Source organism: Argiope bruennichi, chromosome 2 (genome assembly GCF_947563725.1).
Source record: "Argiope bruennichi chromosome 2, qqArgBrue1.1, whole genome shotgun sequence".
Lineage (NCBI taxonomy): Eukaryota > Metazoa > Arthropoda > Arachnida > Araneae > Araneidae > Argiope > Argiope bruennichi.
In genome coordinates this window covers 30945164-31017252 of record NC_079152.1, presented here as the reverse complement: position 1 = coordinate 31017252, position 72089 = coordinate 30945164, and the positions used below count along the sequence as shown (strand labels likewise).

The following is a 72089-nucleotide window of genomic DNA, read 5'->3' as shown; positions in this document are numbered from 1 at the left end:
TTACAGGGGGGGGGGGGGCTCATTCACGCACCTCACAGAGAGAACACAAGGAAAAGAACAACCATGGCCTGACCGGGACTCGAACCCAGAAAGCCCAAGTCACGAGGAAGACGCGCTATCCCTATGCAAGGATGCCGGCGCCATCACAGTGTATTAAGCAAGTAAGGGGCATAACTACAAATATTACAGTTAAGTTAGTATGTCGACACTTTGAGTGACATGTGACTCCACCAAAGTGGCTGTATAACCCCAGGCAGACAAGAGATTTTAGGTATGCTCACAACCAAAAGTCCGCTTGAGTAAGTTCGGGTGATCATGAGGGTCTTCACAAAAACGAACGCGAGACGAGGCGCGCAACGTGAGACGAGGTACTATCCTGTATAAAAGGTGACCCGAGGTAATGCACGTGTTTGCTGCAAAGCAGGCACAAAGTGGTATCCCAAAGGCGTAAGATACCTTTATGCAGTGACGAAACAGACTTTCTAATCGGAAATTTCCTTTGAAAAAGGAAGGGCCCCCAAAAGAAGGACGTGGTGAAATCATATTAAATAGTTACAAGAGGAGAATGTAGCGATTTGGTCGTACACTCACGAGGGATGATATCGTCCAGATAAGACTGTTTTGCGTATTGACGTAACCGTACAATGAAAAGTGAGCTTCATCTATCTCCATGAGCTTCAGCAGTAAATGGGGGTCACATTCAGTTAGTGCAAGCGCTCATGTTGCAAAGGCTTGTCTTTCATCGGAATCTGCTGGTGGAGTGTCTATTGTACGGATGCAGTTTCAAGATTCCATGCAGAATGCGTCAGATCAATGCTTATGGAATCTCCGTTACTCTTTCAACTTTACGTGTACTGCTATCCCCGATTAAGCCTCATCTGCCAAATTTCTCATAACAGTTTGTACTGGCGGATGGTCTGCTACTTCCTGGAAGATCCACCCAACTTTAGTTTACTCAAATGGCTGACTACATCCAGCATCCATTCAATGAAATAGAGCTTTTATTCTTCTTATTTCCTTTCACTGTGAGGAACTTTCTCAATGCTTCAGTCATGTATTCATCATTGTTAAAGAAACCACTAACGCATAGTCAGTAGCTGGCATCGAAAGACAGATCCATTTCTACCTTTTACTTTTATAGCTATTCTGGTTTGCATAAATCATCTGCCTCGGTTTGACGCATGAACGCCATCTTTAATCATTTTTAATGGGAAAGAAATCCAAAGACTTTTTGAATATATTTCCGCTAACCGTTATTTTTTTTCGGGTTTTACTTGTTTTTTATTGTGATTTTTTTAAAACTTTGTACTAATTTATGGCCCATCTTCGGCTAAATTAGAATAAATAAATTAATTAGAAGGGAAGAAAAAAAAGTAAGGATTCTTATCTACTTTTTAAAGCAAAAAAATAAATAAATAAATAAATAAATAAAATAAAATAAATAAATAAATAAATAAAAATAAAGCATTGAACTATTTAACAGAAACATCTTCACTTCTTTTTTCTCAAGTATGAGAATTGTTTCGTATAAGCTCGCAAGTTATTTATTTACTGAATGATCCAAAAGTATCTGAAAAGGCATAGTTATAAAAATCTCATTTAAAGTCGTTTTTTTGTATTCAATTATCATGTAAACGTATTAATGTCTTTCATCTTCAACATCATCTTTTCGCGCACGTTAAGAAAATTATCCTACCTTTTTACTTTAATTTTTTGAAAAATTGACGAAAGGAACCATTTTGAATGCAATTAGTAATTATCTTTTGAAATGATTTTCTTTAAATAATTATTCGCAGTGTTAGTTCTCTTAAATACTTCCAAAATGCTTCGTAAAACAAGAATCAACTAGAAGAGTTTAATAACTTAGTCTTCGTCGATTGATAAGACTTAAATAGCCCACAATTTCTCGATGATGTTCAAGTTCTCTGTTATGTTATTCCAAAAATTTCAAAGTAATACAGTTCTTAGAAGAAATATCTCATTTGTTACTTGTTTTAATTTTTATATTATATGTCCGTGCTTTATCGAATTATCGAGTTTTAAATCTATGAATTGAAATTAAGCCATTCAAAGAAGCTGTAATTCGGTGCAAAAATTGCTCAAACTCTTCAAGTAAATTAAGGAGCCTTAATTGAGTCAATAGTATAGCGCATTTTAGAAACAAAAGATAGACAGCTGTTAAATTGACAAATCTAAAACTCTATATAGGCAATTTGCTTAAAAGTAACAACGATAGAAAATAAGGCAGTAACGTGTTTAAAATGTGGCAGGGACAAATAAACAAGAACTATTTCTTTTTAATTTATTCATTTAAAAAAACAAATAATAATGAAAGAACAATGTATTAATGAGTCTGAAATGGGTTGTTTATCTTATTCGAATAAAATAAATAACAATTTCTTAGAAGATTCGAACCTTACATACGAAATATTGCAAAATGATAAGGTTTTTAACTTAATCTATATGCCCTTATAATAATTTTAAATATTTATTCGGAATTGGAACAAATGAAACCCTGCACACACAAAAAAAATGTTATTTACATTAAATATAGAAACATCTGAGACGACAGTATTTAAAATTATAACCACACTACGATGAAAATAATTAGACTGATGTTTACTTAGTATTCACGTGTTGCTAGGTGAATAACCACCACGTTTTCGACATGTCATATACCTGTCCAACATATATTGTCAGATAGTCCGAATTTCAATGTACAGCTTAGCAGGGGTTTTTCAAAAGTCTAGCACTTATTATCTTTTTTGCTTGATAAGATACTTAATGTCCAATTCTTTGCATTTTTAAAGTCCATAAAGTTTTATCCACTTATTTAAATCTTGATTGCCTTTTAGAGTTTCTCCTTATATTCCCTTCGATAAATGTTTGAAAATAATATAATTTTACTTATTTTTTTTGGTCTAACATGTTTAACATCATGGCCAAAAAATCCCAAACAACGCAAATCAAATGTACTGTATTTCATATTTTTTGGATAAACTGGTTCATTTTTCAAATTGAACCAGTTCAAACTTATAAAATGTATTTCATTCAAGATTTCATTTTACTATTGCTTAATATCTGGCAATAAATATTTCCTAAACATTTTTCCTTTGTTGTTACTTATGGCGCTTGCCACGGCTAAGCCCGCTGTTCGAATACAGCCGATTTAAGCCTAAGGGGGAGCGCCTCTTGTTTTTATCGACTAGGCCACCAACTAGAGCCAAGAATACAACTTGACTACACACACGTCATAACCCTTTTTACGGGGCGGACTTCATTATCGCATTTCATTCACTCATCCACAGATCGTAATTTAGACCTGAATCAGAGAACTATCACCCCTGATGCAGTACCCCCAGTGGTATTACTCTCGACATGGAGGACTTTGTGACCACGACAGATTTATACTCTCGTCAGCCACCAAGCACGCGGGGAATCTTCGACCACCGGAGTTCGAACTCTACACGTAAGGGACGTGAATTCAAAGCGCTACCAACCAGGATATCCCGGCCCCATTTTTCCGTAAACCATGTGATCTCATCTACCAATAACATTGTCATCATGAACACCAACGAGGCTTTAATGAATAGTTCTAATGACATCTAAAACCAATAGGGGAAAAAATCTAAGATGAACACAGACAAGAACCAAGGGGCGGACTTTTAGAGTCAAATATCGACCAATAACATTTGCAAGAAAGCTATTGAATTGGAGCAAGTAAGAAGAATAGAAATTGTCCTCAAACAATACATTAATTTCAAATAAGACGTTAGCATTATTAGAATCAAATTTAGAATAATCAGAGAAAAATCAAGCGCCATTCAAACACAATAATTTGAACAATAAATAATTACTTTATAAGCCCTTGCTTAAGCCAATAAATTAACAAGACTTCTTCGTTGGGGATAGTAGCAACTGCCAGTGTTTAAAGCCTTCAAAGATCAACACACAAATTAATAAATATATCTCTTTAGTGGATAAGAAAGAATACTCTATAAAAGATATAACTTTAATACTCTAACCTAAATACTCTATAAAAGATATAACCGTAACAATAAACCAATTCCGACAATTTGCAATCCTTTCTTTAGGAATACTGAAACCGTAATAATCTAACAATGGCAGAAACCTGACAACACAGCCCCAAAATACGAAGAAAATCAGAGACTCCAAAACTTTTTTAATTCTAGGAACTAAGAGCGATCAATAGAGAAACCGAAACCCATCAGCTCGATAGAGCAGGTGGAAGAGGAGAAGGAGAAAAAAAAAGAATAAAAGAAAAGAAACGGAGAGCATGCAGAATAATTAAACTGGGCTCAACAAGTTCCTCTCACCTCGTTCCGAAGCGTTGCAGGAAAATAGGAGAGGGGTGGGGGCGCGTTACTTAGCAACCAAAGCCGGCCCGGGAAACAACAAAATAATGTCCCCGTAATACGTAATTCAAGAAGTAAACATGTTTTCCGGTTTCTCGTTATAACATTAGAATGAAAGGAAATGTGATAGCTTCACGAAAAGAGGAATCATTGAAGCAATTAAAACAAAATGATATTAAAATATTTATAATGAGTTTCAGATTATCCTTATTTAGATATGAAATCAATTAAATTTAATGATTAAAAATTAATTTAAAAAATGAAATTTGTGTGCAGGAAAATTGTGAAACTTCAGATTTGTGAGTATTAACTTATTTAGTTCTAAAAATAAAAAAATAAAAAAAATTTGGAAAGTTCTCGAATGCTGAAAAAGAAAAGCACATTTATCTTTATACCTGCTTATGAAATATAAAAGTGAGGACTCGTTTATTTGTTAAAAGTGGTAACTAACTTTCTGCTTATTAGAAATCAGACTTTCCCTTAAGGATTCACCTCGGGAAGAGTCTAAAAAAGAACATTTAATAAAAAAAAAGAAAAAGAAGAAGAAACCCTTTCTAAATGGCCCATCAAAAAAAAACTATGCAAAAAAGAACACGACGACATAATTAATTAGAAATGAAAACAAAAAGAAAAGAGAAGAGGAAATAAAAAGTTTAAGGAAAGTTTGGTTTAGTTCAGTTATATTAACGTATCGTTTTAAAGCAATACTAGGGCTATTTTGGGACGAACCTCATAATTTTGAACCGTGGTCAGATGACGTGGACGACACCTGAACTGGCATCCCCTCTTCAAACTTGAACACGAGTAAGAGGATGTTTGGCCGCGACCTATTTAACGTGCTCCAGACACACTTACACGACGGTTCTTTGGTAGAATCGGGTCGTGAAACTGAAATCCTCCGGTGCCAAAGCGGAGACCTTACTACCAGGCCACTACAACCCTAACGTTTAAGAAAAAAATTCATAAGGAAAATCAAAGGGAAAAAAAAGGATTAAGTAAAAGGTTCTGAACTCACCTTAGATTCTGAAAAAGAGAAATGATTTGACATTTGCTTGTGGAAATGCTTGTAGAAACACTGACGATATATTATATTGCAGTATTTTACACTAATATCACGTTCTGAAGCAAAGGTAGAGTTGTTCTGGGACCATCTACGTAATTGTGGAAGACAATCAGATAACGAGGATGGCTCCTGATATCTCCTATTCAATTTTTGCGCCACCTCGGATGGAATTAGTTAGCTCCAACAGATTTAGCGTACGCCAGATTCGCTTATAGATTGGTTCTTCAGTATAGTCGCGTCTCAAACCAGAAACATCCTGGCCTGGAAACCAAAACTATAAAAAAAATTCACGGGCCGCAATGATCATGAAAGAAAATGGACTCAATAATTAATTATGGTAGTAGTTAAAATTTGGGGGCAAAATGTCTAAAATTGTAAACAGCCTATCATTTTTGTGTCAATTACAAATTCGACGCAATTGACTTATTGTTTAAATTTTACTCGTATTTTTATTTTATTGTAAATTTTTTGATATAATTTATTACGACTATGTCAAGTGATAATAATTGCCGAATGTCTTGTGTACGTATGTTAATTAACATACACAGGGCATTTGGCAAACATACCAAAACAGTGGTAAAGAAAAAATCGCTTTAAATTTTGTTGCTTTTGTTGTTACAACTTCCACTACATACTGAACAAGTTGTAACCATCGGAAAGTTCTGAAATGATATTTCCGGTGCTAGAAATTAGCCATATCTTTGAATGTTTTTTATGTATATCCTGATTGAATACTGAATCTGTAAAAAGTATTTTTAATCTAGAAAAAATAAATACATTAAAAAAAACGTAATGAGCATATCTATTTAAATCTCTTCGTTATGTAGATATCTTGTTAAATTATATTCTCTTAAAGTACCCACGACGAATACTCTCTTTTCATTTAGATGTAATAATGAGTTATAGTAAATGAGTTATTATCAAAGTTTTATTATTTTCATTATTGACATTAATTATAATTATTAAAAAAAAAAACTAAACGTCCACGGATGTAACCGCCGGCTTGAAGAGGTTAAGGACTTCGAACTCTTCTTAATAGAAGGTAAAAAAGAAGTTTAAAAGAAGGAAGGCAGAAGAGAAAGCACGAGTGAAATTGAGGCATCAAATTTAACTGCAATGTTAAAGTTCGTCTCGTGAGAATGATAACTGACTGAAACAGAAAAGGAATACTAAGAACTGCTTTTCCTCTCTTAATGTGAAATATGCCGTGTCGAAATCGTCTCAGGAGAAGATAAAATGTGAGTTCGGAAAAGTCAAATTATCGTCTGAAGAATTCGAGGCACAAGGCAACGAATGGATTATTGATGAAATTTTATTCCTTGAAATCAACATCCGTGTCTGCCGTCCTCTTGCTGCTTCAACCTGCATTCCACTCCCACCTACTATTGATATAAACACTGTGATCAAAGTCAAGAATTCAGAAGACAAGTGCTTCCATTGGTATTCTATAGCCTTTCATCATCCTACAGAGATAGATATTTGTCGAAGGATTAAATATCGATAGAGGCATCGTTTTTATGTGTTTTCCATGCTAGTAATAGATCTGATATTCTATGTTAATCGACTGATTTTTTCAACAATGTAGAATGCAAAATAAGACCTTTTAAAAACTTTCGGCGTATTAAATGCTTGTTTGTGATTGGAAAATAATGGTGAATTGGTTTTTAATCTCATGTGTTAAATTTTATGATTAGAATCGATTCTGGCAATAATTTGATCATAATAAATTTAATATGGACGACTGGGATATTATGTTATTGTTTTATGAAATATCGGGTGAAAACATCTGGCAAACCAGTTCTAATTAGACTGCCACATTACTTATAAACTATATATATTCCATGTACTTCCTTGTGATTATCAACAATTTTGTTTCTTTTGGAAAATGTTTTATCAATATATGTTAAAATAAACCCTATACAAATGACTTTGGGAATCCATGTCATTTGTCAAGGAAATTCCTCCATTAAGTCCATAAAATCAACGGGTTCGCCAGTAGTGGGTGTATGGTGTAAAACAGTAAGCAGGCCTCACTAAAAATGACAACGTTTATTTGCACAAAGCCATGAATACACAGGCAACAAAACACAGCCGAGACGTACACAAGCAACACACAGATGCACACTTAGAACAAACAGCGGTCAGCAAGTAGTAATTGATAGTAAACAACAAACACAGCACACAAAGCGGTCCAGACCGAACTCAGCAGGAGAAGGGAATCTACATACATATTCCCTATGGTCTCTCCAAACGCCTGCTATTTTCCACTGTTTCCTCTCTTCAGCTGTATCCAACTGTCGACTCACTACTTTATGACTGGCTACTGCACACGCGATGCTGTTACTACAAGATTCGGTACACAGCTCAATTTACCAACCGCTTGATCTCCACTCAGTGCTTGCTGGACTCATCCAATTAATTCGCCATTGAATCTATGTATGACTATAAATCAAAATTGCGACTGTATTTGGTTTGGATTGCCGGCCTTTTATAGTTTATGGAGCAGGGTAGAGATGGTTCTCGAAAAATCAAGCATATCTAAGCTTCTATTGGTTCTATCGCCAAAATTTTTGAAGATTTTAGTAGCATCCATTTTGTCACCAAAACCCGCCAAATGGTCGCCAAGTCCGGGGTCCAGTGATCCGGCATTCAATCAACATCCAATAGAGCTAATTGTAAAATGGTAAGAGTATTACCAAATAGTAAGAATATTAAATAAAAACAATAAATATTCTCCAAAAATCACCTTTCCAATGTAATAACCAATCTTAATTTTTTTCAATTACAAACCAACAAATTTCAGAAACTGTTATTTTTCGGAGAGTAAATGCGAGCTAGGGTGATAACTCATTAATAATTTTCGCAAAACTTGTGAACAATTTTAGCTGTGCACAACACATTACAAATTTTTAAAAAATAATCTGCCAGTAAAATAGTTTAAATGCGTGTCAAGCACCCATGTTTTACTCCAAAGAAAGCGATCAGAAATATACGATAGCATTATTGAAGTAATAGCAATGACTGGTGTAGGCAGTCTTTAATAAATAATAAAGTCAAAAGTACAGTAATTTACCAGATGATAATCACAATAGAAAAATAAAAGATCTCAAAAAAATCATTAGAAAGAGCTAAGGATTGTTTTTTCGATACAAGAATGAGAAGACAATAATTAAAAAATGAGGGGAACTAAGTTTTACAAAATGATTACGCCGAACGCAGTATTTTTGGCAAAAGTACAACCGAAGTCTTACAGTTTCACCGAAAGTACGGCTTCCATGAGACCAATATCTTACGCTGGAAAAGAAATTGCAGAGATCATAACTGAGTTTTGGACAGAAAATGAACTATTTGTGAATTTTACCTCGAATGAATGTGATGAAGTCATCGTAAATACTGGAATCAGTAATGAAGTAATTTCTTTATTGAAAAGCAAAGTAGGAAGATCACTACAATCATTGGTTTTCTTATTCAAAATTGCCTTTGTGTTCGAATTTTTTTATATGGCTGAGGTACTCAATATTTTTAAAGCGCAACTATATTAATCAAATGGAAATGTGTTCAAAGTTTTCCACTGTATTTTTTTTTTGATAGTTGAAAATAATTTTATCCCTTTTGAAAATATTAGTTATTAAAGTACTGAGTATTTAGTATTTAAGACACATGTATACTGATACATCTAATTTAAAATGATAGCTAGGTTTTTCTTTGAAAAACGCTGAGAAACTTGCTAACTCTGTTGTTGTTGTTTCTGATTCCAGGTAGTATAGCTGCACTACACCGCCTCCATGAAACCAAAGATCTCTAAAATGTCTAAAAACAAAATCGGATCCTTAAAATCTCAATTTAAACATTTAAGAATATAATTGGGGGAGGTTTGATCTGCCTTGCACTAAGGACATTCAGCAAAGATCTTCCGGCCATGTTGGAAGGTGAGGGATATGGTGTGTCCCCTCTAAAAAGCGATAGATCCGTTTGCTGTTTTCTAGCGTATTCAGACGGTGACACCAACCAAGACTTTTACCAAAGTACCAAGGGTGAGCAGGTGAGGCCGTCCAAAAGTGCACCCGACTCCACTTTTTTGATAGAGGAGATTTCTAAATAGATTAGTGTTGGGTCACCATGGAATATGTCAGCTGAAGCTGTCTTAGTCAAGTTATCGGCTGTCTCATTACCATTTAAACCAACATGCGAGGGGATCCACTGAAATTGTACAGAATGCTCTGTATAGAGGCTGACAATAAGTTCTAAGAAATTCATGTTAGTCTTGTCCCCCACTTTCGTCCAATGAGAAAGTTGCTGTATAGAGGCACGACTGTCCATTAAAATCCAAATGTCCCTGAGGACAAGTTTAGTCAACGTGTCGATATATTGAAGGCCCTTATAGATTGCAATAAGTTCGGATCTCAGATCAGAGAGAGATTCCTGATCGTAAAGTCGGACCTCGGAAAACAGAACAGTTGTCAGGATTTCTAATCAAAATATCAGTAGCTCCTTCAGGAGTCCCAAAGTGTACACCACTACCAGAAACGCCACCATTTCCTTTACTGCCATCAGTGTACACTTTCAGAATTCAATGCAGCTATAAAAACGCTGATTGAAGTTGTCTTAAATTGGTACGATGGTTTGTTTGCATTTAACTCTTGCCTGTGGATAATCAATAATAAGACCGATTTCTAAGCTAAGCACATTACTATTTTATTTACATAGATATTTATAAAAATAAGCATTAAGAACTGCACTTAAAATGAAATCACGTCACCAAAAATTGGAAACGGCATCCTACATATAATGGTCAAAGGTTAACATTTTTTTACGATAATCTTTTGGAGTACTTTTTGTAATTCATATTCTTAAGCAAAAATGAAGGAAATTTGGGAAAAAATATGTCACAAATTTTCTGTAAATCTTAATTTTTTTTAATCCTTCGAGTACCTTGGTTTATGTGTAAGCATGTGTTGTATATTTTTCAGTGGGGCTTCACATTGACATGTGATTGTTTCTTTTGTCCTCAGGTAATTAAAAGAATTTTCTAGTGTCTCCTTATCGCAGATAATTTATTCAAAATTATCAAAAACTCATAAATTCCTAATATTCATGTGTGATTGATACATTTTATATTAAAGAGGGCGTAATTCCAAAAAGTTGGAACACATTTCAGATTTTGTTTTATTATGTTAACTATTTATATTACAATTCCTATTTAAACTTATTTCTCTTTCTAAATGTTTCGAAGACTAAAATTTTAAAATACTTGCAAACTTGAAAACTAAACTGAGGTGTACAATTTTCAATGAGAAAAAGTGCGTAAGACCTTCGAGGTGGAATCAAAAAACATGAAAGATTGCTAAATAACTGAAACAGGCAACTACCTCAAAGCTTCACAACATCGAGACAATTTTTTTATTCAAATATTTCCAATGTTCAGAGAAAAAAAATACAAATTAATTTCATTTAATGAACATTCTATTAATGTACCTTAATGTAATAAATATTCATTTTTTTCTCATCTCTTAGTAAGATATTGTTTAAGAGAAATAGATTGAAGAAAATACTTTATTTTCAACAAAATACAAAATTTGTTTTGTTTTGTTTAAAGAAATCAAAGTATTATCTAAATAAAAGCTTTTGTATCTTCAGCCTATTTAATAGATATTTAGATTCAAATTCATTCAAATTTTCTACTTCAAAGAGTAAATCAACATCTCTGCTAAATGTCATTTCTATATTGAATTCGTTAAGACAGTTATTTCAACACGATATTCATTCATGCTTCGCCTATTCCGTACATTACATTTAAGAATTCATTAAAGCTATCGCCTTTTTTATTGTGTGTTATGCATCAGTTTTATGTTTGTTCCTGAAAATTAATATCCCCCAATTTCTGTGATGTTTGTTTGATCTTAATGAGTTCATCTCTGAAATTTTTACAGAATTTAGAGAAAATTAGAGATTCTAATTCGATTGCGAGCGTTTTCTGTCTCAGAATCCAATTTCCAAGATGTTTACTTAGTTCTTGGCTCGTATATTTCGGTTTCAAAATGGTATATATCGACGACACTGCATACCTAAAACGATGCTTCTCTTGGAAATTCAATATAGTAAATACAGTTTGATATTATCTTTACTCTTATTCGATTCCGTCTCTCATAATTTTTAGAAGAAAAGCTGTAATTTTCTAGAATATTACATTCATGTTTATTTAAATTAAATTAATTAATTCAAGAGAGAGATGTACAGCTTATATCTATTTTGTTTGAAAAATCTACTAGTAAGAGCCTTTTATAGAATTTAATAAACTTAATAACTTTCCATCACAATTCTCTAAAAATTTCAAATAAATATTTTCGGTAACTTCGTCTTAATAGCATCCTCAGTGAAATATGTTTACGTTTCAAAGTGTGAAAGCGTTTGTGAAAATTTTGATCTTATCTCTTAAATATAAAAAATAGTTTTCAACTTAAATTACATCAGAAATCTTAGTTGAGGAATGTTTTGATTTATATTAGTTCGCGTTTGAATTAATTTCTTAACCCTTTTGGTACACTGGAAAATCCCCATTTAAAGTCGAATGTATAAAACTATCTTAAAAATAATTAAATTATTTTCACTTTGAAGTATATAAGTAGGAATAAAGTTTTAATAATAAAAAAAATAATAATCTTATTATTAATCTTAATCGTAACCACTTTAATCATTTGTTAAATATGAAGTTTTATTCCAATCTAAAATGATACTTTTTTGAGTATGATAAAATAAATACTTTATTCCCTTTTCATCATTTAAAAAAGAAAATATTTTGATTTATTCCGTTTCATTTATTCCACAGAAGGAATTATAATAAACGAAGCGAAAGAGAGGAAATTGTTTTCGATTTTGAATGATTTTCAGTTTCTCCTTAACTTTGAAATAGACCTCCGTTACCATGGAAACTCTAGCGCTTCAGCAATGAATATGTTATTAGCAATGCTTTCTTCTCTCACAAAAAGGAATAAATACTTGGAAATTTTCATCGGATTCACTGCATGCTCCTGCTGTGAGCATAAAGTAAACCACAAAGCTGCAATAAAAATCAATCAGTCATCTTGTTATTACAGCTAGTAATTTTTTGCTCCTTTATTATTTATTTATTTATTACTATTATTATTATTGATTTGCTTTAAATTTTCTTTCCTAATAAAATCCACGTTTTAATATTAATTTTTTTTGTTCATTGTTTAAAAAAAACTTTGCATAATTACCAATTGTAATTTCATTACACATTCCCAAGATTTTGTATCGTTTAACTTAGTCATTCATCATCAGTAGAGTCAGCTCAACCTTAAGACTTTAGCTCATAAATAAGCCCTTCAAAAGGAGGATACTACAGGAAGAAGGAATGCTAAAATTGAAGGCTTGCAAAAACAGTAAAAAAAAATTACAATTTTGCAGGGGTTACAAAAATTCTGAAGGGAAAACGAAAAGAGTAAATTTTCACATCTTTAAAATTTAACAGTAAAAAAAAAATTTCAAAAGCAACAACAACAAAAAAAAAAATAAAAAAATAACGGAAATAACTTGATTTTTCATTAGAATAGCCGGATTTTTCGAGAATTTTGAAAGTTTGGACAGAGTTAAAAACCACTAAAGAAAATAATGTAATAGAAAACAACTCATTCACACGAAACTTATTTATAGTACCAAAAACAAAATTTAAAAATGAGACCATTATGCAAAATCGAAATAAATCAGCATCAAAATACAAAAAAGTCAGAAATTGTATTAGTATATGTGTGTGTGTGTGTGTGTTAGCACTATACAACCAAATCACGTGACTTAGAGCTACCGAATATGCACTTTGGGGGGATCTTTTTTGATGGAAAATGGAATTAAATGGAATTCTTAAATGGAATTCTTAAATGGAATTTTAATTAGTCGAGAATTAATTTGGATTTGATGGTAGTTTTTTTACAGTAACTTCCAAAAATATTTCAGCACAAAAATTATTTTTACACCTTTTTAAAATCCAAAAAAAATTAGTTTCACAATAATTATTATTAAGTTGTTATAAAATTCTTTAATCTTTGTTGCGTTTTAAATTAACTTCATTTTTTTAATTAATTTTAAACGCATTTTTAAATACATTTCAGGATAGTATTTTCTTAGTTGTAAATGAAACAACCAAAATCATTTTCGTTGTTTCCTGAAGTATTTGATACCATGACTTTCTTCCAATGTTGAAAACTAATGAAGAATTCTATTTATTATCATGTTTATTGGACGAATTTTAAAAAAAATGAAGTTACAATATCGTTAAATTTATAAGATAGCTGAATCGGATATTTATGCTTTTAATAAAGCTATGATGTCATGGAACTGGTTTCCATTCGAAAAGATCATGTTCAGAATACCCGGACAGGGACCCTTGCAGGGAAACTTTCTCTCACTTTATCATGACATCTTCTGTCTTTAAAGGCATAAAATAACCACAAAATGCCGTATCTGTGAATGTTCTCCAACATCTTCTATGTCAGACTGGTGTATCCTTCATCCATACTCTTTTTATTCAACAATCGCTTTGCTATTTAATGTGAGGCAATGCCGTTGTCTCCGGCTTTGAAAGAACGCACCGCTCATCCCCAACAAAAACATTCTTAATAAAGGGGCGTGACAATTAAAACAATGAGGGAAAAAACGCCCTCCATGCGGAGGTGGCAGAATTTCTATTCTCTCAGTCAGAGAGGTAAGAGAGGTATAGATACCTTAATCGCGGGTCTTTGGAAATGCCAAAAACAATACTATTTTCTCGTATACTAACAATACAAAGAACACGAAAGTCAAGATCATGTTTGTGTGCATGTGTGTGTGTGTATCTGTGGTTTGTGTGTGTATGTGTGGGTGTAGGTGTGTGGGGAGGTGAGGTTTACCTCGTTTTGCATAGGACAGAAGTAGCCTGGTAGTAAAGTTTCGGGACCAGAGGATTCTAAGTTCAATTCTCGATTTCATCGAAGAACCTTTGTGAACACGGTATGGTGCAAGCTAAATCCATTGGTGCCAAGCATCCTTTCATCGGTGTGGAGCGGAAATTTGCAGAGGGCGATGCAAGCTCTGGTGTCTCGTTATCTGATTGCGGTTCTAAATTACGAGGTCCGTCCTAAAATAGTCCTAGCTACTCTAAAAATGGGACATTGATATTACTAACTTAACCAAACAGTGTTTCAGATCTCCCTGAATTACAATACATTGGCAAATACATTTTTGGATTTATGCACGTCTTTGAAAGCAATAAACTCAATAGCAATTTGATAAAATTTGGTATGTGATCTTTATACCAGATATATAGATTTATTCCAAGTTTTGAATGAAATATATGCTCAGGACCTCTGTCTGTCCAAGTGAGCACTGTAATTTCAAAGCATAAAGAGATAGATATTTAAAATTTGATACACAATTTCAGCATCTAAAGTGTAGATCCTCGTCAAATTCTAAACCAAATCCTTCACTTTACTAGCCATTTGTTGCTTTGCCATCAAATACTGAATCAAAATATATTTTTGGAATTATCTTTGTCTGTGAACACGACAACTCATAGACAAAATTTTACACATAGTTTCTACAAATTTATTGATTTTTTTTTATCACATTGTGAAAGAGATATATTCGGAAGAAGTATGTCAGTTCGGCTATCCTATAATATTTAATAGAATAACTATAAAACGAAGTGAATGCATAAAATTTAATGCCCAGATTTAACATCCAAAGTGTATATATGAATCATGTTTAGAACCAACTCTGCCAAGGGGTTGACCATCTATCCGTCTATATTTTCACAAGCATGTAAACGTGATGACTGAAAAATGCAATGATTTAAATATATGAAATTTGAAACGTTATTTGCCGGCGTCCTGGCATAGGGGTAGCGCGTCTTCCCCGTGATCTGGGCGTCCCGGGTTCGAGTCCCGGTTTGGGCATGGTTGTTCTTCTGTTGTTCTATCTGTGAGATGTGTGAATGTGCCCACCTGTAAAAAGGGGTTGTGCAAGCAGATGAATGATGCGTGAGTGGCAAAGTCGTACTCTTGGCCCTAGTTGGCGTTGCTATAAAAAATAAGAGACGTCCCCCTCAGGCTTAAATCGCTGTCTTCGTAACAGCGGGCTTGTCAGTCGCAAGTGCCATAAGAAACAAACAAACAAACGAAACGTTATTTTGAGATCACAATTGCAGTCCCTTGTCAAATTTTAGTTTGATTCAGAGGAGAAATACGGCATCCAAAATGCATATTCGTTATTCTGATATGTGTATCAATCACATTCGGACAATTAGTCCCAAAAAATCAGGAGTTAATAAACTTCTTTCGTAATAATTGCACGCCAATGATAATCAGTTAATAATGCACAAGTACATTATGTGATAACATTTTGGGAAGACTATTCAGGCTTGTTTAATGAAAAATTAGATAAAATGGCGAAAACAATAATATAATACCCTGGGCGCTGTAAGCCCGTGATGACATTAGGAGGGGAAAAAAAGAAGAAAAAAACCCTATTATGTTTTTGTTGTTATTTACCCCGTTACTCAAGCGGACATTATAATGCTAATGATAAATAATGAAATGCTCTAATATAAATGTGTAAACGCAATATGGGACTTCAATATTCAAAGGATATTACTCATTAGAATTTAGTAATTGAAATTTCATATTACAAAAATTGTGGAAATCTCTAAAGAAATAGAATCAGTTAACTCATTCACCGCGCTAAAACGTTTATGTAAATACTTTCGTAACAGATCAATATTCGAATATAAAAATTACTTTGATCAATCATATGTCAAGAACGGTCAAATAAATCGTGAAATTTTATAGCAATATTCAACAATAAACTTTATATTGGCGCATCAACAACTTATGCATTCATAGTAAACCTGCAGGAAAAAGCTCGCATAATTTCCATTAAAAGTTCAATTTCCTCTTTCATCCAGCCACCATAAAATCGTAGATCTAGGTTAAGAATATCGCATGAGTTCTGATTTTTATTTCTTGAGCACCGCATATGACAATTTTGTACTTTAGATTTTGTACTAAATAAATCCGACTTAGCATTTTGATTTGGGGGAGGCAATTAAATGTAAAATTGAACAAAGTAATGCGATTTTACCGGCAATGTCATATGTCAAATCCTGAGCAATCCAGAACATTTCTTTGAAATACGGGCCGAAGTCTGAGGAGTGAACTAGAAAGTCTAAATTTTGGAGGTTTTGGTAAATCCTTCTTCCAAGAGAAAAAGCGATTAATGCTAGAAAATAGGGAACTAAAATTGCGAACTTTTTAGAAATCTCATCTTAAATGAAAAAATATTGATTTTCTTAATATCACGGATTTTTTGATGCACCGAAAAAAATGGCATCTTATTTCACGAACAACTAACTTGACACCTGCACTTACAGCTGCTGCACGCATCACTTTGGTACAACGGACAAAATCGTCTTTGAAAACCGTATATGCAAGAATTTTAAAATGTTTCACTCTGGAAATACAAAATAACGATAGTTTTAACAGTAAGAATTTCTAACAGAAGAATTCAACCATCGAACTTGTATATTGCTAATATCTTTCTAGTGAAGTAAAACATGATATAAAGTCAAGGAGAGTATTCCGTTTCAAATGATTCCCGCTTCTTTTCCGAAATTCCTCTTAGCGTCGAAATGGATGGCCGTTGCCATGGGAACCTATCAATTGTTTCTCTCTCTTTCTCCTTGACAAAAATTATCTGTTTTGCAAGACGTTGAATATTATTTAATGTTCTATTTTCTTTTTTATACCTAATAGATAAAAGTATTTTATTTCAGATATTTTATAAAGCTAGTTCAGTCCTCGTAATGTATGCAATGTGCACTGCGATACCGGTATTTTGAACCATTTTTACAATTTTGTAATACCGGTATTCACAAGTTTAAATACCGGTTTTTCGGTATTTATTAGAAATTTTTAAAATTGTCTCCACTATATGTTAAAGGATCGCCAACATAGCAAAATAATATACGTTTTTGTTTTTACGTATCCCTAACGGGCGAAATTAATTAGCTAATTAATGGCTTAATTAATTGCTTAAATCTAAATTCCGTTCTTTATTTTTTTTTGGATTACCCCTGAAAAAAGATATTGTAATCATAACAACTGATGGAGCAACAGTTATGAAAAAAGTTGAAAAGTTGATTGGTGCAAATCAGCAACTGTGCTATGCTCATGGAATTCAGTTGGGAGTAATAGATATATTGTACCAAAAAAAATAAAGATCAGAAGAATCCAAATACTGTGCATATAGAAACTTCGGATTCCAACTTTGAAGAAAGTAAGAGTGAGAGTGATATTGAGACAATGAAGATAATAACAATGTAATTGTTAAAGATATTGATAGTGAGGATGAAATATTAACCCATCAAGAATTGCTTCCTATAATTTATAAAGTTCAAAAAATCGTTAAGATATTTAAACGTTTCGCTATAAAACAATGATATATTAATAAAATATATATTAACTGAAAATAAAACAGAATAGATGTTAATATTAGATTCTAAAACACGTTGGAAAAGTTTACTCCTAATGATGGAACAAATTTTGAAACTGAGAAATCCTATTCAAAAAGCAATAATCGACTTAATTCTGTAAATTAATTTTTCAGATAGTGAATTCAACTTAATATCCAGAACTGTATCAGCTCTACTTTTAATAAAACTGACTATTGAGGCATTATGTAGGAGAGATTCTAATTTATTAACAGCTGATGCAACAATAAATTTTAAGTTGCAGTCACTGAAAGAACAGATCAGTACACATCACTATCTCAAGAATTATATATTACATTGAAAAATTGCACAGAAGAAAGGCATACCGAAATAGAAAATGTCTTATGGTATTTACATAATTATAAGATTTTGAAATTGAAAATGAAAAAGAAGAAAATAAAATAACCAATTCAAATCTGATTAAGTTTATAGTAAATTTTCTTACCCACAAACCTATCCATATTCAGAAGAATTCGGTTCAGTTATCGAAGATCTTGATGACACTAATGTCGATAGTGAAAAGGAATTGTCTCTTGAACAAAAATTAGAAGAATTAGCGTAAATAAAAAAAATTCAACGAACCAAAATACAATACAGAAATCAGCTATATCCAAAGCCATCCGACGAGAAATCGATTTATTTGAAGATGAGGGAGTTAGAGGTAAATACTTGGAAAAAGTATATCGCGCATCGCTAACAGTACCACCAACTAGCGTAGATGCCGAAAGAGCGTTTTCAACAGCTGGTCATTTTTACACAAAATTACTTTTCAGGCTTAATGACAGTATAATTGATGCATTATGTTTTTTAAGATCACATTTCAAAAAGTTGTAATAGCACCACAGACTGAATAGTGATATTTACATTATTTTTTGTTTGATTTATATACTGTTTGTTCCTTTACTTTTTTCTGATTATATACTGTTATAATTTAAAAGTTACAAATTATTTTTTGTGATATTTACACTCTCTAATAAAACTGGCAAATAAAACAAAGAAACACCTGTGTTTTCTTTCTTTTTCTGAAATTTCTAATACCGGTATTAAGATCTAAAAAATACCGAATACCGGTATTGAAATTTTGGTCCGGTAATGCAATCCCTAATTGGAATGTACCGCGAGACCAGCGCAATTGTTACTCACAACATCAGGAAATAAGAGACTCTAGCTAAGTTGAAATGGCCGTGAATGGGTCTTTTAACTTCCACATTGAGCAGTGATAATTTCTGCAGAACATAACCCATAAATTGTGGCACTCGTGCATAAGCTATTCATATTTTCTAAATAATAATCTAAATATTAATAGATTATACAAAAATGACGTTAGGGGTGGCAATAATACAATTGTAATATTTAAATGTCAGAATTTTCTAATTTCTACATGTCCTCTGTCATATTTATCGTTGTTACAATAATGTTTTATTAACTTTACTCATAATTGTTTTTACTATTGAAGTTGTAAGTGCAAATTCGATTTTTTTTCTCTCGTCTTAGAGTAACAAAATTCCATTGAAATGTTTGTACGATCCTTTAAAGGAAAAAAAATTTATTTTTATCATCTGCAATTCTGACAGAAAACTTATAAATAAAAGAACAGTCATAGACAGATCTATTCAAGTTAAACGTCACTGTTAAACAAAAGTTTATGCACAGTTGTCTCCAAAAGTGGCAAACTGAAAACTACTGATAAAACAAAAAGTGTGCCATCGAATTGGACAAAACTTGGTTAGTATTTATTATACCACCTGTAACTTAAATACATAAGAAAATGCTATACATAGCACTTGTGATATCAATAGTAATATAAAATATCCTAAATTCATACATATAAACAAAGCACATAGAAATTTCTCAATAGTGAGTATGATCACACCAAATAGCACCATAGGTCTGACAGCGATATTTATGATGTTGTCACAGAATTGCGTGTGTCTACTAATCACATAAAGTAGTTCTAAGCCCATCTAGGGATTGTAAAAGTTGTTGTTCATGTAGGGATTGGGAAGAGGGTTGCAAGCCAGCAACATGCTTCTAGATAGCCCTACACATGCTCAAAGTGATTGAAGTGGACAGAATGTGATTATTCCATTTGGACAGTAGTTAGTTCTTTAAGAAACTGGTGCACATAGCGAGCAATGTGAAAGAGGGCATTATTTGCTTGGAAAATAAAATTATCGCCAATTATAGCAACATACAGACAAATGAATTCAGCATGTTATCACCCATTTAAAGGTAAACTCACCACAAAAAAAAACACTACCCCTAACAAAATTATGCTTTCTCCATATGTTAGACTGAAGATTAATATCTTAAGATTAATATATAATAATAGGCTTTTTGTTTTCTCTACATGTATATTTTTAACTGTTGAAAGAAAACAAGTCACAAAACATAAGACACAAAATGCTATCATTCCTAATGAAGTAATTATAAAAATTCTAGTTATCTCCTAATACATTTCCTACATATTCTTCATTAAAAAAAAGCACTCTTCATTAAAAATTATTTTGCATCTAGGAAATGTCTTTTGGCAGTAAATGTTTAATTTCATTGAAGTAAAAAATTCCAGATGTAACTAAAGTTTATTTACAAGTAAAAACGATATTTTGCATAGAAAGGACTGTAGAAACATAACAACGGGACTTTGAAATTGTTAAAAGGAGAAGCAAAACTATTCAGTGCTTGTCAAGAACATCATATCTTAGCTGGTATGTTGCTCCAAAACTCCTTTACATCTTAAATGTCATGATGTTTAAATTTTCTTGAGATCATCCACTTTTAATGATTGATGGGAATGGGAATATTCAACTGATATATTGTAGTTAGGAATACATTAATTTGAATCGGTATTCCGGAGATGGAAAGATTACAAGGCCATTAATGCTGTCATTGCATTTTACTTCACAATAAACCTTTACTGTGAAAATCTTGCCATGATCTTAGCAAAAGTGTTTTCATGACAGCAAAGATATTTTCTTGGTTTCTGGGTACATTTATCCCACAACTTTTTCTAATACTTAGGTCAGCAAATGATAAATTCTGTGGGAACTCTGATTATTCACAAATCTCTGTCAGTAAGTATAAAAGAATTTCTTTTCTGAACCAATGCTATCATATATTGAACTAAAATATAGTTTAGTTCTGTCGGAGAATCAAATACAGAGCATAAATTTCAACATTCTAATAATTTTTCTTTTGAATCATTATACAAACTTCAACAGATAAACAAATCATTTTGCCAATTTTACTAATCCTTAAAATATAAATAAGAAAAATATTAACTAGTAACTGTCAGAAATTAAATATCTTGTACAAGAATACAAAGCGAAGAAGCAATTGCAAACCAGTGGGAACAAACACAAAACATGTTCCTATTCTGTAATAAATACCAATTTTTATCCATCTCCAATCAAAACAGTTGGTTGAATATGTTTATTTTCTGCACTAAACAATATATTCAATCCGCCATAACCAATTTTCAGCAATATATATATATTGAAAATTTTGGATTTGTTCCCAGTTAACAATTCAGATAAACACATCAAGAATCATTCTGTAAAATAATCAGAGTGATGAAATGGGCTTCTTCTTCAGGAGGAGTAAATAAATAAACCTTCATTTATTTTCAATTCAATTTACATGATTATATGCTTAATTCAAGCATTCCCTCTATAAAGAGAAATAAACAGGATGTAAAACACCTGTCTCCTAGCATACACACCCTTTTTATTCAACCTTCTATGTGCAGATGTGGCTGATGTTGCATCTCCAATGGAAGAAAAAGTATGGATTTAAGATTAAATGGAATTGAAGTCCTACTGCAATATGCACTGAAAAAGGGGGGAAAAAACCTAGCCATCTGAAAATGCAGCGACTCTTGACCTACTTTCAGATCTTCCAACTGAATCAGGAGTAGAAATGATTCCAAAATTTATTAGCCACAAAAAATTTGACATTCAATTGATTTTCTGAAGCCACTTCTAGATGACTTGTGATTTCTGCTGGCAAATATTGCCATTTTAGTTATGAAATTGTTTAATATACCACCATTCATTAAATAGTGATTTCCTCCTAAGTTGCTGGATTTATACTGCATTGTTTTTATGTAAAGTGATAACAACATTGTTCCTATTGCTAGTCAATGTATCTTGTTCTTATCAGTAATATATCCAAATTTTTATAATTTCAAATTACTTTTAGTCACTTTATTGCAATCGTTCTGTTTATTATTTAATTTCTAGAAATCAGTGTACAACAAAAAAATAAATGTAGCAAATCTTATAAAAATAACATTTATTTTAAAACACTGTTATGCTGTTATATAAAAATATTTCTGACATAATACAATGTCAGTAACAAAGTCAAGAAATGAAAGTTTGATCAGATCATAATCTTTAACATGGATATTTAAAATGTATGTGCTGTTATAAAAAAAAAAAAAAAAAAAAAAAAAAAATTACTTGAAGATCACTATGTACTATTAATATAGCTACTAAAATTCATGTGAATATAGCATAAATTTATATTTATATACATTTGAAACATTTCATTAAAATTTAACATTAAGTAAATTTTCACACACAAACTTAAAGAAAGAAGTTGCAGCATAGCATAAAATAATATACATTAAATAATACAACATGAAATATTCCAAAATGCATTTAAGTTGTTTTAAAACAACTGTTAGTGAAAGCAGATAATAATTCGGGTAAACATTTCATCTCAACAGCTATAATTACAAAACTAGTTGTAAGGTAGTTTAGATTAAATTACGAGGGAAAAAATATTTCAGAATTTCACCTCCACATTTACTTTATGAATAAGTTTATTCATAAGAATTATAAGAATTTTTCACTATTGTTGGCAATATTATTACATTGATTTTGTTTCTAACCTATACATTGTTCAGAATTACAGGGGTGTTTGTGGGACCCCAAAAAATCCCCTGAAACTTTTACGGACTTACTACCTACATTTTGGAGTTTCGAGAAGGGGGGGGGGAGAAATGAAAAATTACAATTATGAAGTATTGAATGACCTCATTATAAAAGTTCAATGAATTACTTTTTTTGCAAAATTAAGACCTTTGAACCCAGGTCACGTGATCGCACATCTGGTCGAACGAAGTCCTTCCCTTTTTTTTCTGCCGCGCCTACTTGCCGAAAAGAATCCAGAAGAGAATGTCCGAGACCCTTGGGAATGAGTCATAACTCGCAATAAGGAAAGAACAAAAAAGAAGTTTTTTCCCCCTTTTCACGCATTATCACTGCCTTTGGAGAAAGAAAGGAAAAGTTTTCACCACACACACTGACCTTGCGTTTTCTGCTTTCAAAGCAAACAAAATTACCCAGATCAAAATAAATAATTCATTATTATTCCTACTTCCTTTTGAACGACGATCCCCGGAATTTCCGGGTATCAAAGTTCAAAATCCCCGGAATTCCGGGGTTTCCCCGGAGCACAAACAGCCCTAGAATTATAATATTTACTAACAGAAAAGACATGAAGATGAGCCATCAATAAAAGTTCATACATAACACAGGTTTGAAACATACAAAGCTGAACTTCATTAAATAATGAATTATGCCAAACATAAACATTAAATGTGAAATAAGTATGATTAATTCATCCATAAAATGAATAAACTTATTGAAAAAGTATTTGAGATATTAAAAACACTGTAAAATTATTCCATAACAGAAAATTAATTAATTTCAAGCATTATAAAATTTGAACCCAAAAGTGCTGAAATCTGCCGAAATGTGTCATTTTGGAAACTCTGAATTATCCTCAAAATAGTACTTTGTATTTGTATTTTATGCTATACTTTAGTTTGGAGAGAACAATTTTCAAAATATTACTAGGGAGATTGGAGTTTGAGAAAGGAAAGAAATGTATTAATATTTACAAAAAATTATTATTGTAAATGTACTAATAAAATAAAATCTGCAAGGCACACTTTTTGCATTTTAAAAAAATTTCTTTTTCTTAGATTATCGTGGTGAATACACGTATCATTTTTCAGTCAATTAACCGATATTCCTACTTCACTATTAAGTGGCAATTAATGTAATTCAGAAACAAGAGTCCTCATTGACAGTTGTTTTGAGAGCTATGTTATTGATGTCTATATTATTACAAAATTCTAAAAATAACTAAATACAAAAATAAATGAAAATTATAATGATAGAAAATAAAAAAAAATATTACCAAATATTAAAAACTTAAATGCCAAAAAGCTATATAATAATTATTTCTGTAATATATTAATGAATTTTTATTTATCATTCAAAAATGCTTCAAAGTTACCACAATGTAGGCAAAATATTTTATTGAATAGTCTCTCACTCTAAAATAATTGACAAAGAAACATTTATAATAATAACAATAAATACATACTACAAATGCATTTCAACAAAATAATTTAGTCGAAAACAAAGATAATGAATAATGTCTGCTCTTTTTCATCCATATCATTATTTTTGAAAAGTGTTTCTTTCTAGTTTAAGAAAATCAAAAGTTTAAGATTAGAAATTCATATATATATATATATATAAAAGAATAGCAATTCACATTTTGTAAACTTGAGAAATAGTAAACAAATGGAAATCATTTAGTGGAAAAGAATCTTAATTCAATTTCATATTGTCATTTTTTAAAGGTAATTGGTAAAAATATGATATTTTATTTCATGAAATGGAAACACATTTGTAAGGTCATAAAGCGTTTAAGAATTCAAAAATGAATGAATATTTAATTTCACTCATAAATGATAGACACTGAAGAACTACTCTGCTGATGTCTGGATAATTGGGTGCATTCTGTGCATACATTTTTAAACTTGCCACACAGTATGAATGCAGAAATGTTAAAAAATACAATCATGTTTTAAACATTGAAATAAATATCATCTAAGGAAAGCTAATTTAACAAATGTTAACATAGAAGTGGTCCTAAAATAAGTTTATCTGAATTTTTAAAAAGTACATACTTTTTTTATTTATTTTTAGAGAATTTAAATCTTATAAACTGCATTTCTACTATAAAACTTCTTTACAAATAGCAATTGGTTGAACTTCTAATGTCCTTAAATTCAGCATCAAAGCACTGAATGTTTTCTGGAATTCAGGAATGGCAACCATCAACACAGAGTTATTTCCTGTAATTAAAAGGAATTACAGATTAGATATTAAATCACAAATTATATAATTAATTCCTATAATTAATCTTAGAGGAGAAAAATTAACCACAGCATTTCAAGTTTTGTGAACCCCCTTTCCCCCCCTTCTTCTTACAAAACTTAAAAGGTCTGTTTTCATAATAATGCCAAAATTTTACTGCTAACTCAATAATCTATCATTCGAAATTTTAATTACAGGATGTAAAAACTGCATTTCATTTTCTGAAAATAAATTTAGGCACAATTACATTTATCCTCTCTCCCAGAGAATTCATAGCTGCCATTTTAAAAAGGTCTTTTCAAAAATTACTATCTGTCCATGAAATGCTATAATGTTTACTGCTAAATTCATAATTCTGCAATTCTTTAAATTTGCAAAAAGTTACTATTGTCATTACCCTTATTATAATAAACAATAAAACTATATTATATACACATATATATTCTACTTGATTTTACCCGCGACTTCGTATGCGTAGAAGTAGATTGGAATTTATGGCATCAATGACTTTATCTTTTGTTACTGCTGCGCATGCGTGAATTTTCAACGCCAATTGGGGTAACGCAATCTAGATTATAAATTTTTTGATTTCTTTTATTCTGTTTTATTTTAATTCAAAAGTACTTCAGAATGATTCTGAAAGATCGATTAATTAACAATGTTTAATTTTAAATGTATCGAACACTAAGGAAATAAACAGAATCGTTTGAAATAATAGTCAAAATTATGTTAAGCCTAATCTCATTGGAGTGGGGGAAAAAAACCCTGAAGCTTTACTCATTTGGCGATTTTTGGCGGGAAAGTTAGTTTTTAACTAATAACAACTCAATTAACCGGAAAAAATAGTAGCCTATGTCCAATTCCAGACTATAATCTACCTCTGTGCTAAATTTCATCTAATTCCGTTCTGACGTGATTGACTAACAAACATCCTCACATTTATAATAGTATAGATGAAATTCACATATAATTCCAGATTAGATTATACTATTTTCTAATTAATGCACAATAAGGCACAAATAATTAAAAAAATCAATGGTTAACAGAATCATTTAAAAATTCAAACTAATGCATTTGAATGACAATGGATTCAACATTTTGAACTAAATCATATGACATCAAATGTTGAAGTATAGCTGTTATAGTAGAAATTCTTTCATTTCTTCAGAAAATTTCTAGCAATGTTCATGGCTACAATGTAAAGACCATACAAAAATTTGAATTTAATTGACAAATATTCAAGTATAAGAATCCCTTAACAAAAATTAGTTAAGGTGCTCTAGAAAAGTGATGCATGAATCATTAATAGCAATAACAACAAAAAATTTACTTAAAAAGATTTTTTTCTTCCTCTTTAATAGTAAAACTATTAAAGGATAAAGGCATTCAAAAGCCAAATAACAAAATAACTATCATTTTTTTAAAAAAAATTAAGTTTAAATATATAAATACTTTTAAAATGTAAAGAATTTCATATAAATGATTTGACTACGGAAGGAGGTCTTATGCTATATGGCCCAAAAGCAAACTAAGTGAAATGGAGCAAGAAAATTCAATTGGAATATTTGATATTTGGCAATTTTCACACCTGGAATCTAATAATATGCAGAAAGATGATATACTATTTAAACTAATGTTCACCTGGCTGAGAAGTAAAGTAGAGTTAATACTTGGTTTTGTTGTATTAGGTACAATTTGATACTGATACTTAATTCTACCTAATACAACCAATAACCAATTCTTTCTCTGATGGTATGAAATTTAGAACTTGATGAGTACTAGTTCTTGCATCAATGTTAATATGAATATGATTCCAAATTGGGATATCATTTTTTCAGAAGAGGTGAAGACAATGTGCTAGAGGTCTTGAATTTGACAGTGATTGATGTGTGAGTGAGAAGAGGAAATGAATAGATATAGTTAATTAGGGGAAGTGGGGAATTAGTTATGTGCACAGTTACATGGATCAAAGGATGAAATATATATAGTTAAAAAGAACATTAGTCATGCTCATTACTCATTCTATTTGCTCCAAGGTCAGACAGCAAACTAGACTATTGACTTAATATATTTATCAGATTAATGCAGTATCAGTAAATTAAAAATGAATGAAGTCAAGGAAATTGTCTATCATATCAATTAAATCCAGAAACTCATACCAATTGCAGATACTCTTATGCTGTGTATAATTTTGTGTATCTGATAGAAAGTATCAGGTTAATATAATATCCTAGTTTAAACATTTAACAATTTTGATGATGTAGTCAAGTGAAAAACTTTCTATTTCTAATAAGTAAAAGCAAAAATATGCATTTTATTCAGCATGCTTGTGAATTCAAATTCATTAATTATGTTAACCATTACATGTCTACCCTTTTAACAATTAGGTACTTATATAGGCAACTGCTTATAAAATTTCAAAAACAGTTATTGATAAGTAGCAAATAAGCACTAAAAAATATCTAATAGTTTTCACAGAAATATTTCATAAGCTTTGTGTATTATTAAACAGTTTTGGTTTCTATTAAAAAAAAATGCCCAATACAATATCACTCAAACTTCACGAGAAGATTTAAGCACTACGCCAGCACAAATAATATCATAGAATTTTTCAAAATACTCATATGATTTGCTGCCAAATAAATATGAGAATTCTGAATACTAAACATAATTGAAAGAGCAAGTAAGTCTCATTAAATATTTCAAAACATCCTACATTCCAACACACAATCTCTGATAATACATTCCATTACAAAATTTGTAAATTTATGTGGCTGCTAAAAATTTTAATTTGTGTCAGATATTTTAGTATCTAAAGCATTCTTTATAAATCCTAATCTGAAACTCACATGTTTATGTTAAAAAGATTATATAAAAATACACAAAAAATATTTAGGAAGTAAAGAAATATTACTATAAAATTTGTATTCCATCTTTGAAGCATTACCACAAAAATATACATGAGGATATTGTGAGATAATAAAAGGGTCTTCATCCTTATATGGATAAGAATCTAAAAGAAAAAAAATGAAATAATACAAAAATAACATTAAATATAGCATAATTTTATTTTCACAATCCCTAATGATTAAAAAAAATCTTTAAAAATATCTGCAGTTCAACACATAAGTGATGTATATTCCCAGAACTCAACAAATATTTTGAAGCAAAGGAAAAGAATGAAATGGACTGAAAAGAATTATTTAAATTCTTAAAACAATCTCTATTAATAATACAGATGAATGTTTGTACATAGGTGCGAACAGAACAGACTCTAGAACTAGGACTTCCAAAATTCACGCAAATATACCTTGGAATGTAGAAATGAGCAGCTCAAAATTATTTTTAATTATTTAAAATTATATTTTCATTGATATCATACATAATAATTTCAATTATATGTTGCAAAACAGCTTTTTCTTCTATTTTTGAAAATATTTTAAGCTAATTTTATATGGTACATTCTATTTTTTACAAATATCAATTTGCTTACACTGCTATAACTGTATTTTTCTTTCATGTCTGTGAATGAAAAAATAAAAATACAGCTTATTATCTAATGTTAGGTAGATTTCTGTTTAAGACATATTTTTAAAAATTTCTGAAATTTTGTTATCTAAGCAAAGAAAATTTAAATTCAGAAGCAGTTGAAATTTCATTCTAAATTTAAACATCAAATTTTGAGCAATATGACAAAAGGTTAGAATTAATATTTTATATATTAATTCACACAATGAACAAAATGGTAAACTTCTTAAATGATATGAGTTCCACATCTATCAAAATTTAAAAATACTTTGCTAAAGACGCTATGAAGATCAGGTTATATAAATATGTAATTGAAGTTTTTAGTAAAGATAAATTCAGACAAAACAATTGGCCATTAATGGCAAATATATATTTATCAAATAGACAATTCTAGCTAGTAAACTAAGGATAATTTTAGACATTTTAGCGGTATGAGATGCGTTAGCATAGAACCTGGGACCTTTGGGTTAGCAGTCCAGTAACATTCCGATTTTGCCAAAACAGCTGTTCGGGTAGAAGCGCTGTTACTGGCTTATATGCAATTCACCACAGTACTCTCCCTCCAGTGCGTTGAAGGGGAGACGAACGATTTGGATGTTGAGTGGTGATGTATTGAGTAGCTGTTGTCTTAATGGGCCTGCACCCAGTTTGAATAGCGCCAAGCGTTTTGGCGAGAGTTTGTGGGTGCCAATGCTCCAAGTGTGTTTGGCGACTTAGGGTTGCTGTGTCACGTGAGTCTGACGACTTTGCTGCGCCAAGTGAGTCTGGCGACTTTGATTGCGGATAGATGGCGCCACAACAGCTGTACGAAGGCTGAAGGTTCAGCGTCCGAGGTCACCAATTTAGAGATAAGAGACGCGTGAGGATAGAACCTGGGACCTTTGGGTTTGAAGTCCAGTAACATTCCGATTTTGCCAAAACAGCTGTTCGGGTAGAAGCGCTGTTACTGGCTTATATGCAACTCACCACAACATCTATCATTTTAAAGAAGAAAAATATCTCTTTCTAATAATGAAAAAAAAAAAAAAAAAAAGCAGTAAATAAATTACATTACTATTCACTTTCTTTTTAACTCTTTAAAGGGCCATTTTTTTCCAGTCATATTATGTTAAAATATTTTTAGGCTTGAAATAAGAATACGAAAAGGGATTCATTTAGCTTATTAGATAAATTTAATTCGATTAATTAATTAATTTGCTTAATTAGTAATTAAGTAACAAATCAAGACATGTCATTTTGTGTAAGATAAAGATATGAAGCACCTGTCTTTCTAAAAAAATTTGTCAGAACTTATGCCAATCTACATAATTTCATACAAAGGTTGATAAATTTGGTAGGAAGCATACTTCCCACGGCCCTAGAAAGGGTTAAACAATATTACATAATTTTTAAGTAACTTTAAAAGTAAAGTAACAAATTTCAGGAATGCGCTTTTCTTGCTAACTTATAGAAATAAATATTTATGTGTATCAATGTTTTAATTTTCTTTTTTATGACAGTCCTCATTTATTTTTTTCACCTTATTATGAAATAATGTTAGACTTCTGATATCTGATATGAATGTAAATTTTTTCAAAATACTTGAAATAAAAGAAAAACTTAAAAATGGATTGAATTTTTAACAATTTGTTATAATTTTCAATCAAATCTGTTATTAACAACATGATATTCTGTATTTTGAAAATAAAAGTTATATAAGTATTTTAGTCAGATTATATTCTAATACTTATACAGATTATATACTGATCTATTATGATGAAGCTCTAATTTTTACAAATGAAGTAATATTGTTTGATTTAGCTTAATTTGATTCATCTTTTTCTTTGAACCAATAGAGTGTATTTTTGGATGCAACATATAATTTTGAATCAGCCAGAAAACAAAGACATCTGAAGCAGCACACAATTTCTCAAATAAGAAGAATCTCAAAAACAGAGGTTCTACATAACATTACAAGATATTTTCAAATCATAATGGACTGAACATCATTGGAGCCCCTGAAAATGTTTTAGAATATGAGGTCTAAGTAAATAAATTATAGTAATATAAAAGATATTTTTTTTATCAAAATTTTTTGCAAATTTTAATGTGTTGTTCATTATTTTTGGAAGGAAATTGATCAAAGACATATGCTTAAAAAATATCATAACAAGAGATTTCAATGAATAAATATAAAATATTTATATTCTTACTTAGAGAATCTGGAGCAATCGGTGCTAGATGAGCCCAATCTAATGTTTTTTGCAACACATCTAGAGGATTTGTAATTTTACTGTAGGCACTAATATTTTTCACATTTTGACCAGATGTTCCTAAAAACCTGCAATTTTTTACAAAGTAATTATGCAGTCTTGCAAAAATCTATTCCATGCAGAATAAAAATATCATTTTCTGTTAAAAGTCATTATTAACATAACACAATATATTTGGGAAAAAGGAATTTACAAGGTGTATTATTTTAACAAGAAATAATGGAACAAGCATTTTGAGCAGCAGTCAGTATTTTTTTAGAAACAGTGTCCTATCCCGTTTCTCATAACAATTAAAAATCATTTAAAAGCTATAATGCAAATAAATTATAATTTAAAAATTGAGAAATTTTAAATTAATATTACAACAACATTAATTATATTTGTGTTAAAATGGAAGATATTAAGCAGAAAATTGCTCATATGACTTGTATATTCTAGAGAATTTTTCTGCATAACTGACAACTAATCATTTCCCACTTAAGATATGATTCTAAATTAATCATTAATTGGTCATCTAATTTACAATAATGGACTTCATTTTAGAAAACAATTTATTTTATATATAATCAGATATCAGTATATATGGGAAACTACATAAAGTGTCTGATTGGGAACTATTTTTTTGGGGGGAGGGACTGTCTTTTACTTCTAAAATACTGCAATGTTGGTGATAAACATGATGTGGGAAGCCAGTCTTGCAGCACTGCAATTTTACAAAACTTTTCCATTATGCAAACAACAGGTTTTAAAAATTTAAAGATAAGAACTAAGATAAATTTATTTTCCAATTCCAATTTTAAGTCATTTTAAACTTAAAATTTGATAAAAGTTCATTATTAATTGTCCATGTATCTAGTTTACAATAATAACCTTCATTTAAAAAAATAACTGATTTGCTAATAACCGGAAGATACTGAAAGTACAATAAGGACATATGAAAATCTAGATAAAGTCAGTGATTAAAAAATATTTTTCTTATGGGAATGTCTTTTATTTCTAAAATAATGCTATTTTGGCGACATCCTTTAAAGCATAATGTGGGAAACCAGCCTCATAAAGTTAATAATATACAGGGCTTTTCTCTTATGCAAATAATAGATTTAATAAAATAAAATTAAAAAAAAAATTAAGTGAGGATTATTTTGTTTTTCAACTTTATTGTTGAATTATTTGCAGTATACCAAAGAAATACATTTTGCTAAACACTGTTTTTGCATAAATGTTTATTGCATTAAAAGAACAACAAGAAAAAAAAATTTCATTAAACATCAAAACAAGGAAAAATGATATGTGCTGTTTATTCAGTACAAATGTTGAAAATTTTCTTATTATAGTGGAAACAAAAAATTAATTGAAATTATACTGTTTTAAGATTATCAAAATTCTTTTGCTTTCTGTGCAAGTGAAAATTATGATTTTTATAAACAATGTGTTAAAACAGTGAACAACAAAAAATAAGAAATTTGTAACACACAAGTTACCTGACTCCATCAATGGTAGCATCATAAGGATTAGTGACCACATTAAAAGTAGAATATTTAGATGATTTGGGAAACATACAAGGATGAAGGGGCTGTTGAGGTAACAAATGATTAGCTGGATCAAACTCGCCTGGCATGATATCTACAGCAACAGATGCCTGAGAAATAAAAAGACAAAAATGTTGAAAGTAATATTTAAACTTTTTTGTTTTGTCTCTTTTTGTTTTAAACTCATAGAAAAAAATTTATAAAAATATCTCATAAATGTTTATAGTAGAACATTTGTGATAAAATTATTGAGCAATAAAACTAAATCGTTCAATAGATAGTGGGGATTAAAGTACCAATCAGTAATAATACAATATAACTTATTATCAATTTTTAGCAAAGTTAAAAGGAAAGGAAACATTACACTTCCAAAACTTAAAAAATTTTAATGAATGAACTTTAACCAGTGAAACAAAGGAAAAAGCAAATTCCCTACATTATATTATCATCGGCAAATAAAACAACAACATTATAAATGATATATATTAGTAAAGATCTCTCTCAATACATAAAAGTCAAAGTTGAAACTTATGAAAAAAAAAATCTTAAGTGTTGAAAAAGTAATTTTGAATTCAGCGTGAATCACAATGGTCTTGAGACAAATGAAAAACTCTTTATATATGATTTTTATTAAGTATAGTATTATATGTAATTAGGCAATTCATCTGCCTGAAATTAGGGAACTAATTATTCAAGAAGTCAATATATGTAAGCCTCTTTTTTAAATGGTTGTTATGCTACAACCTTACTAGTGGTTTTAGTCATATTCAGATTTCATTTGTTTTTAATATTAATACACTAACAGAATGATTATCAATACATATAAATAAATACATTAAGAAAAAAATAAAAATATTCAACTAGACATTAAAATTATCCAGAGCAATAGAAATGAACTTTATATTTTAATGCCATAAATATTTTTATGCATAGATCATATTAGTTCCCTGATTAAACATGTAATCGATATATTAGAGAAGCAATAATGACAATAAGAATCATTTAATTTAATTAAGGATACTGACATAAAATGCTCATTTAAAATTTTCATTTTTTATTTTTAGTTAAAAATTATTTATATTTATTAAATTTTAGTGAATCTATAAAATAACTCTTAATAAGTAATAGAAATAATAATAAAGTTTAAAATCAATATATGTTTTGTTACTTTGCATTTATTTTGATAGTTGAAAACACTCGAATTTGTTTTCCTGATTCAAACAATGGACATTTTTTTGTATTAGCAAAAATAATGAAGGAAAGAATACAAGACAACTAAAAAATTGCAAACTATGCTCACAAAAATCTTCAATAAAGGTTACTTTTGTAAATTTAATGCAAAATTCATGAAAGCAGATACAAGTATGCAGGAATAGCATATTATGCAAAAATGTGAAATAAGAGTGGCTCTTTTTTTCTTTTTTTTTATTGCATCAAAAAAAAAATACACAATACAATCAAGATTTTAAAATTTTGCTTTTAATGAAATTCTCTCTTGAACCTGCTGATAAAACAATAAGCCAAACAATGATTTTTTTTATACTCTAGATGTTCAATTTTCACTAAATCTATTGCCTAATAATGATGCAATTTAAAATCTAACAAAGACCAATTAAATCAATTCTTTATTGGACAAATATACTAAAATACTTGGACATTTATTTATTATATAAACATATACAGGCTTATTTTATATGATATTTTATAAGAACAGAAATGAGCAGTGATAATAAATGCTTCAGCAATATTAATCACAGTAATTAAGCCTTCTCCTAGCAATAAAGCTCATGACAAACAATTACCATAACATAGACTTGTATTTTTTAAAAAATCTTTATTCATAATTGACACATTCATAATGTAATTTTTTCCCCATCAAAAGATAAAATTCAAATGGTATTCTGAATTCATGTTAAAAAGTTTGAAAAGAAAAATCTTTTTTCATTTCAAAAACACATGTCTATGAATGATTAATTATGAAAGCAATGAATGAAATACTATGGTAAGAATGTGATTCTAAATAATAATAATCATAATAAAATATCAAAGCTAATTGCAGGATTACATACTTATTTTAAATTTAAACTAAACTAATGAAAAGTTAAAACTAAGATACCAATGTCCTCCTTCACATAATTTATTTCTCATATACAAGTATCATACAGGAGTTCAACATTAAGAGTGGGAATTAAACTCAGTTATGAATGCAAAAAGTGTTAATGTCTCATACTCATTAAGAACTTTCAAATAAAAAATTATAATTTTAAGAAAGGAAAATAAAAATTATAATTATCACAAAGTAGAAAGACGCCAACAATAATGTTTAATTCATGATTACTCAGACTTACCACTAATTGTGACAGTAAGCTATCCAGCAAATGAGTACTATCAGAAATAATTGATCTACTCTTCCTTGTAAGAAATTTTGACTGAAAGATAAATCTTCATTGATTATAACAGAATAAATGCAAACAATACCAGTTCACAAATAAAATAATAAAAAATATTATTTTGCTCCACTCATTTTTTTTTTTTTAATTTGGGATATATTTATTTTTATTGGTTTCAGCTTTAACTTTTTTTGTACAGTCTTCATATTTTTCTTTTAACAACATCTTTTTGAGTTTTATTTTTATATATTATATATATATATATATATATATATATACACAAAAAGAGAACAAAAAAGGGGGACAGATCAATAAATATCAAATAAGTAATATTCAAAAACAGTTATGATATAAGAATGATTAAAAAAATTAATTTGTTCTGAATATATCCTAATAATGATCAACACCAAGAAAAATAGTCACCAAATCTAAACCTTTATTATTTATAGACAAAACCGAAATTATTATTTCTCAGAACAAATGAAATACTAAATTGGTAACCTCAGAGAGACAGTGGAGAACTATCATAAGCTAACAACTTACATTTTAAAATATAGATTTTTTTATTACAAAGACTCTCAAATATTGTTATTTCATGTATTGTTATTATTATTACACAATCAAATTAACTTATCTAAAAGTATAGTTTAAAGAAATTTGAAAAAAAGGTATAAATTATTGATGACAAACAAAATATATTGTTTTGTATGTTAGAGTTTTAAAAACACGAATGGTTTTACAACTTCATTACCATTCACTCAATTAATTTTTAATTTATTATGTATACATTTATAAATAAATAAATTAATTATATATACATTTATTAATTATTTTTTTTTATTTGTATGATACTGTTTGGCATGGAAATTTTTAAAAATTAATTTAATACTTCATAATATATAAATAAAGCTATTCAACATATTATTTGTTAAAGCATAATAAAGTAAAAAACAATTTTTTAAATAAAAAATATGAATTGCCAAAACAAAATCATAAAAGCACAAAGTGCTGAAAACAGTGCTATAAAGAATTTAAGTTATAATAAATACCACATAGGAAATAAATTCCCAAATATTCTTTTAAAAAATTACAAATGCTGTGGAAATTTCAATTAGATTATAGCTAGGGATTGCAAGACCGGACCAAAAGTTCAATACCGGTATTCGGCATTTTTTTAGACCTTAATACCGGGATACCGGTATTAATATCGGTATTAGAAATTTTAGAAAAAGAAAGAAAACAAGGGGGTTTCTTTGTTTTATTTACCAGTTTTATTAGAGAATGTAAATATCACAAAAATAATTTGTAGCATATAAATTATAACGGTTTATAAAGAATCACAAAAAAGTAAAGGAACATCTTTATTTCAATCACAAAAAAGTGCTGTTGTTGTTTCTAATCCAAAGTGGTATAGCTGCGCTATACCACTTCCATGAAACCAAAGATCTCTAAAAAGTCCAAAAACAATAGTGGAGCCCTTAAAATCTCAAAAATCGTAAAATTTAAACATTTAAGAATATGATTGGGGGAGGCTTGATCTGCCTTGCACTAAGGACATTCAGCAAAGATCCTCCGTCCGTGCTGGAAGATAAGGGATTTGGTGTGTCTACTTAAAAAACGAGAGAGAACCGTTTGCTGTTTTCTAGAGATATTCAGACGGTGATACCAATCGGGACTTTTACCAAAGTACCAAGGTGAGCAGGTGGGACTCCCCAAAATGCACTCGACTCCATCTTTTTTATAGAGGAGATTTCAGAATTAGTTAGTGTTGCATCACCATAAAATAGGCAATCTTAGCTAAATTATCCGCTATCTCATTACAATTTAAACCAACATGAGAGGGGACCCACTGAAAGTGTATAGAGTGTTCAGCAGAGAACCTGGCAATAATAATGTTTAGATAAACAAAAAAGTGTTAACATCACTATTCAGTCACTGATACTATTACAAATTTTTGAAATGTGATCTTAAAAACATAATGCATCAATTGTACTGTCATTAAACCTGGAATGTAATTTTGGGCAAAAATTATCAGCTGTCGAAAACGCTCTTTCGGCATCTACGATAGATGGTGGTACTGTTAGCAATTTGTGATATACTTTTTGCAAATATTTACTTTTAAATACCTCATCTTCAAATAAATCGATTCCTTGTTGGATGGTTTTGGATATAGCTGATTTCTGTAGAGTATTTTGGTTTCTTGAATATTTTTTATTTATCGCTAATTCTAATTTTTGTTCAAGGGACAATTCCTTTTCACTATCGACATTTGTGCAATGATAATTTCCGATAACTGCACCGAATTTTTCTGAATGTGGATAGGTTTGTGGGTAAAAAAATTTTAAGAAAATTTTTTATAAACTTGATCAGATTTGAATTGGTTAGTCTCTTTTCTTCTTTTTCATTTTAAAAATAATTATAATTATGTAAATACCATAAGACATTTTCTATTTCGGTATGCCTTTCTTCTGTGTGATTTTTCAATGTAATATATAATTCTTCAGATAGTGATGTGTGCTGTTCTTTCAGTGACTGTAACCTGAAATTTATTGTTGCATTCGCTGTAAATAAATTAGAATCTCTCTGAAATAATGCCTCAACAACCAGTTTTAATATTAAGTTTATATTAAGTTATAACAACCTGTTCTGGATATTAAGTCGAATTTACTATATGAAAAATTAATTTGCTGGTTTAAGTCGATTATTGCTTTTTGGATTGGATATCTCAGTTTCAAAAATCATTCCATCATTAGGAGTAAACTGCTCCAACGTGTTTTGAATCTCCTCCTAAACATCTCCTTTCATCTTTCCTCTCACTCTTATTTTGTCAGAGTACACGCAAAGTTGTGTGCAAAAGGTGGAGGCTTTAACAATCCATTGTCATTCAGTATTTTATCACTTCTCTTGATTGTACGATGCAACTTTGTATTCACAGTCTAATTAATATCACCCATTAGGGAGACATAAAAACAAAAACGTATACTATTTTGCTATGTTGGCGATCCCTGAACAATTTAAAAAATTACAAGACAATTTAAAAAATTTCTATTAAATACCGAAAAATCGGTATTTAAACTTGTGAATACTGGTATTATAAAATTGTACAAATGGCTCAAAATACCGGTATTCGGTATCCCGGTATTGCAATCCCTAAATACATCTATTACTTCTAATTGAATTCCATGTGCATAGCACAATTGCTGATTTGCACCAATCAACTTTCCAACTTTTATCATAATTGTTGCTCAATCAGTCATTATGGATACAATATCTTTTTTGGGGGATAATCCATGTTTCGGTAATTTAGATTTAAGCAATTAATTAAGTCATTAATTAGCTAACTAATTTCACCCGTTAGGGAGACATAAAAACAAAAATGTATACTATTTTGCTATGTTGGCGATCCTTGAACTTATAGTGGAGACAGTTTTAAAAATTTTTAGTAAATAACGAAAAACCGGTATTTAAACTTGCGAATATCAGTATTACAAAATTGTACAAATGGCTCAAAATACCGGTATTTGGTATCCCGGTATTGCAATCCCTAATTATAGCATCCTTATTAGTGTGTAACTTTTTAAATATTTTTTCTTTTGTCCAAATTAATAAACAGTTCTTAAAAAATTATCATTTTAGCTATCTTTCTATTTCATCATTCTATTTTACAATTCACACCAAATTCAAAACAAATTTGACAACATTGTACCAGCATAAAACATTTAATAGTTTCAATAGAAATTTTTAAAAAATCATAAATTCAATTTTCTTTTGTAAATTATTAATATATCAAAACATGTGAACAATATAGTTCTTGATAATTGCAATTACATTAATCGCACTTACAAAACACAGTACACCTTTTATCATTCTTTTTATTTATGTTCCTAGAGTAGTTTGACCAATGCCTTACTTTTGAGACTGAAATCATTCATAAATTCCTTGGGGGGGGGGGGGGTAATCCTTTCCATTTTTTTTTCTGATAAATAAAATTTTGACATCAAAGGGTACTCAGAAATAAAGTCTTGTTTTCACTTCTTGCAAGGAAACTGTGTTCCTGATTTCATGTTCGCATGCTCACTTATATGATTCACAGCAAACAAGAGAAATCATTTTTAGATTGCTGAGATTGAGAAACATTTTTTTATGAATGAAATGAGATGGATGATCTGAGGATAAGGAAGTGGATGCAAATTTTCAATGAAGGACATGAAAATGTTCATAAAAAGAAATAAATTGAAAGCAGTCTCTGGTGGATGATAAATTGTATACAGAAGTTGAAAAAAAGAATAAGGAAAATTGGAGATTCACTACTATGAGACTGACAATGTATTTTTCTCAAACTTCTTCTTGCTCATCACCATGGTGGCATCTTTTAGAGATAAGAGCATACAAAAGCATTATGATAAATGCTTCAAGAATGGTGGCAATTTTATTGAAAAATAACCTAAACAATATTCAACAAAAATGTTTTTACTAATAATCATTTCCTCTTTAATTGTTTAAATGAACTTTGTTCCTAGATACCATACACCAAAGACATTAAGTTTGGTACATGTTATGTGTTCACTGTTAAGGGTTCTTAAGCAAAAGTCTAACTTTGCAGAGATGTGAATTAATTTCCTTACTATACTTTAAAAACTTGACCTAATAAATTTTTAAATAAAATTTATTTAATTAAAATATTTATTGTGTTTTATTCTGTTTTATTATTGCCTGTTTTCTGAATTGGCTAAAGTTTTAAATTTATTAAGATTAGACACCTGATTATAAAATTAGATACCCCATATAATTTCACTTCTTTAACATTGTGCCATTAAAGTTTAGCAGCATTAGGAAGTAAATGCAAGGAAACTTAGCTCAAATATCAGGACTATGCAACTGTTGCAATATCAAATTTCTATGGATTAATAATATAGAGAATCAAATTTTAGACACAATTTTTGCATTTAAAATTACCTGCAGTGGATCTTTGCCCTCTTTACTAAAACTATTGCCAGCAATAACCACTCGAACAAGTTGAGAGAATTTGTACTGGCTTTGACATTCACCAGCTTGGCCAGTAATCATATCAATTAGGAGTTGAAGAGGAAATAAGACACTGCCTTCAGTTCCCAAACCCAAACCAGATATAAGCAGGACATATCTACAGAAAACAAACATAAAAGTCTAAGAATTTAATGAAAGTTTTGAAGGGTGAAATAGAACATGCTTTTTCTCGGTTCATGTAATTGGAAAATAAGAACAATGCCAAAGAAATAACAAATATTATCTGACCACATGGATTACTATTCTTGTCTTCCTTTGTTAAAAATTAAATTTAAAAATCTGATGTACATTGGAAGTAAAATTCTAATTTTTTTTATTATTACAACAGTTATTTCATTCCATAACAAATAAGGAAAAAAAATTTACAACATCGGCATATTTAGAGAATTGAACCAAACAAAAATTATATGTAAACATCTTAATTTTTCAGTGGTTAATTTTATAATTACAATTCTTATAAATTTTGGAACTAGTATGAAGCATCTTCTAAGCACTGTTTCAGACAATGCATGATTTTGATGCTGTTTAATTTTAATAGTCCTAAAAAATCCCAGAATTATTGTCACCTATTGATCTTATGGAGAGATAATAATAATAATAATTTTAAAATTCAGGTCCAGAAATCCTAATGTGAGTTCTTATTTTCATGTGAATAATTAGACATATAATTATGAGTCTTACAAATTTTTTCAGGGCAAAAAGTTAGTAATAATAGGTGAAGCTACAAATTATACTTTTTTTTATCTTTATACTAATAACTCCCAACCAATAATCATTTGAATATTAAATATTTAATTAAGATCAATAAAGGCCTTTTTTTTTAGCTAACAAAATAAAAAGGTGTCAATAAAATGAAAGCATAAATATTTATATATTTAAAAAAAATGTCTTTAACAAATGGAACTGAATTCAGTTAATTAAAAAGTTTGAAATGAAATAAAAAAAATTATTGAATAAATAAGATTCAAAATTCAAGTCCAATGTTACTAATCATATCCTTAACATAAATGAACAAAAAGATCATCATCATAAATGCTTTTCCAGAATTTTAAAACCATTATTGATAATAACACAAAATATTCATTAATAAATGGCATTTTCAAATTTAGCCTTAAAGTTCAAAATTTATCAATCATAATAAACAGATAAATAACATTGCATGTGCGTGTATATATATATATATATATATATATATATATATATATATATATATATATATATATATATATATATATATATATATATAAATTGTAAAATACACAGTATTGTTTGTAGAAAAATAAATAAATGAGTAATTTTACAGAAAAATAAAATGAATGTACTGACTTGTCCGTGGAGAGACTAGGTAAAATATCAGGTTCATCAACACATGAATAGCAATAATCTTCAACAAAAAATTTTCCATTCTCTTCAGTATATCCCAACACAGCAATATTAATTCCTTTGAAAAGAAAAGAAAGAAAAAAAAATTGATTCAAAATAAAATCATAAATGTATACTTACTATTTTACTACAAGAAAAAAATGACAAAGCTGTATTTCATAAAATTACTTACATTTTTATTTTAGTTGATTCTAATTAACTAATTATTATTATTTTGAAAAGACTCAAATGTTTCATTAGTTGTTAGTGTTTCATATACAATTTTTGATTAAAAATTCATTATATTTCAGAAAATAATAGCTTCCTTAGCAAATGTCTGTAAACAATCAATTTTAAAATTCATTATACAAAGCAAAATTGAAACTCTAAAAATGTTACTTACCAGTGACATGAGTTTGGGGATCAATATTTCCACACAAAACAACTCGTTGAAGATCATCTTCTAACATTAAAAAATCATCTTCATTGGTGTATTCTTCAGTTATTGGTTGTGGAATTAAATTATACTGCAGAAAATAGAACCAAACTACATAATATCATACATAATTTTAAAAAAATTATAAAAACAGCAAAATTGGATTAGGTACTAATTAAAAATTTACTATAAATATATTCATTTGAAATTATATTTTAAATGTCATTTGAAATTATATTTTAAATGACTTAACATTGATAAGATTACATAAATTTCTTGTGTACATTAAGTTGTGAATCTGAAAACTAAAATAAAATTTTGGTTGTTATCAAGAGGCATAGAATAATCTATTCTATCATTTTACACTTGAATTAACAACTTTTACCTTATTTCCTCATTTTTTTCCCTTTTTATTTATGCAAAATTTATTAGTTAAAGTTCCATATAGATAATCTTTTTAATATTTATATCAATTTTAATCAAATTTAGAAAGGAATAGAATCAGTATTTATAATGCGTGTTTTTCAACTACTTCTACATTAAATAAAATACACATCAAATAGGTCAAGAATTTATGTTTTATGTTGCAGAAATTACAATAAGCTGCATATTTGATGGCTGACATATGACAGAAAATAGTTTTTCAAGCCAAAATTTAAGGCTGATAAATGGTTTTAAATTAATAGAAAACTAAATTTAACGCAGATATAAACTTATTAATTGGCTCAAAAACCAATGTAGAAATTTATTTAATGGAATTTAGCCCACAGTAATACAAGTATGACAAAAATTTTAAAATGATGTTTTTAAATGTTAATTCTAAAAATGATTCCTACATCCATCATTAATTAATGGATTTGTATAAAGATAATGAAATAAAGAGTTAAAATTAATTGAATTTTTAAATTACAAAGATGTAATGGAAAAATCAGTCTGAATTGCTTAAATAACTGAACTGCTTGTAACTGAATTGTTTAAAATAAAAGATACCTTTTTTAAAAAATATAAAAAATAATTATAGGAAATTTAAAATTGTATATAATACACATACCTCTTCACATATTTCTTTTAATATACTTGGATGCAGTTCCATATGTTTAAATATAGTTCCTATGACAATACATCTCTCACTTCCTGTAACATCACAGAGTTTTTTAACAGATATTTCTTGACCTAAAAACAAATTGTATGTTAGTTAAAATAAAATTGCAATAAAACATATTTCTATATAGTGAAACAGAAAAATATCATATGGTGTAATTTAATAATATTATATCTAAATAAAATTCTCAAATTCAGCAATAAATGAAAATGCAATAAATTTCTCATACTGAATTCTAATATCAGGATATTAAACTTTATTCAATATTCAGATCATTCAGCAAATAAACATAAATACCTGCAATTTCTTCTCTTATTGTTATAAAATGATACATCTTGTTGCTTAGAAATTTATTATGTCAAATTATTAATTATATGCACTTCCCATGATGAAACATAAATAAACATGAAAAAAAAATAAAGGATAGAAAATTCAGGACTTTAACCTATTGTAGTGTATTTATTAAATTATCTTTAACTATCACACCCTAAATAAAACTTGAAAAATCACAATAAAAATTTAAAAAGATGTCTGCAGAAAATAAGTAAATATATCATAGATATATATTTAACATTATGAATTTATTCTGCTTCTGTGGAAAACAAGAAAAATGAAAATCAAGAAATAGCATTTAAAGCATTTTATAGAAAATGCAGCAGTAATTTTAATAATAATAAAAGTTTTGAATTGAGAATGAAATCTTTTTTTTTAAAATCTGTTTATTTCTTAATTAAGTTAAATGGTTGTTAAAAATCTTAATTGAATATTTTATATAATTTTATCTTAATAACTTACTCAGAAATACATTTTAAACTTCAAATTTTGATAATATTCATATCATTGTAAAAGCCTTACACTGTTCTGTTATGAATATTATGCTTCCTATTTTGTATCATCTTGCCAAAAATTTGAGCTTTAATTTAAAGCAAATACAAATCAAACTCTTTCAGCATTAAAGTTTTACATGTAATATAGAATATGTTTTATAATTTACATAATTTCTCTAAGGATTATTAAATCAAAATTCCTGATTCAACAAACAACTCAATGTACAGCAATAAGAAAATATTTTTTAAACTATAAGAATAAAAAAACATCTTTATACAACCAATTAATTATATTATAGGAAGTAGCAGCAGTGTTGAAATGTAAAACATTTTTTACACTCCTTATTTGTGAAGTTAAACCTTAATGGTAAGTACAAAAAAATTTCAAAATTTTTATAAGAAAGCATACTTTACATAGAAAATTATTCAATATCTGCCATTTTGATTATTAGTTCATTTGTCAAGAATATTGATTGCATTTCATGTCAAATAGATCTCTTGTGAATAGTTTGATATTTATGATTCCCTCAACCAAGTAGTTTTAAACTTAATATTGAGAGACATTAAAGCTATGATATTTTAATACTTACTCTTATTTTATTTATTGTGTTAAATGAGCTTTCCTAATTGTATCAACCTCAATGACATCATACAGACATTAAAAATGTAATTATTTAAGTAATCTATTTTCCAACCGCATGCTGTTTTAGTACACTTTTTTATTCCTTATTTGTCATCTTTTGTGACAGCTAGTTTGTTAGGAATATTATGTTTCATTTAATTTAAATCTCTTATGCATAACTTGATGTTTATGATTCCCACAACAAACAATTTTTAAACACCAAACTATGGCAGACATTAAAATGCCATTATTTTAAAAGCCTTTTAGCTGTTCTGTCTCTGGTGTATTTAATGGAGTATACTCTCATGACATCATACTCTACTAATAACTTAAGTATTAATGTATTCTGTATCAAGTTGCATTATATGTTTTGTGGAAATGTAATTTTTCTTGCTCATTCCACATGTAAACTGACTACATAAGTAATAGAATATTTCTTTCTCAGTTTTCAGCACGGGGGAGGGGGGGGGAACCATATGGTACCATATTTACTGCAGAAAATTATGCCAAAAAATTTTCAGGAATTTCAGGAAATATTTGCACAACAAGTAACCTGTTTTAACAAAAATTTCTAGCTCTTATAATTTAAAGTGTTGCAAAAGCCAGTTTCATCCAACAATATTTTTGGAAGTTATTGCAAAAAAAAAAAAAAAAAAAAAAAGTAAGCCAAAAACTCACTTTAAAAAAAAATTATTTAATTAGAATTTTGATAGAAAAAAAAATTGCTCCAAGTTGTCCTTTCTTACTCCCAAATTATATCTGTACCAAATTTTGGATCTCTAGATCAAATACTCAATAAAGCACAAATTCTCTATTATTAGAAGAAAGGGGGAAAAAATTGTATTTTTGTACCTTTATGCAAGAAAAATCCATGATAAAATTTCTGTCACAACTATGAAAATGACATACCATCGAAAATTAGTTACTCAGTCATCAGCAGCACTTCTTACCAATACATTATATATATAATAAAGTATCAATAAATTATTGAGGAATAGATATTTCCAAAGAATTTTTAATTAATTAAAACGAATATCGTCAAACATTATTCAAAATTAAACAGACATTTGTTAAAGACTAAATATAACTTTATAATTTTAAGAAAATCATACATGTTTTGTTAAACAAATAAATTATTTGTTAGACATTTGCAATATTTTTCATTATATAGCAAACACTTTTACTTTTTAAAGTAATTATTGCTCAATTTAACATTGTAAAAAATTCATATATATATTTTTATAATAAGGAGTGATTTCAGAATTTTTTTGCATTTATGCTGAAACAAGAATCTATTTTTTTTAACTATGCTGAAAATTCTTTAATTACCATAATTGCTGTAAACGAGAATTCAGGAAGAGGGTATTTGCAGTGGTTTTTGTAGTTTTCAAGATATCCATTTGGGGGGGGGGTAAACATGTTAAACAGAGTAATGCTTCTTAACTAGTATATGTTCAACATCTATCAAAATTTCAAATTTAAAAAATATTTCACCAAAGTTGAAAATTATATAAAAGATTTAATTGAAATTTTTAATTTACATTAATTTAGTTAACCAGATGATCACCAAAAACTATTTATGAAACAGTAAAATAAATTATTTGAAAAACTTCCCCAAATCAATATTGTTATATAACTTTTGACTGCTTGTAATTAAGAAAAAAAAAAATGTATGCATTGGATTTTTTTTCTTAAAATATTTAAATGATACAGCATTAACCAGTAACATTTAAATGATAGTATTGGTAAAATATTTAAATGATAAACATGAGAAACAGTGTTTTCGCATAACATAAGCTAAAGCTATTAGTTTTAGCTATTGAATTTTCAATTAAACCTGAAAAGTATTATAAAAAGATAAGAATTTTAATAAAAAAAATACATTTTACTTTTAATAATACATATATTTTAAGTTCATACTTTTATCATGTTTCCACTTTCATCAAAGAAATTAATGAAAAAAAAAATATGCTGTAATCTGTTAGAAAAAAAAAAGAATATCCACTGTCACTGAATAACTATATGAATCATTGAGAAAAAGATGCAATATACAAGTTACACTCATAGATTAAACATTACAAAGGCTTATATATAATCTGTATATTATATTATTGATATTTTATACTGAAAAATAAAGAAAATCTGATATATGTAATTACCCCATTTTTTACTTATTTCACGCTGCAACAAGACAGAAGCAGTTTTAAGTCTTGCTTCATAATATGGAGCGTATTGCCTTTCAAAAGTAAGATCATTTATAATATATTTTTTACAATTGCAGATATACGATGAATTTGGTCTATCATATATTTGCGAAACTAAACCTGATTCAAGCGAGGCCATTTTTTAAAAAAAACCTTTAAAAATTCTAAGAAAATAAGCAGAAATTGATGAGAATCGTTAACCGGAGGACGCTTGAACCCCCCATTTGAAGTTGAAAGGGGGAGAAGTAGGGGGAAGCAGCAGTGGAGGACGGATTTCATTCCGGTAATGATGGAAATTCGGGAATCGATGTATGGTTGCTTACGGAAAAGGTTTTTTCGCCAACATTTGAAAATTTATTTGCCCGCCAAGAATGAAGCGCATTTTTGGAATGTATAGGGTGGAGTGTGGACGAATGTCGGTTGGATCTATGATGAAGGCAGACCTTATTTATGCACGATCTTTTTTAATAAAAGAATAATACCGTGTTATAATATATTTATTTTTGCTCATAATTAAGTTTTATGAATCTAATTTTTGACTAGAAATTAATGTTGACTGTGGCTGGGAACTTGGGAAAGCTGAATTTTCTACAGGCGCCTTCTATTTATAATTAATTAAATGGCAAGAAACTAATATGTTAACTCAGAATTAAATTCTATCTTCTATTGGTTTGTTAAATGAAATTTAAAGTTTTCACAAAGTAATGGAATGAACTTACAAGTTTCATTTAAATTCTTAATGGAAGCTAAAAATGATTGTTTATTCGGAATACAAATTCGATGTAGTTTTAATTTTATTTCTTGCAATTTGGCTGTATTCATTGGAAAGTATTTTAGTTTTTTTTTTATACTATTAATTTTAATGCCCATATTTTGTTTGTTTGTTGTTGTACAAAACTAAATGTTTTTTTTTTAAAAAATTAGCTAAACATTTTTTTAAATGATGCTTTTAAAAAATTATATATATATATATATATTTTTACCTAATTAAGTAATAAATTAGTGTTATAGAACATTTAAAACATTTTTTATAACTGCAGGCATGCTTTGATTTTGTTATTTGCTAGTATTTATAGTAGCAATAAAGCATTTATATTTTGTGGTCTAAAAATTGCAATAATAAAAATCTGTAATCTCTTTCTTGCAGTTTTGTCCATTCTTTTTTTTTTTTTAATGTTGATAATGTGCATGATGAACTCTTTAAAATTTGTTTTCAAATTGAATAATTCGTACTTGTAAAAATATGCATTGTAAAGATATATATAATTTTAGCTAAGTTTTTGATAAAATATGGCTTATTCTCTGTTAAGAAAGTATGATAACCAAAAATCCTTAAAGGAATCATCAAAATATTCAATATTTTCTATTTAATAAAAACTAATTTTTGTTTTGTTAAAATAAGATTTATATTGAATTAAAAATTATATGCATAAGCTGATTAATATTACATGATTTTAAAAAGTACTTTTTCAATACATATATTTCTTATTCTAATTTATTAATTTTTTTTCATAAATGCTTAATACATTTATTTATGCATACAGCAATTTAATTCTTCTTTTAATGCTAAAAATCAGAATTTTGATTGAAAGTAGCCAAACTAAATTTGAAAAGGTAATAGAATCAATTATTTCTAATTATACAATTGGTGTAATAATATTTTTAAAAGAAAATTTGTATTAAAAATTCTAATATCATAGATAAATTTGTTCTAAATGTTGAATTTTCTACTTTTATAATAATGCACAGAAGTTAAAACTTTTAAAGAAAATTTGGAATGTAATTTTTAATTCCAAAATATAAAAATTATTTTTTAATTTAATATAAAAATATTAGTGTATTCTAAATTAGTCAATAGAATTTTCAATTAAATTGTAAAATATCATTTGTTAATTTTTGTATAATATTTGTCATATTTTATTCAACACTTACATTTTCTCAAGAAATTTTTCTTTTTCGTAGTTTTTTGAAGCTTCATTTCTTCTCATTTTGATTTTCAATAATAATTCATGAAATAAAAATAATTTGCTTCACAAGCATTCATTATTGTAATATACAAATGTATATTAGTTAACCAAACCATTAACAAAATAAACATTTACTCCACCTTAAAAAATGCTATACTAATATTGTTTTAACTGATTCAAATGAGTGGATAAATACCAAGTCATGAATAGTTCTGAGATATTGTGTAAAAAAAATTATAAAGGATGATGAAAATCCTTAAAACCTATAAAACTTATATAGTTTATATACCTACTTTATCTTTTAGAATTAAGGTTTTGACTAAATTATTAAAAAAGACAATTTCTATGAGGATATAGAAAAAAAATGTTTTAGGAAAATAAAATGGGAAAATAATTTTTTTTGTTTTTAAGTAATGAATAATTACAATGGAATAATGAATTTTAACACTGTTTATGTTAAATTGAAAAAAAATTATTTACAATTTAGAATCAATAATAAAAATAATTATAATCTCTGCATCAAATTATCTGCAAATTCATTTGTTCAATAGGAATTTAATAACTTCGAGAATATGACTTTAGTCACTTGGAGACTTTAAATCAACTTCCATTGTCCCCATTGCAAAAACGTAAAGAAAGGCTAATTTCCAAAAATAATTTAGTATTGATTCAATTCACCTTCAGTAAAAATTTTAAACTACTGATACAAGTAGGTTAAAACTGTCTGAGTGGTTTAACTTACATATATCAATTGGATCAATAAAAGAAAATAGATGGCAATCAACTGAAGACAGATTTTATTCATTACAGAAAAAAGGATGGACAGAGAATGAATAATATCAGAAGGATCACAAAATATGTTCTGATCATTGTTTTGATGAAGGAGTTTGTATGAAACCAGTATTTTAAAAATCAAAGTAGTTTTGTACATTTTAAATGCAACTGAAAGAACTTCCTGGGCCATTGTTTCACAAAAGAAGAAAAAAGAAATCTTTTAGCATATGAAAGAGCAGTTGAACTTGGATATGTATCATATAATTGGGAACTTCTAAAGAGAACTTGACAGGAAAAAAAAAAAAAAAAACTTAATGAACAAAGAGAAAGCACAATCATTTACATTTGGAATATATGATATAATATATTCTCAAGATATTGTATCAAAGCTGATAATCTATGCAACTCCTCTCAAAATTCAAATTCTACCTCTAAATCATGATTCTTATTAATGCTTAAACCACAGCCTGAAAATTGGAAGGAAAAAAACTGTAAACAGTATCTTTCACTTTTGTTTCCAATATCATTTTAAATAAAAAAAAAAAAATCTTTCTTTTTTATTTAGTTAAAATTATTTTTTAAAAAATCGTCTACCTCATTATTATTCATTGTAACTAAAAAGAATTTAAATTAAGTATGTTAAATGTATGATGTATTACTCTTGGTTTTTTTATTAATTTTTAAAAAATTTTATGAAATAAAAAAAATTATATGCTTCCCTCCATTTCTCTCTTTTATCTTTATACTTTTTCTGCCTCTTTATAACATTAGCATATAAGATCATACAGTTTTTTTTTATATGAATACAATTAATTGAAAAATAGATATCCATTCTGGATATTTATCCTTAAAATTAGATACCTGAATGCCATCACTAATCAACTCACACTTAAATTTCTTTACAGCATTTTTTTAAAAGAAAATTTTACTTTTGAAGAAAAATAATTATTTTGCGAATAAAAGAAACCTTTGTTAATGTTTCAGAAGAAAATTTCATAATTTCCAAATGTATTTTTTGAAGTTTTAAATACTAAATCTGAATGATAAAATGGTATTTTAACAAAATTTTGAATATGGCTGTGTTAATTTACCTAAGCATTTTTATTGAACAAATAAAATATCTTGAAGGGTACGAGAAATTGTGTTGTTTCAAGATGTCATACTGAATTGTTTACCTCGTTTGTAGATTTTTCTGCTACTACTGCAAACATAATATTCCATTTTTTTTTCAAAGATTATTGTTATCAAATAATATTATTGCTGTCATACTTTTTTTTTTTTTTTGTAATCACTATATTGCATACAAACAAACGCGTAATGTTGAGTGATAGAAAAAACAAGTTTAAATTAATGACAAAAGAATAAATTCATCTTTACTTGATTAGTTAAATTTTGACAGTCTTGGGAATGAAATGAATTTTATTACAGTAATAAAAATTATTGTAGAAATACATTCTAAAATATTTTTTTAGTTTATTTATATTAAAAAGACAATTGTATGATAATGAAATTGATATCAATAAAAGGATTTTGATATTAAGTTTGGAAAATGGTGTTAGTATCATTTTTGTACAATAATATATTTGGGAACTATAAGAGGAAAACATCAACATTTTGTTTAGTTAAAATTATAACTGGAAATTTTGATGCATTGCATCAAAGCACACGCTTTCATCTTTTAAAGCATGTTTGATAGATTTTCAGTTTCTGGAGTCGGCAGTCTGTCTTATAACTCATGTTAAAGTATAGATAAATATATGAACAACTATATATTTCTTCAGTAAGATTCAAATTACAATTGCATATCTGTATATTGACCTAATGTTATTCTTTGATTTGATATCCACCGGAATGCAGCATCTTGTAAAATTTTTATTCATCTACTATTCTATTTAAAAGTGAAGGGTTTTTTTTTATCAATTAATTTTAATAAACATTATTTTGATATTTTTCCTTTAGCATTTTAATCATCAAAATAAAATTGCTTAAATGTAGTTTCTCAAAGAAAGCTTATTTGCAGAAAAGTATTTCTTAGATAGCGCAGTAACCGATGCTTTTATGAGCATAAAGAAAGAAAAATAGATACTTATGACAGTTCTGTAATTGATTTTTCCACTTCCATCTACTTATCTATCTCTGCTGCTTTTGAAAAGCTACCCCAATTTGCTTACGGCAACAAAACCACCGGGTGGTGGTAAGCAGATGCGCTCTTGTCTAGTATCATATGTGCTAAAGTTGTAGGATTAACGGAATTTAATTACCTTTTAGAGAAAACTTGGTAAACAGTTAGAAAAGCTGTAGGGAATGCATATTTCTCATTCTTATAATGCGAGTGATTGATGGATAATGATTCTTTTTTATGGGATAATCAACATTTTTCCCACGCGAAACTTGATAATTACACTTTAACCCATGCCTGGAGATGGGAAAATTCAGTGAACTCACGATCTAATTTCCTTCAAACAAATGTCTTCATTTTATAAAGGAAAATGAATAAATTTTTATTGAATTAAAAAAAAGACAAATTAAGGAATATTTAAACAGACAGTTATTTGTTTACACAAATGATATAACAAAGTATTTGACATTCGCATTGATCTGTGAATATCCATTTTGAACGGATGATTTTTAAGTAAAGTTGATTAAACTGAATCTATTTTTCCCTTGCAGCATATAAATATTACAAACACTTGATAAAGAATATTGGAATTATTATTACGATTTATTTCTTATTTAATACTTTTTTATCGATGTATTTTAGTCAGTTTTTGAGTTCGCTGTTTTGAGCTGCATTTTAATATAGTTAATGTTTTGATAGCAATAATGGACAAAACCATTTTTTATACAACCATGTCGAATGAGTTTTATTTAAATATATAGTATGTATAAATATATATATATATATATATATATATATATATATATATATATATATATATATATATATATATATAGAGAGAGAGAGAGAGAGAGAGAGAGAGATTAATTAAAATTATAGTTGTAAATTTTGATAAATTGCCTAAAAGTACCCATTTTTATCCTCTAAATCACGTTTGCTAAATGTTAAGCTTTGGGGCGGCAGTCTGTCTTGTAACTCATGTTAACATATAAACACATTAATAATTATATTATTCTTCAGTAAGACTGAAATTACGAACGGGTATCAGTATCTTACTCTAACGTTATTCTGTTGATTTAATATTCATTAAAAAGGACCGAGAAGAGCTATTTGGAAGGCAGCATATAGCAAAATTTTTATTATTTTTATTAATCTGCTTAATGATGAAGATTTTTAACCAAAAAATTTCAATAACATGAGTTTTATATTTTCCCCTTTCTTGTTTGGTATTGTATTCATCAAAGAAAGAAATCGCTTAAAAGTAGCTTCTCAAATAAAGGCAATCGTTTGCAAAAATAAATGCAAGTTAAAATATCAATTTTTATTTATTCTTTTTTTTTTCTTTTTTTTTTTATTGGGCTCAATTTTTCATTCGGTTGATATGTCTAATTTTTCTGAAAAGGATGTTGCATTATTTACAAAAATTTTAACATGATTAAATTTATAGATTGGATGTTGTCTCTGCATTAAGTTAGAACATTTATAAGGCAAAAACATATTCGAGATTTCTGAAGGCTAGACCGTTCGACCGAAAGTTGGTTCGTAATTTGAATAATAAATGTTCACTTAAGTTTTTAAAATTGCAAATAGGTTTTTTTTCTTTAAAAATTTATTGACGTTTTAACCCTTTGTCTCAATAACTTTGGAGCGTATTGTTGCATAGAAGTCATTCTTATGCCATTTTAAAATTCAAAATATTAATTATTCAGTGATATCAATTTTATTTCTGTGTAATTTCTTTTCATATTTTAATTAAATATTTGAAAATATTTTAAAGAATATTTTATAATAATACTTTCTAGTACCTTTGTTACAGGGTTGGTCTTAGAAAACGCGAGGCCCAATCTGAAACTATTTTCTATAATACTTATTTCTAGACAATTTTTACCAGTTATATAAAATAACTTATGTAAAAAAAAAAAAAAAAAAAAAAAAAAAACATTTTTTAAAAGATATTCTAATTAGTGAATTAAAAGTAGATTTTAAAAAATTTTAATTGATTTCTTTAAAATTTTTAAATCATTGTTACTATTCCCCTTTGGCAACTAGCTGGTTTGCCTAGCATTAACATTTGCTTTTCAATTAAGTATTTTATGTAACTTTCTCTCTTAATAGATTCTCAAGCAAAATGTTTTTAAGCTTCAAATTTTTATAAACATATCACCGATACTATTATAGAAACCTTTCCTTATTCTGATCGTTCTTCGATGCCTTTCTCTAATTTTCTATGAGCTCCCGTAAAATGTAAACTTGAAATTGAAGCCGGAATTGATAAAACTTCAATAAATACATTTTTTTAAAACCAAACACGTCTTTAAAAAATATATGAGTTCAGAATTAATATCTAATATGTATTACAGAATATTTACATATTTTATGAATTAAATAGAAACATAATTCAATAATATTTTCTTTGGCCTCTTCATAAAATTTTATTTTTAATTTTGCTTTCTAAAAGATTTAAATGACGTAATATTTTATTTTATTTCAATTAAAAAAGTGCTTCTGTAAACGATTATGAAGTCTAAATTTTATACGATCCTTCAGACCTACGAATCCTATTCAGTAAAATAATCTTGACCATCTAACGTTTCCATCTTTGCGGCAAATCTGACCGAGTTATAAAGCCTTTAATATCCTTATTTTAAGACAATCAAAAATGTAATTATTTTAGATTGATCAATCTTGGGGAAACTCGGGGCACTGATTTTGTATCTTCGAGACAGTCAATGGAGTTCCGCGTTTTTATAAAATAGTGACATTCAAATTGTCATAATTCACTCAGTTTTGGTCACAAAAGGGCGAACTTTTTTTTATATAATATAACAAAATATATATAGAAAAATTATTAAAAGCATGCCTCATATTTAAGTCAACTCAACATGGGAAAATAAACCAAACCTTCATATCTTGGTCATATCAGTGGGAAAAGGCTAAGATGAGGTATTAGGAGCAACAATGTAAATAGTTTCAGTTTCTCTTCAGTAATAAAATACAATGTTGTAAAATAAACTTAAAAACTTTAAAAAAAAATTATTTGGCAAAAAAATTTTCATCATTAAAAAGATAATGTTTTGAATTTTAAGATGCTGTACAAATTGTTTTTCTGCTATAATATTTTCAGAAATTATTGCAAAAACACCAAAATGTCACAAATTTTAATTAACTGAAAATTCAAAAAATCCCACCGAAATTTCAAATTTCCGCACTGAATATATGTGCAAAATTTGGTTGTTATAGATTAAACTATTTTCCCTGTACAGTACCAATACAAACACACACAATTTTATCCTTATAATTAGTGCAGATTATATGCATTATGTAATTTAAAAATAAATTGTTTTTTTCCTCATATTCAGTACCGGATGACACTACTCATGTGAAATTAAAAATTAAGTAAATTGACAAGTTAATTTCTAGCAAAATTATGTATAGTCATAGAGAATACAAACGTGTAGTGCAATTTTGAACTCTGTCACTTGAGAGGGTGAATAAAAATTCCATAACAAAACTTCATCTTTACAAACATGAAATGCATTATCTACTACTAATAAAGCGTATTATTAGTAGAGCGATCTCTACTAATAATAAAGATGAATATGTGTTTGCGCGTCTGTATATCTGGGTGTTGACGCTCTATTAATCAAACCGTAAGACATATAGCTACCAAACTTAGTACGCACTTAACTATGTTGGACGGATAAAATGTGCACTTCGGAGCAATTTTTTTTAAATTTCCTTTAGAATTTTAATTAATTTAAAATTAAGCAAGTTCTTGATGTTTTTTCCCCTCAATAACTTTCGAAAATATTACAATATAAATGTTATTTTTATATATTCAGAAATTTTTTTTTCAATGATTGTAATTTTTTGCAGTATAAATATTTTTTTCATATTTAATCAATTTTCTAAAAATATTTTAGGCACATTTTCCAGCAAAAATCTTAAGAATTCTGAGCAAATATTAAGCGTATCAAGAATAATTATACAAAAGCATAAGAATTCTTGATGAACACCAAAATTATTATTAAATTTGCAAAAAAATGTTCAGTTTTCGTTTTACTGTGCGAATTATTATTCTGTCCTTTAAAAAAATTATGACTGGCAAAGCTGATCTCAGGAAAGTAAGCAATATAATTATCTAATTCTGCAGAAAAAAAAAAAATCTGAAAAATTTATATTTAAAATATTTTTAATATGAAGAAAAATGCCAATTTTTGTTTTGCTGTAGGTTAGAAATTAGATTGTATTGTTAAAAGACTAAAAATATCAAAGTGCATCCACGATGGTTAGTGGCGTTGGCAAAAAATAAGGAAAATGCATAGTAAAATGAATAGAATCATAGAAGTCTTCTAATATAATACTTATTATAGACTATCTATCAAAATTTGAAGCTTATAAATAATTTGCTTAAGAAGCTATTAAGACCCAGTTATGTAAAGTATTTAATTGAAAATTTTAGCGGCCATTAACGTTGGCTATCCAGTTATTCGGTGACTAGTATTAAATAAAACGTTGCTATAGATATAACTCAGCAATAGAATGGAAATCACAAATAGAAATTAACGCTAAATAGAAAATGATTAAAACGTGTTTTTCACACGGATTAATAAACCAAACATACTCGTAAATTTATATATACTTTAAAACATATGCTTTAATTTTTAATTCATAAATGCACATAAGCTAGCCAACAAATGGACAGAAATTTGTATACTATTTGTAATAAGTAAATAGGTCACTATACTATTTATTTCAGTGACTTAACAAAGATTTATGAAAATTCTTTATTTGGTACAAAAAGAAAATTGAAATGCAAGAACATTGTCAGAAATAAATAATTTTTAGGACTTACATAAAAAATAATTGAAAATTCAAAGATCATTATTGTCGTTTATTATTAGGGAGCAATTTTTCTTGTTTTTATTTCCTTTTGCGAACTTTTTATATAAATCCGAAATCCAGCTGATTTCAGATCCAATCGATATAACTGCCCAACAATTTAAGCGTCCTTGCTGAATTAATGATCGTAAGTTTGTTTTATAATTAATGATTTAATGATCGTAAGTATGTTTTATAATTAATGATTTAATAATCGTAATTAATTTCAAGTTGGAAAACTTTATTTCTACAAATGCTAAAGAAACTGAAACTGTCAAGAGAATCCGTAGATGAATATATAAATTTGAAATGCGTCTTATCTGTTATCACAAGCCAGAAATTCAAAATTTTCATGGTTTTATTTTTATTTTTAATTTTATTTTATTTCCAAAGGCATTCTTCAATTTCCTCACAAAGCATTCAACTATCATATTTTCATTCAAAAAAGAAATCGGAATGGGATTTTTTCCCCCTTCTGCAAATTATTTCACGAAAAAAACTATATTATTCCAAATGTTCCCATTAATGACATATGGATAAATGCATCTTGTTAAAATGGTGATTAATAAATAAAAATGTTGATAGAATATCCATATCTACCATAATGGAAAAAAAAATTTAAATTAAAAAAAAAATATTTTTGTGAGCTCGCAAAAGTTAAAATAAAATTCTTAAAAATAACCCTTCAGGATTACAGGAGAATTCGAATTAAGAACAAATATCTTGTTTTTGAATAAATTCAGTGCAGAATAATAATTTCATAAATTCACATTTCCTCATTAAAAGGCTTTTATTTAAAAAATCCTTTATTCAAATTCTATAGAAAACACCACTTTTATAATGAACCAGAATCTAATGCATAAAATTCTAATTATTTTTTTAAAGAAGAAATGCCTTGAAATTTTTATTTTCTGCTCATGAAAAGTTTTGCCACAGATCCATTAGTAAATAGCATGTTAAGTGGACTAGAAGTTAATAATTTCCGTTGCTGAAGAGTTTTAACTTTCCGAATTCTTCTAAATTGTAAATTGTAAATTCTAAAAAAAGATAGAAACAATGATAGACAAAAAACTGGTAACAATGATGGAAACAGAAGAAAAAAAAGAAGAAAAAAAAAAAGCTGATACAAATATAGTAGTAACATTAAAAACGGCTTTGAGCTCTTTTTTTCAACAGTGAAATATATATTGTTGCAAAATACGTTTAAAATATATTTCAAAAAATTTATTAAATATTGTAAGAAAAATTGTATGATAAACAAATTTGGTATCATTAAAAGGATATATATATATATATATATATATATATATATATATATATATATATATATTAATTTTATAATGCTATAAAAACTATTTTTCTACTGTAAACTTTTAAAAAGTTATCCCGAATAAAGACCAATATTTCGCTTAATTTTTAATTAATTAAAAAATTTTTAATCACTCTGTAAAGCACATTTTTACCCACCAAACTAAATATTTGCCAAATTTGATTGATACATGTCAAAAAGGCTGGTTTGTAAAGTCAGCACATGTACAAACAGACAGAAGCTTTTTCCTTATGTTTAAATATCAAAATTTAGTTAAAATACCAATACATTTTCTCACTAAACATTCTTGCCAGCAGGCTTATGCATTTTTAGCAAAGACTAATCACTCCCTAGCCCCTTTTTTCAATGAGCTAAGAATGATTTATTGGACGTTTAACTCGTACGGAAATGTCTGGTCCCAATACCCTTCTCGTGCCCCCCTCCCCTTTTTCCCCCCTACTAAATAGACAAAGTAGCTGTAAATTTTATGTTACGAACATACAATACCCTTCGTAAAAAGACTACTAGGATTCTTTTATGTTTGTTAAGGTCCATGGCAAGGCGGAAGAAAAATTAACCCTGTATGCAGGAAATATGAAAGAGACCTTATGAACGTCGCCCAATTGGAAGCAATCGACTAAAGACCGATCCTGCTTAATTCTTGGTCTTATACTCAAGAATGTGTTTGATATTGTCGATATTAAACACCATTTTTATTTACTTTATTGCTGTTGTAATTAAGGAAAAAGAACAATATAAAGATAGATTAAAATGAAACCTAAAATATTATTATACTACGATATTTCGAATTAAAAGTTCGAATCACCTTAATATTTATTTTTTGTATAATTTCTGTGATAAATTTGAAAAGAGAATATAAGTAGTCTATAGAAAATATAAGGATCTTTTTGATCTGCCGTCAAAGACATTTTTTTCCTTAATCTGTTCTCTCCTAGCAGATAACAAATGGTCAAGATCAATTACATGATGTTATTGATACCGGATAAGATTAATGTATTAATCATTGGAAGGAGTAATAGCATTTAATTGAACAAAATTAAAACACAGTGCCTGAAAATTTGCCATTGTAGGATGTCCCCTTTCCGAAAACTAAGAGAACTGCTCCACTTCGGGCTCCTTCATGGTTTTTTTCTATCATTTTTCCTGATAGGTTTTCCAATATCCTTCCATTGATAGCGTTTGAAAAAGTCATAACAATAGTTTTTGATGCAAATTTAATTGAATTTTTTATTTCTTAAGATTTGAAGAATTTACTTGATAAAATCAAATATCATAAATCCCATTATGGGTTTGAAGGGGTTTATACATTCCAGCTTATTTTCATCAAATAATCTACAAACAAGTTCATTACATTTTCAGAGAATAAATGTAGATTATTCAAAGAATAGTAGTTGATTAGAAAAGATATATAGAAATTTATAGAACAATTAAAGGTCCATGCTACACATTCAACATTAATATAACTATATAAGCGCATACCCGGCAGCTGAACATAAAGGCTAAATAGAGAATCAGTCAATAAATATTAATTCTGGATTTTAAGAGGAGTCGGTGCATAACTAAGCAGGTATTCCATGTATGACATGGCTAGAGCCGAAGAAGAAACGAGCTCTAATGTTAGCTAACTATTTAATAAATAAACACCGCGTTCCCCAATGATATAAGTAGACGGTTTTGTTTCACATTGAAAACACATTTACATTATAAGGATGATTATTGTTAGATGTATACTTTGGAAACGAAATCGAAATAATTAGGGATGTACCAGCTGCTTTCGGTGACCAGCTGGTCTGTCCATCATTCATTTAGTATTACTTTAATTATGTCAATTAAAGTATTTGCAATAAATTTAATTTTTGTTAAATTAATGCATGAATTGCAAAAAAAATAACAAGTTACATATAATTGTAAATTATTATAAAAATACTGTTTATGAGAATTTTTTTTGAGAATTATTTTTTTAATACTTAATTTCAGTTTAATTCTTCTTTAATTCTTAGTTTTTTATGTGAATTACTGTTTAAGCAAACTATAATATATAAATAATTAACATAACCTTCGAAAAGAATTATCTTGCAGTTGATAGAGGACTTATTTAATGATTGGGCTAAGAAGTAAATATATTAAAACTAATAGAAAGTTAATTTTTAAAATTGCTTTTTATTAAATGATAGGAAAACCCCATAAAAAGCTGGTCAAATAAAAAAACCAACTGTATTTTATTAGGAAAAAAAAAAAGAGAAAAAGATGATAATCCAGTTATACCTAATTTTTAATTTTATGTTAACCTAAAATAAATGAAATAAAATAAATAAAAAATAAATAATAGAAATAAAAATAATAAAGTAGATTTGAATCTTCATCCAAAATATTATAGAAAGCCAAGATTGTAGATTTTAATTGTTTAGTTTTATATTATCTTTAAAAAATTAAAATGACAATAATATGCGCATAAAATTGTATTGAATATCACTGCAATGTGCTCATATAGAAGTATAGTTTACTAAACCAATGAAAAATATTTTTGAAAAATATGTTTAAAAGTATTTTGAAAAATACTAAGATCAAAAAAGAAAAATATTGAATGGAATTAAAAAAAAAAAAAAAAAAAAAAAGATAACTGAAAAATTAATTTTTTTAAAATTTAAAATGTTTTTGGTCAGTGATATATTTTGAAGTTATAAAGAAAATGCTGGAATTTTGTTAATTTTTTATTAAAATTTTAATTTAATTTTTGAAACAAGATTTCTTAATATTGCTATCTAAGAAATAGCTAATTGCCAGCCAAATTTTGAAGCTCTAAGTCCAACAACCTGCCTCGAAAGATGCAATTTATTGATAGCATGCCAGCCTATAAATTTTATTATATTAAAAGTATGAATAATTTTATCTCATATTTTTTAACAAAGAAAAATCGTTCAGCTTTGATTGAAAAATGAAAATGATTTGTCTTTCATTTACAATATTGCTGAAAATCAAAATTTAAAAATTTGTTAAAATAAAGAATATTATAAGATTTTATAATTAAATATATATATATGTCTAAATATACTTTTATTTTAAAGATGAATTAAAATCTTTTTTTAATTTGGAAACATTTTCGAAAGTTATTGCAGAAAAACTTCAAACTTTTTCGCTGTTTTTAAATAATAAAAATTAAAAAATTGCTCTACCAAACATCCTACATATTTATTCTTCTCTGCATACACACGCGCACGTTCTCCTTTATTAGAAAAAAAATTTGCATTTAGTAAAAAATTTATATATATATTATATGGAGAGTCCTTGCAGCCAAATGTTATTTCGAATCGCAATAACATAAAAGAAGTTATTTATTCAAATTTCGCATGAAAATATTTCTATTATTATCGACTGTTGGAGACGTTTTCTTTCAAATGAAAAATAATTATACAATAATAAAATAAATAAAAAATAATAAATAAATACATTTATATTTTCAATAAGTTATTTAATAAATAATAATTTTTAACAAATGACCTAAAAAATTCTTAATAAATAAATACATTTTAATAATAATAAAGAATTTATTTACATCAAAATCAATTTAAAATAAAAAATTATCAGATGAATTTCTGAAAGAGTGTAAAAGAAACGAGTAAAGTTTCAGAAAGAGTAAAAGAAACGAATCAGTTTGACGATTCCAAGTGTTGGCGGAATAAAATAAAAAACAAATCGCGTAATAGGAAATGAAAAAGATTGGCATAATTCGCCACAAATGTGCTTATTTGCCAAATCTTATAACCCCTATTATAGCTAATCCTGCAATTAGAATAGTTCTTGTTAGCGCCTATAGATGGCTGTAGACTGCTAGTGCCGTCTACAGGCACTAATTGGAACCTAGCTTGATCCTCCAATACGTCCTCCGGTTAACTCTACCCGAAATTGATGAGCATTGAGAATTATTTGGCGGAAAATGACATATATTTCGCGCCAGTAGAAGTTGAAGTTGCAAAATAACTGGCTTTGCGCCAGTATAAAATAATAAAACAAAAACAATAAGGCATCGATCATCTCTTCACTTCCGTTTGATTTGCATTCAGGGTGAGGCAATTTTCGCCAAGCAAGGGAAAAAAAGAAAGACAGATAAATATACATATATATATTTTCATCAACACCTGCAACCCTTTCTTCTATTGGAGACGAAATTTCAAAGCAATTGTGGCAAATTAATTAATTGTTTACATTGATTGACAGATATAAGAAATAATATACCCTTGGTGTCAATTATCATAATTATCTCAAAAGCTTCACAATAGAAGGTAAACTTTCGTAATCAAAATTGTAAAAACATTAAGGATTTTGAAAATAAAAAAACTAATCTTTAATGTTCCTAATGAGTTGTTTATGAAATATTGTTATCAATAGAATTTTTTTTTAAAATATAAGTTTAAAATGTCTGCTGAAGCCTTTTAAATTTCTGTTTCATTTCTTTCTACTGTTTGGCAACATCTGCTTTGTTTGTCGTTTCATGCCGATTCATTCACTGTTGAGTAAATTTTGTTTTTAGTTTTCTTCCTCAACATAAAGTGGTTTGTTTAATATATAAAGTTATTCAACATGGAGAAGTAAGTCTTATTTTTGCTTTATATTGTAAATAAGAAGTTAAAATATCCTTTATTATTATTTATCTTTCGTTTTTAATTTAGAACTGTGATTACCGAAGGTTTTACCGATTCGGGTCGAATTCTGAAAATGGAAGTGGATTACAGTGCAACAGTTGATGAAAAAATACCTATATGTCAGAAGTTATGCCAGGTTTGTGTAACCATAATTAATAAATTTTTCATATTCCATTCCGTTTCTCAAAGGCAATGACCTAGCAACCAGAAACGAAGGATCCAATTATAGCATTTTATTGTATATCAAAATAAATAAAATTGTTTACCTATTAACAAATATTTCTCTACATATATGTCATAAAAAAATTCTGAAGAAGTATATTATCTTTTTATTCATCTTGTATATATATGTATATTATATTTAGCTCAAGCACGAAATTTAACTTGTTTAAAACAAATTATATTGTAATCTCACAGAAAGAGCACATAAGGCCTCAGGGTTAGAGGGTTAGTTATTTTCTTAAATACATCCTTATCTTTTTTTTTTTTTTTATGTGACAGATAGTACAAATAGAAGTCAAGAGAAGGCGGTGCATTATGTATATTCTATTTAAAGATATTTGTTTTCAACTATGTGAGGAAATTGACTCATTCTGTATTGCATGCATTATTAAATGTTCTTTCTTATAGGTATTCCAATGAACAAATAAGTAATTGAATTTAGTATTTTAGAATAATTTCCCATTGTTTTGAACAGTGTTGCCACACCACTGGGAGAGTAGGGAATTTAAAAATTGCATTACAAAAACCAGATAAATGCAGGAAAATTTTCATAAAACAGGGAATTTTTAAAAAGTTTCTTAGGTATATTTTTCCCATCTAAAAAAGACTGATCTTTAACGCTTGCAATAATAATAGGTTGTAGTTGTAGTTTCCTAAAATGAAGCAACCCAATTTGTGATTATATAATATTAAAATTTACCTCTTATCTCTCACTCTTTTTTTCTATATAGATCTCTCTGGTTTCAATTTGCAAGACAATTGTTGTTTTTTTTTCCATGAATTACAGCTAATGAGCAAGAGTGGGACTTCTACAGCTGTGCAAAAGATTTGAATACATTTCTCTGACAGAATTAGCAACATTCAATCTGCAGAAGCAGTGCAGTGGTGCTTAGTCTACCATACTTGAGTTTATTGAATGTTTGTTTATTATTTGAGAAACTATGAGCTTATTCAAAGTAGTTTAGAGAATATTTTTTAAATCAATGAGCTGCTCAAAATCCGTATGTAGTATGAATTGGACAGATAAAAAAAAAATCTATCCTGAATTTACTGAATGGGTTTGAGAAATTCCATAAAAATCAATTTGTTGCATACTGCTTACTTTGTAAGATGATAATAATTAATATGGGAGAACAGACACTTATGTCATGTCAAAAGAGGAAAACATGTAAGGCTGTATGCCAAGGATTTATCATTCATGCTGGATTTAGTATTTAAAAGGAATGGCACACCAAATCTGCAAACAACAGATTTAATGTTCGAAAATAAACCGATTTTGAACTTTTTAGCTCAAAAACAATCATTCAAAGCTGAGTTTTTTATGGTAATTAAAACTTGTTGCATCACATTCATCCTTTAATGCATTCAAAGACATGTCCTAAATATCTTTACATTTATTCACTGAAAGAGAAGAAAAAAATGCATGTTAGATCGTACAAAAATTTACCTTATTTATTATGGATTAGGTCCATAGCTCTTTGAAACCGATGGCTGAAAAATATGCTGAAAGTGATGCCCATTTACTTAAGTTAGAAAAAAGGAACAAATTTTTTTTAAAAAAATTGCTTTGTAATGTTTTTATTAAGTAATATTTAAATAATTTGAATCATGATAACACAAATGTTTTGTGTTTTATTTCACCCGAGTCCTGAATTTTGTGTGACTTACAGTTAAAGAGCTTGAGAGATAATATATCCCTTCACCCTTAATGTATAAATTTTTGTCTTGCCAAATTCTTAATAATAAATACACTTATTTTCTGTATGTCAATATAAATCTGTTAATATGCTATTATTTCAAATAATGTTATAATGTTGCTTCCTTCCTATGCTTTTTTTACTCTTTAAAACTATTCCATTATAACTATTGATTTGATGCATTTTCTATTGAAAATATATATACAGGGTTTTTTTTATTTATTTTTTCTTCCAGATTTGAGTGACAATCCTGCTTGAAGTTTCATGCTTATTGAATATATAATTATCAATTATATATAATATAATTATATATAATTTTTTAGGGTAAATTCAGATGGTGTTGAAATTTGATAATTTTTTCTACAGATTTTAGTGTTCCATTTTTTAAATAATTTAATTTGTTTATGAAGCCCAATATTTTATTCATTGTAATGTTTATCATTTCTGTTCAGTTTTTTTCCCATTGTCTGCCTAGCTAAGCTGAAACCTTGCTAAATTTCAATCTAGGAATACATTTTAGTAATTTATAAAACATTACAGTTTGGCAACAGTGTTAAGATTGTACAATGTTCTTGATTTTGCTATTTTATTAATATGTAAATGGCCATTCTCCTCTCAAAACTACTTTAGATTAAAATATTGCCTAAACTGTTTTCGCTTGGGAACTCCGATGGGTTACACATAATTATTTGCCTTTCTAAGAATGCTGAATTAAAAAAAAATGTATGGCATCTTAGGAATGTCACCTTTTCATTCTACGTATGCCTTATTTAACCAGTTTTATCTTGAGGGCATTTCTTTCTGCAGAAGAAATATTTTAGGATAAATTTCTACATAAATAATAGTTCTTCCCCCCCCTCCCCCTCAAAATGTACCAGTTTGGGATTTGTTTTCTTTTTTTTTTCTTGCCACACTTTAATTTATATGGGTTATTTTTTTAATATAGGAGGGAAAACTTACCGAGGCCTTGGAAATACTGATGTCTCTGGAAAAACAGACACGGACAGTAAGTACCAAAATATTTATGGAAATATTTTAAATTTTTATTTATTAAAATATCTTTGTTAGTTTGATAGCAATAAATTACATGCCCAAGATATGTCTTGAAATAAGCAAATTTATGTCAATTTAGTTTTAGATATTTCGAACAGGGTACATGCAAGCATACTTTGGAGCAGTCAGATAAGCAAATTTCATTGTTAGAAAAATGTTTTTTCTAACAATGAAATTTGATAATTAAGATGATAATTGTTATTGAGCTAATAGAAAAAAATACAAAACTACTACCTATTTTCTAGAATGAATAAATGACTATAATTAAATGTTTAAATGACTATAATTATAAGTTTGTTGCAAAATTTTGCTTGTGTACTAGTTAGTGTTAGGAACTTTTGTGCATTGACATATTCATTTCATAATTGTATTATTTTGTAAGATGTATAATTATCCTTAAATTATTATAGTGATTAATGTCTTTTGATTTGCTTGTGATGTTTCATTATTGTTTTCTTGTTCTTTTATTACTTTTCTTTTTGCTTTTTTCGTTTTATTGATACATATTTACTTTATATAATGAAATAAATGATTAAATTTTCCCTGCTATATTATTTGGTTTGATACAATCATTTTCTTTTGTACATATTACATTTATTTATACAAATTTTATAAGAATTGATGAAACCAAGCAGCAAAGATCAGTATATGCTTTTGAACTGTAATAGAAATATTGCATAATTTTGTATTCTGTGATGACATTGCATTTTTCAGTGCTTTCTTCTCTTGCTGGTTAATCTTTATATTTAAAAGAACATTACTTAAATGTTTTTCTTATTGTCACATTGAAATGTTCTTTTCAGGGTGCAGATACTCATTCTTGTGGGCGTGTACTTGTGGCCATTGTGCGATTATGCTTTGAAACTAAGAATTATGCTGCCCTGAATGAGCATATTGTTCTGTTGACCAAACGACGCAGTCAGATCAAGCAGGCAGTCACCAAAATGATACAGGAATGTTGCACGTATGTAGATCAGATGCCAGATAAGAAAACAAAGCTGGAACTTATCGATACTCTTAGGCAGGTTACAGCTGGAAAGGTATAATATGCATCTGCGTAATTCAGTTTAAAAATAATGTTATTATTTTTGTTTAAAAAAGTTTGTACATGATTTTGAATAAATGCAAAACTGAATGAAATTGGTAGTTAAAGAAACTTAGTATTGTGATTAAGACAGAACTTGCAACATTGGCTGTCATTACATTCCCCATAAAATCTTGATGTGCATATTTGAGTCATCTAAAGGGGACATGATTTTTTTGCCCCAAAAAGACTAACATTATTTTCCAAACAATTTGACTCTCCCCCCCCCTAGAAACTTCATTTGATTTGTTCAAATTTGTTATATTATTTATATTAAAAGAAAAGAAAAAAAAAAGATTTTTAAAAGAGATTAATGATTATTTTCAAAAGATTATTTTTTAATGAGAAAATGTATTTTAAATTTCTGTTACAAGAAATTTTAAAATGTATTTTACTCTTAATAGCTCTTATTTTTGATTTTCCTTATTCCTGTGTTTTGATTTAATTAAATAATATTAATTTTTATTTCAAACTTTTTAAATCGCAAATGTAATGGGCAGTTGTATAAAAGGAGGTTTTTGTGCCTGTGTGTTGGTGATTATTTTTGTATATTGTCACATTTATTTGAAATAAAACTTTAACACTTATTTCCTTCTTTTTTTTTTATTTTAAATGTATAAAATTAGAAATATTTTGACCAGTTTCAAAGTTTTTTTCACTTTTATTTTTAATTAGTTTTACTTAAGCTGCTAAAAATTTATTGGCAACCTTGCATAAAATTATCCTAAACACTTGAACAAATTAGAAAATTTGACGCCTTTTTTTTTTTTTTTAAGTATGAATTTTGAGGTATCTTTTAATTTCATTCAACATATTTTGTTACGATTTTAATATTTATTGCATCAATATGAATGTGTTTTTTTCTCTGTCTCTCTCTCTTTTCACTTTGAAATAAACTCTTGCTTTTTAAAACTGACTTTTCTTCATGGCTATATACATATTTCAACTTCTATTTTAAAAAAAATATTTTGAATACATTTTAAAGCAGCATTGACATTGCTCATTTCTTATAATAAAGAATGCAAATAAATTTTGGTTCTGGTAATTCAGAATGTTTTTTTCCTTAAATTATTTGATTCCTTAAATGAAACAAAAAAAAAAAAAATTGAAATGGCCTGTTTTAAATAAATATTTTTCCCCCCTCAAATTAATTTCTTTTCTGCTGGAAGTACTTCAGTGCTTTTTTGTATTAGTAAGATAATTTTTAAAGTCAAAATATAATTATATTTTGTTTACATATTAATTAGTATGTGATTAATATAGTTTTGTTGCATGTTTTTGAAATCCATGTTCATTATTTTTTCATTGAAAATTTTTTTGCTAATATTAATCTATAATTTCAAAAAAGTAATGATTAAATTTTTAATACTTTTGAAGTTGTGAATTTTGTCAATTACCTCAAATGTATGTAAACTCATTTTGCTTCCCTCTGCACATAGATTTATGTTGAAGTGGAACGAGCTAGATTGACCCACAAACTGGCCAAAATGAAAGAAGATGAAAACAAAATTGATGAAGCCAGCAAAATTTTGCAAGAACTGCAGGTTTGTCAATTTTCTTCAGCAAAGTTTTTTATTTTTTAAAAAATGATTTTTTTTTTTTTTTTAAAGCTTCTTTACTTGAAATCACAGAACAGAAACTTGAAATCACTTTCTCCAAGAAGTTTTGCTGTTTTTGACTAATTTGTGCTAATATTTTATCAGAAAAACTAAGGAATAAAAAAGGAAACATTTTATCAGTTGATCCTGAATTTATATTCCTATCAAATTGGGAAATAAGTGGCATAATATTGTAGTAGCCTACCCTGGGAAGCAAAATTTCACAGTGTATAATAATATCTTGCAATTTGAATGAAAAATTTGAACCATTTCTTTTCATATTTTTGGTGTGCCTACAATATGGTTTGAATAAAATGATCTTGAAACTTTGTAATATTTAATCAAAACTAGGGTACCCACGATTCTTGAAAACTTCCTGAATTTCATTTTTCTGTACTCAAAACCTGAGAAAAGTACCTGGTTTTTTTAAAATGTCTTTGAAAAATAAACAAAATTTGCAATCAGTTTTTTCGACTTGAAGTGGGGAGACAAGTCCTTTTCTAAAAGTGTTGCTCTATGACTTCAGATGGCATTATAATAATTCTCAGGTAATGCAGTGAAAATTAAATTTGAAATTAACATTTTGTTTCAATTACTAAGTTGTAATACATTTTCTGATGACTGTCATGCTCTTGATTATTATTACTTATTTAAGAGTGAAAATTTGTAATTGGTCCTTCTAGTTCAGTGGAAATTTTGTAGGATTTCATTTAGAAAAATTGTTAGTGTTCATTGTATCCAAATATATTATTTCAAAAAAAAAAAAAAAAACATTTTAACTGACAGTTTATAATAAAATTATTTTTCCAAGTGGTTATTTAAAATGAAGGTGGAAAATTTTGCTAAATGTTAGAAATTAATTTTATGATTTAGCATTCTAAAAATTTGTGAATTAAAAATTTTGAAAAAGTTCTACTAATTAATAACATAATTATAGCATACTGCCAGTTTTTATATTATTAGTAGATAAAAACTCATTTGAAATGAATATTTTTTCAGAAATGTAAATTAACCTTTTCATTCATTGAAATGAAATATTTTTTTTTAATTGAAGAGCAGTGCCTATTAGCAACAATTAGTATTATTTTAATAATAATTAATAGCTTAAAGTTCTGAGTGGCAATTAATAAATATACTTAAATATTGTTTGATATTGAAATAATTTCTTACAACATATTATTTTTGAAAAATATAGGTTGAAACTTTTGGTTCAATGGATCGACGAGAAAAAGTTGAGCTTATCTTGGAACAAATGAGGCTGTGTTTGGCAGTGAAAGACTATGTTCGTTGCCAAATCATTAGCAAGAAAATCAGCACAAAGTTTTTTGATGATCATTCTACTCAGGTAAGAAGTTTTGGTTTTTGTGTTTGTAAATTAGGAGCCAGTTTTTAATATTCGAAGATATTTCTTTTTTCTATAATATATATATATATATATATATATATATATATATAATATTATATGATTTTTAAAAATTATACGAGATTAACATATAATTTGTATATTGCTTAATATTTTTATATTTTGATTTTATACTGTTGTAATTTACTTGTTGAATGAAGGTAGTATTTGAACTATTAATTCATATAGCTGAAATATTTCATTAGTTTAAAGTTTTTAAATATCTACATTTATCAACATCAATATATAATGTTTAATAATATATTTTTTTCAGGATTTGAAATTGAAATTCTATCGTTTGATGATTGAGCTAGACCAGCATGAAGGATCTTATCTAGCTGTATGTAAACATTTTAGAGCTGTTTATGATACCCCACAAATTCAAGAAGATAAAGAAAAGAAACATGTAGCGCTGAAAAAAGTTGTCATGTATCTTGTTCTGTCACCTTATGATAATGAGCAATCTGATTTAATACACAGAGTTAAAGAAGACAAAAATTTAGAAGAAATGTCTAAATATAAGTAAGTTAATGTACCAATTGTATCTGCTTTATAAATAACTTTTTTTAGATTTTTATTGCTTTAACAGATGTAAATAATTAATGTGAAATATATTTAGTCCGCCAGTTTAAGTTTTCCTTTTTTACTGTTTTTTTTTTCTTGATTTAATATCTTTGTTTGTCATACCACTAAAAATATATTGTTCATATGTGTGTAATGAAGAGGACTGTTCAAACTGTTTGTTGTTACATATGGCATTGCTGTGGAAATTAAGCAGGGTTAAGTTTATTAATAAATTTTAGCACAAATACAAAATAAACATTTATACTGAAGTTTAAAATCTTCATAATTATTTAAATTTTTATGCAGCAAAACATAGAATAGCAGAATAGATTTGTGCGATATTACTAATGAAATTATGCATAATTTATAACGGGAGGAAAAACTTTTCAAATTTCTATAATCCATTTTATCCTCTTTAAGAATACAAGGATTGTGTTGAAATGTTATACAACGATTATTCTATAATTTGGCTAAATTATTCATTGTCAGTAGACAAAGCTGAGCTAAATTTGATATAACAATATTTCAAAAACTAACTCCCTCTGTTTTATGAATTGCTAATGCAATACTATTGTTTCTTATTTTATAAGTAAAAATTCTATTATGTTTTTATAAAATATTTTATGATTTAATTTGATGCCAATGACAACTTGGCTGAAATGTCATTCTATTCATCATTTTTTTTTAATTTATTGCTTAGCATCCATAATATAAAAATGCATCAACATATAAGAATGCTGAAGCTTTGGTTTATGAATTGAATAAAAAATTATTTGTTTGTTTCCTAATGTTTTTATGAATTCATTTGTTTTTCATAAAGCTTTGCAGTGCAGTTTGTTTGCTAAGAAAGTTAAAAATAATTTAATTTCTCCTTAATGTGCCTTAATTTAAATCTGGTCAATAAACAAATTGTCATTCATAATTTTAAAAAATTTTTTAGGGAGTTATTGCAACTTTTCACCACCCCTGAACTTATCAACTGGAGACTGTTGCATGAAAAATATGAATCTGATTTACGTGAAGCTGCGAGTGATGTGACTGCAGCAGAAGTTTTTGGCCATGATGATATAGGCAAAAAATGCTGGCAAGATTTGAAAAATAGGGTTGTAGAACATGTAAGACATTTTTGAAAATATTTTTCATAATTTTTTTTTCAAGTAAATAAGGCTTTAAGTAAATTGGTAAAAAATGCAAGTAATATTGATTGAATCTTGCTTTTGTGTTTTGATACATGTTAATTTTGTCAACATTTTTTAATTTATGAAATCCTGTTGCTTTGTTATTTCTATTTTTCGTAATTTGTAATGCTTTGTTACTTTTATTTTTTGTAATTTGTAATGCTTTGTTATTTTTATTTTTGTAATTATAGCTAAAATTGTTCAATATATATATATATATATTTCACTTTGTGAGTTTTGTTTTGTATAGTTTCATATGTGTCATGAATAAATATGTTTTATTACCTTTTTTACTTTTAAAATATATCAAAATAAATTAGTTTTTAAATGTAACATTAAAAATAACACTTTTTTTAATAATTTTTCTTGTTTTAGAACATAAGGATTATGGCAAAATATTATACAAGGATCACTCTTAAACGTATGGCTGAATTATTAGACTTGAATGAAGCAGTAAGTATTGCAGTATAATTCATTATTTTCATGTTAGTCCCCCCCCCCCCTTCTAATCACTGTTTTTCACACAGAAATTTTGTTCTGAAAAATATTTTTCACTTTTTGTCAAATAACAAAATACTACCATAAAAATTGCTGATACTTAAACAATTTTTTAAAAAGCATTAATGATTTTAGTTTTTAAATAAAATTATTGTTTTAGCACTTCAGTCATCTTTTAAGTAGTCCATAATTGAAGTTGAGGCCATGAAAATAAAGTTAGCAGAATTCTCTTTATGGTCAGGTTGGTAGGGCATTGGGCTTGCATCCATAAGGTTGTGACTTCGAACGACGCCAACCGAAGACTCGCCGTGTGTGTGGTGGCTAGCTCGCATATAAATCTGTTATGGTCACAAAGTCCTCCAATTCGTGAGTAATACCACTGTGAGTACTGGTTCAGAGGTGATTGTTCTCTGATTCAGGTCTAAATTACAGTCTGTGGATGAGTGAATGAATTAATGAAGTCTGTGAACCACATTTCACAAAGGAAAATTTTTACCCTTAGTGCCCCTAAAATGTGTTGCATGACTTAAATGTGTCTCTTTCCAAATTCAACTCTCTGAAATGTAGTTATTAATCAGATTCTCCAAGTTCTATATTGCATGCTATTTGGTGCAAAAGCATTAATG

At 28.0% G+C, this 72089-nt stretch overlaps 2 protein-coding genes across 2 annotated transcripts in view; one reads left to right on the top strand and one right to left on the bottom strand.

Moving 5' to 3' along the window:
- Positions 1-22448: 22448 nt before the first annotated feature.
- LOC129962109 (DNA polymerase delta subunit 2-like) lies at positions 22449-46672 on the bottom strand. The gene is made up of 10 exons (XM_056075840.1): positions 46412-46672; positions 42753-42874; positions 41669-41792; positions 41230-41344; positions 39814-40000; positions 34816-34896; positions 32420-32577; positions 30879-31006; positions 28073-28171; positions 22449-25136 (listed from the first exon to the last, which is right to left on the bottom strand). The coding sequence occupies exons 1-10, from the start codon at positions 46593-46595 to the stop codon at positions 25018-25020; spliced, it is 1317 nt and encodes a 438-aa protein (XP_055931815.1). The 5' UTR covers positions 46596-46672; the 3' UTR covers positions 22449-25017.
- A 15290-nt stretch (positions 46673-61962) lies between these two features.
- The window catches only part of LOC129961859 (26S proteasome non-ATPase regulatory subunit 12-like), a 10697-nt gene continuing 570 nt past the window's right edge, over positions 61963-72089 (top strand). The window contains exons 1-9 of the mRNA XM_056075457.1: positions 61963-62113; positions 62195-62303; positions 65033-65092; positions 65943-66179; positions 67663-67767; positions 69017-69166; positions 69498-69745; positions 70728-70902; positions 71341-71418. Coding sequence (XP_055931432.1) covers positions 62106-62113; positions 62195-62303; positions 65033-65092; positions 65943-66179; positions 67663-67767; positions 69017-69166; positions 69498-69745; positions 70728-70902; positions 71341-71418 — 1170 coding nt within the window. The 5' untranslated portion in view covers positions 61963-62105. The remainder of the gene's footprint in view (positions 62114-62194; positions 62304-65032; positions 65093-65942; positions 66180-67662; positions 67768-69016; positions 69167-69497; positions 69746-70727; positions 70903-71340; positions 71419-72089) is intronic.

Excerpts from the sequence above, each read along its gene's own strand:
- LOC129962109 (XM_056075840.1), bottom strand. The coding sequence starts at position 46,595 with ATGGCCTCGCTTGAATCAGGTTTAGTTTCGCAAATATATGATAGACCA. Across the intron at positions 41,345-41,668 it reads TCCCCAAACTCATGTCACTG|GAATTAATATTGCTGTGTTG; the intron begins GTAAGTAACATT and ends TTCTTTTCAAAG. Across the intron at positions 32,578-34,815 it reads GCTTACTGTCACAATTAGTG|GCATCTGTTGCTGTAGATAT; the intron begins GTAAGTCTGAGT and ends TTTATTTCTCAG.